Source organism: Dermacentor andersoni, chromosome 3 (assembly GCF_023375885.2).
Source record: "Dermacentor andersoni chromosome 3, qqDerAnde1_hic_scaffold, whole genome shotgun sequence".
NCBI classification, from domain to species: domain Eukaryota; kingdom Metazoa; phylum Arthropoda; class Arachnida; order Ixodida; family Ixodidae; genus Dermacentor; species Dermacentor andersoni.
In genome coordinates this window covers 216,133,776-216,205,864 of record NC_092816.1, presented here as the reverse complement: position 1 = coordinate 216,205,864, position 72,089 = coordinate 216,133,776, and positions in this window count along the sequence as shown.

The following is a 72,089-nucleotide window of genomic DNA, read 5'->3' as shown; positions in this document are numbered from 1 at the left end:
GAAGGCCATCGCCGAAGCGCACTTGCCCTTGCACGAACACCTATATGAAGACGAACAAAGGATTGAGCTTTGCGTCTCGGGCGGTGCCACCAAGCCCATATATTTGCATGCACAGAATAAATGCATTTTGTTTGCAGTGAGTGCTCGTCCTGTCTTGTCTTTCTTGTTATTGGTTTCTTTCGCGCTGTTTTATTTCTCTATGAATCATTGCAAAGTACCTTGACTTCCCTCCCTTTCAAAGCAGAAGAAATTGCTTAAGGACAAACGGTACGATGCTAAGCAGACGAGGTCGAAGTCAGACGCAAGCGACATATACGGACGCGAATTCTAAGTGTTTATCTAGCATAAAACACGGAACTTTATGCATGAAAGCTAAGAGCAATGTAATCATAACAAAGGTAAACTAACACGTGTGATAGGAGTTAACAATCGCTCGTAAGCCAGTCAACGTCATAGTCGAAAGATATGTCACTGTAACAGCAGTGTGCTGAACTGTACTCTCAATGCAGACACATAGTACTACGCGTGCAATACAGACGAAAACCGAGTAACAAACCAAATGTGGCAGCTACGCATGCTAAATTTGGCGGACATTATGGGTTATCTTTTATGCATTGTAAGGTTCGTTACAGCGCAACACAAGACACGGGCAAAAGAAAGGTATAAAAAGACGACACGGCCGCAACAGCGCCGTGTCGTTGTCCGTGCCTTATGTTGTGGTGTAACTAACCTTACAATGACACCTAACCAACTGGCCGAACTTGCCATCGTTATGCACTATATTTATGAATGACACTCTTTTGTCGCTTAATGCTAGTGATGGCGTGCTAACGCACTTATGGCCAGCCCTTTTTTTAGGAATGATTCGATTACCTACCTTTCATTGTGGTTTCTTGCTTTCCCAAGCAAGTTTGGTCCTGAAGTGGCGCACAACCACAACGTCCGCAGCGCTCTGCCAAGTGTGCGACCACCTAGCTGTTGGCCGCAACCGGAACTCTCCAGCACTATCGCTATCAATTAACACGATTACTATCGTCACGTTCGTCCAATATGCACCCTGTCCCAGCTAAGGGGCATATTGTAAACTACACTGCTTACACAGTAGGTGCAGCGTTTGGAGTGCTTCTTGAAACATGTAGCAGGCAGCTTATTCGCCATCAAAGGGAAAATTCTTGCCAGTTTGCATGGAGCGCAAAACACAATGCGCACATTGAATTTGACACCAACGCTCTCTATATTGTGTGACAGCTTATGTATGTACGGTATTTCGTCCGTTTGACGATTAGCATTGTTTACCCTAACATCCCTTCTCGACAATTAATGCTTCACCGGCAAGTCTGAAGCTAAGAAAGGCCCTTCACGCTGCATCGTCGTTTTCTCAGGACCAGGACGCAGGCTACTAAATCAGCCTAACCAAAGCTGACGGGGAACCAGCACCCGCCTGGACACGAGGGCACGCAGACAAAGGCCGCTCGCGTCTAGGCAACCACAGTTGCCATCCTTTGTGGAAGCAAAGACAAACCGTGAAATCAACTATACGGGAGCCTCACCCTGACAAGCGGACCGTCATGAATGGCCCACTAATTGATCGAAGCAGCCAACGTCGAGAACTCACATGGGAGCGACTTAGACATCCAGTTCCCGGCTTGCCACGTATGCGGGGGCGAACGAGCAACATTCCAGGAGGGGCGGTGCGATGTCGTGCGTGGGATTTGGCGAACGGTTCAACTATTGTGGTTGGCCCAGAACAGTGAATTTCCCCGCAGAGAAAAAGGGGAGAAGAAGTGCTCAAAATTCGCTCTTGAGTGCTGTGGAAGTGTGCTGCAACTCGTAGCAGTGCTCCTAGTGGTACGGATGCTCTGATTTGTACGTATGCTCGTACTTATACTCGTATTAGTTCTCCAACTCGTGCTAGCACATCTAAATTCTCATCACATTAATTTGTAAATAAACCCTTGTTTCCATCCCATTGACATCGCCCCGGACCTCTCGGTTACCCGACATCTAGCACATGATCAGCTATGGAACTGTAACGGCCGCTCGGACGCAGAGTCGCAACATCTGTATGAGAGCCATGAGACAAGCTACCATGAGCCCTAAAAACTGGTTGACAGCGGTAGGATATGCGACCCTGAGGGCCAATAGTACTCACTTTTTTTCTTTTGGCTCCCGAACTTTTTCTCGTTTTTATATGTTGCAAGAGGCTTTTCACAAACCCGCAAGTACGGAGGGAAGAAATCGAATGTCGTTCAAGCGGATATTCTTATTATTAGAACCTGTAACAAGATTGAGATCGCCTGACCTTAATAATTGCTAATTGAGGCACATGTTAGCTATTCGCCTCTTGATAGTTTAGAATGTCCGCTGTCAAATGGCATAAAGCTTTCCTTAGTCGTTGGGTTATGCATGCAGCACAAGTGGGCCTTCGTGAAACTAAGTTTGCGGTCGAAAAATTGAAATGAGTTACCCTGTCGCAATTTACAGGTGAAATCTAGCACGGCAGATTTTTTCAAGGTGTTAATTAAATCTGCCACAGCAACGTCAAGGCTAGACTCATATCTGAAAGTACAAGATAGTCATGCACATATCTATCAATCCTGCGTACATTACAATTGGTAATTTTATCCTCCATGCGCTTGTCACAGGTTGAAAGATAGATGTCGCACAAAACGGGAGCTACAGAAGAGCCAGTGCATTTGCTGTCTTTTTGAACTTAACAATAAGCGTCAAAACACATGATAGTGGATTGTAAGTAGAATTGCAACATCTGCAAAAACTGATCAAAATTTATGCTAGCCTTGTTGTGGAAGTGAACTTCACCTGATGCTGCGATAGTTTCACGAATTCCAATAAACAAGTCACGCTGACGTAGGGAATAAAATAAATCTGGCACGCCAATTGAAAAGCCACTTGTTGCAGTTGTCAACTTGCCTTCCACTGAATCTTGCACCACATCTGTCGAGTTGCGCACCAAGAATGGGACCTGTAAGACTAGCTTGCTGAGGGTGCGTTGCAGATACCTGCTAACCTCGTCTCTTTAAGTACATTTCTCGCATAGGACCACAACGAACGCGCACTCTGGGTTATGCATCTTATGTGTGAAGTACAGCTATCCTTATAATACTTGTTAACTGTCTTTCGGAGGTGCTCCTAATTCCTCTCTTTCAGCTACCGGAGGTCTAGGACTTTGGCTTCTAGGTATAATGTGCGATGGTTCAAAATTCTTCTAAATTGCCTCTTAGGCTTTCGCATCGACGATTCCTTGTGGCTCTTGTGTAGCTCCGGTTTTGTGCGACATCCATCTTTCATTGTATGACAAGCGCATAAATGCCAAAATTAGCAATTTCAATTTAGTTAGGATTTATAGATATGTGGATAAGTGGGTGACTATCTCCCATGGATGACTGTCTCGACTGTCCAACACGTGCCTCAACTAGGGCATTAGTGAATGCTTTCGAGCACAGTTTTATTAAAAGCTTTATTAATTAGATTAAGCGCTTGGAAGATACTCAATTTTCTCCCTCCGTTAAAACGAATTTGTGCAAAACACTCCTTCAGAAGACAAAACACGAGAAAGAACTGCAGGAGCGAAAAGATGAAAAATGAATATCATCCATAGATGAACTGTCACATATTATAAAGAAGGTTGCAGCCAGATACAATATACGTAGTGTGTTTTCCGCTCCACGCAAAACGTCCATAGCCATATGGTGGAGAATAAGCTGCCGGCGATATTCTCCAAGAAGATGCCACACGCTATACCAATTCTGTCAGCCATGTGGTTTATTATATCCCCCTAAGCTGTGGCAGGGTCCAGATTGGACACACGGGACGATGCTTCAACGATCGCGCGAGAGAGCTCTGGTTGCCGGCCAGCAGCAACGTGGCCGGACTCTTGCGATGTAAGCGCTCCTGCTGGACCAAACAACTTTTCTTAGTAAAGCAAGGAACCGCACTGAAAGGGAGATAATTGAGGCTCTCTTAATGAAAATAGCAGGCAATAAGTGCGCTCGCGCGCCGTCGCTAGCATTCAGTGACAAAGAAATGTCATTCATAAGAGATGGTCTTTAATGACCGTTAAGATTAGCATGTGCAGCTCCAACATTTGGTCTGCGAATCGGGGCACGCCTGCAGTGCACGCGTAGTGCTATGTGCCTGCATTGATAATACAGTTCAGGACACTGCTCTTACAATGGCAGGTCTTTCCACTCTGATGTTAACTTGCTTACAAGCGGCTGGTAACTCCTATCACGCCCATTAGTTTCCCTTTACTGTGACTACACTCAGCTTTCATGCATAAAATTGCGTGGTTTCTGTTGGATAAACAGCTGGAAGTTGGCGCGTATATTTGGCGTTTCTGTCTCACTTCGTCCTCATCTGCTTAGCGCCGTTCCCTCTATTATTAATCATGAAACAACTACCTCAGCAAGAAGTTTTGTCAAGCTTCTTATTTTGCACATGTGGGGATCAGAAAAACCACGAGAAGGCATGCTGGAAGCTATTGCAAGGTTTCGCTTTTCAGTTCAACTACCCACGGACAACGTGGCGTACTTCTCAAGCAAGGTCTCCGTGGAGTTCTTCAAGGCAATGGGAGTAAGTCACGCCCGTACCTATGCGTATCATTCCCAATTCAGCATGACGGAAAGGGCGAATCGCGATCTGAAGCCGATGCTTGTCGCACCCAAAGCTCGTCAATCAAGATTGCGACTTGAAACTTCCTGAGATAAGTTTTCCGTACAGAACGACTGTGATCCGCTCCGGTTGTTTCACCGAAGCCCAGCTGACCTTAGAAAAAGTTACAGAGGCGCTAAAGTCCCCTTACGTGCATTGAATGCGTAAGTCGTATGACTCTTCCACGCGATACTTTTCAATTAGTCATGTGCTCGAACTGGATTGAGTCAATTTTGACGGCAAGCACCAAAATTTCGGGGGTAGGCCAAGTCAGTTTTGGGAGTGAGCTAGGTTGATTTTGAACGTGGGTCAACTGAATTTTCTAATTGGGAAAAGTCAATTTTAGGTAGTGGTCCCCCAAACTTTGCAGTAGGACAAGGTCAATTTTGGTAGTGGGCCAGGACGGTATTGAAGGTGGTTCAACTCATTTTTCGATAGTGTTTAACAAAAACGCTCATGACCAAGAACAAAAGAAAAAAGGATGGAAAACACGACGCCAGCGCTATGTGTGTCGTAAGTTCTTTTTCTGTGTCCTGTGCGTTAGCGCTGTTTTGAAACACTGTGAAAAACCACCAACTCGCCCAATCTGCCGTTATTTCTCATTTTTCGATTTAGCTAAAGACAATTTGTCGTGTCGCCCACCCAAATTTTGGGGATGGGCCAAGTCGTCAATTTTAGGAGTGGGCCAGGTGGGTTTTCTGCGTGGGTTAACTCAACATTTTAATAGGGTAAATTTTTTGGGTGTGAGCTACGCCGTGCGTCCGACGCTGTGGCTGTTCACCATGACAGTTCGCGTCGCGAACCGCAACAGCTCAAACGCCAGCAACGCGACGCCATCACTTTGTCACGTGAGTTTTGTTACCGTCAGATGTTACCGCTGGACGCACGCTGGTTCCATGGGGCACATAATACTTTCGCATTTAAAGGGTTGCTTTCTCCACAAGACAACCTCCGGCAATCTTTAAGGCGCGTAGTTTGTCTCGTGCAAAATGTGCAGGTGACATTCAGAGGCAATTAGGACGCCATTCTACTTGCTCAACAGCACCTTGATGTCACTCGACTTGGAAAGGCCTGCCAGTATTAGCTTCAGAGCGATCTCGCTTTTGGGCTCGGCGATGTAGTATTGAAAACGATACATTTGCGATACCTCTTGAGGCATCTATAAGCGCCTTCAGTCAAGTATGAATTCGCATAAGGTCGCCCAAATATTAGATCTTCTAGCCTCAAGAGGCTGTAGCATACAAATGCCTCGAGGGGCACTACAGGTTTTTCCGCTTCATTTATTCCATGCACAAGTCAATTTAAGCTAAGCGACAGTCAATTTATTCTGAGCGCCACCCAATTTTATCCAAGCACCACTCAAATTATCCAAACGCCAGCCGAAATTATCCGAACGCCAGTGAAATAAATCTAGGCCTAACGGAATTCACGAACCTTAGAATTTCAAGACTTGTGAAAATTTTCGAACATATTATGAGTTAACACCTTGAAAATGAAAGAACGAGGTGATAGACCAGTAGCTTTTCTGCCACATCATTAACGACCACATTTGGAGAATTTTATTTCCTCGTTATGAGAGAGACACAGCAGATGACAATTCTCAAAATTAATCGAGAGGCAACGTCAGTATGAGTACGTTGAGTTAATGATATACATGCGATCTGGTCATGGCTATCAAACGAAACAATAAAGGCTGATTCGATGATAATCACCAGGCCCTCGCTGGGAGGCTTCGGTCACTAGCAAATAAGATTCACTATTCTACTGCGATATCTGCAGCCTCCAATCAAACACCTTGTCAATGATACCATTTAAACACTCTTGAATAAAATTCAATTGCATAATACACCTAACTGTTATGGTAGAGTCACTAGTGAGGACAAGTGAAATACAATGCGCAGTTCAGGGTTCTCGGTGTTTTGCGCAAGATAACGTCCTATATATTCAGTGAAATGCGATGAAACGAATAACTCACTATGCCTACTATAAACTCGTATGGTTAAGTCATTGGTGAATATTATTCACCTACTTTGCTGTCACTGATGCAGCTTTCATTTATGAGTGCCGTCAGTATTAAAAATCAAGCTGTAGCAAGATGAGCACTTTTGTGTTACCACTGCCAACTGATACCGCCAGTTTTTAGTGATCATTAGTGATGCTCTCACTGCGATGTTCTCCATCTTTCATGCAGAATAGTGTCGTAGTTATCAAATGCAATGTCATCCAGACGGCGATTCAATAATTGTAATTTAAGAACTATAGGAGATACTAAGATTCAGTCACTAGTGATGAAGAATCACTTTGTGTAGTGTGATGGTCACAGCCATCATTCATGCACGCCGTCAATGGTATAAATGAAAGTGTCAATAAATGCGAGTTTTAATCAGTCATCGTTGTTAATTGACACCACAGAGCCACTAGTGATCACTAACGATAAGCTCGGTTCGGTGTTCTTGTACTTTTATGCTGCATAGCGTCATGCACGTCAAATGAGAACTCTTTTAAAGAACGATCCAATAATGATCATTTACGATCAGTGAGCATTCTGCTACCATTGCTACCTGATAGTGCATAGCGATTAGTGATCACTAGTGACAAGCTGAGTTCTTTGTTTTCGTACTTCTTACAGCATAAAGTCAGGGGTATGAAATTAAAATTGAGCCAAATGGCAATTTAAGTTTAATAACTAGGAGGTACTAAGCATTTGTCACTAGTGATCACGAGTCACTTTTGTAAGGTAGCGGCAGCCACCAATCATGCACGTAGCCATTGATATCTATCAAAATGTTATTGAATTAGCATTTTTTCTACTACCATTGCTACCTGATAGTAATGAGTGATTAGTGATCACTAGTGATAAGCTCAGTTCAACATTTTCTTACAATGAGAGATTATAGTGCCTTTAATGTCAAATGATAATTCGAAGGTTAATTCAATTTTTATAACCTGGGGGTGCTAAAATTAGTGACTAATAATCACGAATCACTTTGACATTGGTAGCCATAACTCGTTCATTATGCCATAGGTGAATATTTTTTCTCTGAAATTGCAGATGTGGTCGAAATACTGGTGGTCAATGGTGACTATGTTCACATCAATTTTCTTTACTACTCACAAATCACAGCTTCATCTACATAAAATGAAAGGTCGCTCAATTCAATTAAGACGACTAGGAACTGACATGTTCGAGCCATTTGAAACAACGAAGACGAGGTGAGGTTTTAGTTGCCAATTTTCTCAATTTTAAACCTTTTTTCACTAGAACGGCGCAACAGGCACTGATTGACTTGAAGAAATAAATGGAAACAAAAATGTTAACGTAGCAGGAGTAACGCTTCAACAATTGGCTTGTAGTAGAGCGATGTGCAAGAGAACTAATTCTAAATTGAGCAGAAACGATTAGTATGATTAAGTGCCTCCAAACTCTTATGAAGCAATTCATTGTGTTGCAAAGGTGACGCCTGTGAATCGTCAGTGCAAATGCTGACCATAAGATGTATGCGTAGACCTGTGAGAGGAAAACTTTATTATTATAAACCAAAAGTACTTTGTTGGAAGACTATCGACGTTCCTTTGAGTGCAGCAGTGAGCACTTTTCACATATTGTGGCACTCCAGGGCAGCTTGCACAAAAGTGTACTAGTGCCTGTCGTAGGCAGCGCACTCTACTCGCAGGATGTGCTTCATTGGCTCTCCCGCGGCTTCAACCAACAGTGCCTATCGATGCTGTTCCTTGGAATAACCGGTGGTGTCGTGAAAAGACGGTCGCGCCATTCGGCAAGAAAAGCCTTCGCACCAGCCTTGAACTTCGAAAAATCTTCTGCGATTGGATTGAAGAACGGGCTGTAGGGTGGAAGCCACTTCATTGAGTGCTTATTGGTGGCCAAGACAACCTCCTCAGCACGGCGGTGTCCCAGCGCGTTGTCAAACAAGAACACAGCTTCAGTGCCAGGTTCCTGATGATTAACCTTCTTGGACAGATCATCGTGAAATTCGTTGAATACAGCACAGTGAATCTTGTTCACTAAAGTCCAATGCACAAGGCCATTTGCAGATATGGAAGCCAAAACATTTATATTCGCGCCCTTTGTGCTGGTTGCAAGACGAATAGCTGGGGCGCCTCGTTTCCCTCTCCTAAAACTTCTTGCGCATCACACGTTGAAATTCGTTTCGTCAATGCAGTACCGCGTGACTATGGTACCCTCGTTTTGAAACCACTTGAGAGAACTTGCGGCGCTCTTCCTTGACATCAGGACGATTACGGTCAACCGACCTCTGAGTAATTAACTTAAGTGTATAACCATGGCCATCGAGAAGCCGATCGATGGTTCATTTGCTGATTTCGGTACCGGGAAACTTCCCTGTCAAAGACATCTTGATTTGCATAAGCGTGAAGGATGAATTCATTTCTAGAATTTCACGCAGGGTTTTGACCACATCTCGGCCAAACTTTTTTGACGAGCAACCACGTTTCTTGGCTGTTTCGCCATCTGTTGCAGTGATTGAGCGCACAGTCTTTACATTTATTCCCAGTATTTAGGCCAATTGCTTCAAGTCACCACCACGTCGGTACGCATCGATGATGCTGGAGCGATCGATGGCAGAAACGCGAGCGTACTTGGTCTTTTCTTCATCAGGCACCTTTCTTGGTCGTCCAGCAGCTCACACCTTGCCTGCTTCCATGGCACACATTCTCAAAATATTCGCTTTACACAAAACCTGAGGCACGCCTCTCACGATGATCGCACAACGCCCGACGTTGGTCATCTGCCTGTCGTCTGAGAGAATCAGCAGCATGTCGTCCGCTTTACTTAGAATGGTAGTCTTTCCTCTAGAACATTAGTTCAAGAAGTCATGTTTTCTACAAAGCTGCCGTAATTCCCAAACGCAAGCTTTTACGGTCTTTATTACCCGATATAAAGAAGTGTCTCATTTTAACTATCCAGACAATCGTGGTAATAGCCCACAAAACGCTGCAACTTCATTCATCGTCTGCTGGCGCCCTGCAAGAAATGGTTTGCGCTATCTTGAACCTTCTGCGAAATTTGCAGACATTCGACTAATATCAGTCATGCTTAGTTTCGCCTTCTTGCATTCACCGGTGCAACTCGACGCGTTAACACACATTATTACGCTGATGAATAAAAATTACTTCGAACTTTTGCTCTACGACATTAAAGCACTTTTATGCTCGGAAGCCTAGCTTTCCCAAAACACGCATGACTTCTTGCGAGCCCATTGTATATAGGGATGTCCTTACTTTTGCCTAGCCAGTAGCATATGGCAAAGACCGGAAGCGAAACTGTGATACTCAAACGGGAAAATTCATTGTGGCTTTTCGAAGGGCTTCTTAAAGTCAAAACATGGAAGTGGCAGGCTCATGGCGGTCGCGAGAGTAAGCTTTGCCGCAGTTGAAAATTCGTCACTCTGGTCATCCACTGATGAAGCTCAGTAACGCCTGGTCTTTGCTTCACAAGCGCGCATCCAGCGGACGCACACAGCGAACAGAATTATACAGGAATATTGGCAAGAAGCGAGCATCCACTACGATGGACCCGACTAATGCCCACAAGTAATGACAGAGAGATGACGATAGGCAAGGCCATATTTACAAATTAAGCTGTCCCAGAAAGGAATAATGTACGCAAGAACACGTCAAAGCAAAACAAATACAACCGTTCTCGGCATTTATTATTTACCCTGTTATTAGTACGGTCATCTTTAAGGGAAGGCAAACAAAACACAAATTGTAGTGCACACAGGTATGCCTGCTTCTCAAGAGGCGTGATGCTTTTTTTTTTTATTATTGTAAAGCCGTTCTCAGCGATTGCATATTGAGCAGTTATGTGTACATTGCAGTCCTTCTGGGCGTTTCGTTCTTTGTTGTCACCCTTTTTTACTCATTCACACCATTCGCCTTTTCAAGAGATTTGTTGGAACAGCAAACCGCCAAATGGGCCGCCTTTCTCTGAACGTATCGGACCTGCGAAAACGTTCTGTACGCGTCACAGCTACCATACACATTGTAAAACACCGTGAACGTCGTGTTCACTTCAAAGCGTATTACAGCAGTTTACATATGTGAGACGTACCGGGAATGTGATGTGATCTGTCGTCTCCAGTGACTAAAACATTTAAGATCCTACACACCATAATATAATTACCCTGATAACGACTTTTATTGAGATAGCTTTACAGTGAAGGATTGTAAATACCCGACAACAGAGAACTGTGCAAAATCACTATTATTGTTAATCACTCGCTCATGTTCTTCTATTCTTCAAATTATTGCTAGTTTATTGAAAATTTACTCAATTGGAGCGCGTACAAGTAAACGCTGTAATGGTAAAAGATTATTGATATTTACTACTGGCTCAAACTTCTTAGTTCATAACTGTCATAACTTAATCACCTTTTGAGCAACCTTTCATTTTATGTCCATGAAGCTGAAATTTCTGAGTAGTCGAGAAAATTAAAGTGAGCATAGTCATCATTGACCACCAGTAATTCGATCAGATCTGCAATCTCAGAGGAAAGTATCTAGGGAAACATATTTATACCGGCGGCAAAATGAACAAATGGTGGCTGCCGCATTCATACCAAAAAAAGTGATTCGTGATTACTAGTGATTATTTCCTAGCATCTCCAGGTTATTAATCTTGAATCATCGTTCGAATTATCATTTGACATGCATGACGCTATGCAGCATAAAAGTACAAGAACACCGAACAGAGCATCACTAATGGCTCTGTGATGTCAATTAGCAATGTTGACTGATTAAGACTCATTTATTGACACTTTCATTTATACCACTGACGGCGTTCATGAATGATGGCTGTGACCATCACACTACACAAAGTGATTTTTCATCACTAGTGACTAAATCTTAGTATCTCCTATAGTTATTAAATTACAGTTATTGAATCGCCGTCTGGACGACATTTCATTTGATAACTACGGCACTATTCTGCATGAAAGATGGAGAACATTTCAGTAAGCGCATCACTAGTGATCACCAAAAACTTGGCGGTATCAGTTGGCAGTGGTAACCAAAAAGTCCTCATCTTGCTATAGTCTGACTGATACTATTGACGGCACTCACGAGTGAAAGCTGCCTCAGTGATAGTAAAATAGGTGAATAATGTTCACCAATGACTTAACCATAGGAGTTTATAGTAGGCATAGTGAGTCAACTCGTTTCATCGCATTTCATTGAATATATATGACGTTATGTTGCGTAAAACAAGGAGAACTCTGAACTGCGCATTGTATTTCACCTCTGCTCACTTGTGACTCGACCATATCAGTTAGGTGTATTATGCAATTAAATGTTAGTCATGAGTGTTTAAGTGGTATCGATTACGAGCTGTTTTATTAGAGGCTGCAGATATCGCAGTAGAATAGTGAGTCTTATTTGCTAGCGACTGAAGCCTCCCGGCGAAGGCCTAGTGATTATCATCGAATCACTCTTTAGTGTTTCGTTTGATAACCATGACCAAATAGCATGTGTATCAATAACTCAACGTACTCATGCTGACGTTTCCTTTCATTTACTTTCGAGAATTCTGATCTGCTGTGCCGTTCTCATAACGAAGTAGAAAATAAAATTCTCCAAACGTTGTCGTTAGTCACGTGGCAGGATAGCTACTGGTCTCTCACCTCGATCTTTCATTTTCAAGGTGTTAACTCATAATATGTTCGCAAATTTTCACAAGTCTTGAAATTCAAAGGTTCTTGAATTCCGTTATGCCTGGAATAAATTCACTGGCGCTTGGATTATTTCGGCTGGCGTTTGGATTAAGATGAGTGGCGCTCGGATTAAAATCACTGGCACTTGGATTAAATTGAGAGGGAGAACCTGTAGTACACAAGTGGGTAGAACCCTATGTTGTAAGCAGCAGGGGAGAACATGCTCGTACCGCACAAAACCGGGGAAGTGTGCGGCCCCGTCCAAGTCTCAAGCCTGAAGTCCTTTTTAATGCTTGACGATGCCGGGTTTTTACAAGCGCTGGTTCCAATCAAAGACAACGTGAGCTCACTCCCGTCGTCATCACCCCAGCGGTGGTAGAACCTCCGGCCCAGATAAGGCCTCACTTCCCCTCCGGCCCAGATGAAGATGCAGCAGACAATTTTAATCGGTTGATGTCCCATTTGGCTTCTAATTTTTTTAGAGGGGGAAATGTAAGGTGCTGTCTCGTGGATGCCTCGCACACTGTGCTTGGGACGCCCCTGTCTTTTCTCTGACTACATGCGAGTATTAAAGTTGCGACTCATTGAGATGTAAAGTATCCGGTAATACTGCGCCGTCAGTGTTTCCCAAAATCACGTCATACAGTGGGCCCACGATACATTTCACGGGCATTTCAGCAACAGAAAACGGACTCCGCAAAAAGACGGCTTCTCGAAAGCACCGAATACTACGATGCAGCAAATACACTGGTCTTGTTCAGGTGAATTTCCCCTTAGGGACTAAGGCTTGTTGCACGACAATCATGCTGCAGCCGATGTGTCCCGTGTCTTTTCCAGAGACCCTTTACAATGGACAAGTCCCCTTTTCCACCAACTGTCATACCTCGGCTCAACGTAGTATTCACTACGGTAACCTTCATTCAATCTTGCAGAACGATGTAACTCTCGTTCTCTGTTGAGCTTGCATCTGTTTTGGCTACAAAGACCATACACGATGCCTCTACCTTGTCCACCCTTGCATCATAAAACTTCTCACTGCTATGAGGCAACCTGTGGCCATTTCGGTCATGCGCTTGAAAATCTCTTCTGGTCCGCGACCAGCAGTCAGCTGCTCTATGACTTTTCTTGCCACACAGGAAACAGCGCTTTGCGGTCTTCTCTGTTTACATCGCAAACTCCAACTTCGATGCCGCCAGCCCTGCTTCCTTTGGGACACGTACTATACATAGGTTCCAGAACGCTTGCGCTTCCATAAAGCTGTCAGCAATCTCACAGAGCAAACTCAGTGTCTTGCAATTAGTTTCCTTGACAAAGAATCTTAGTGCTTGGGAACAGCCTTTCATAAGCTGTTCACTTGATTATGATAAATTCTCCCCGGCTAGAATAGCTTCTGTCCATCTTGCTCAATTCTACCCAATGGTCAAAGTTGCCGGAAAGTCTTGCAGCATACTGAAAGCAGGACTCGTTGTCTTCTGGCTTGGCTCAGCCAAATTTCTCCCGATTACTTTTTGCGGTGTACCGGAACCGCTGCAGTAGCGCCGCTCTTTATCATCATCATCAACAGCAGCAGCAGCAGCAGGAGCAGCAGCCTGGTTACGCCCACTGCAGGGCGAACGCATCTCCCATACTTCTCCAACTACCCCCGTCACGTACTAATTGTGACCATGTTGTCCCTGCAAACTTCTTAATCTCATCTGCCCACCTAACTTGCTGCCGCCCCTTGCTACGCTTTCCTTCCATTGGAATCCGGTCCGTAACCCTTAATGACCATCTGTTTTCTTCCCTCGTCATTACATGTCCTGCCCATGCCTATTTCTTTTTCTTGATTTCAACTAAGATGTCGTTAACTCGCACTTGTTTGATCACCCCATCTGCTCTTTTCTTATCCCTTAACGTTATACATATCATTCTTCTTTCCATAGCTCGTTGTGTCGTCCTCAATTTAAGTAGAACCCTTTTCGTAAGCCTACAGGTTTTTGCCCCGTACGTGAGTACTGGTAAGACACAGCTGTTATACACTTTTCTCTTGAGGGATAATGGCAACCTGCTGTTCATGATCTGAAAATGCCTGCCAAACGCACCCCAGCCCATTCTTTTTCTTCTGATTATTTCAGTCTCATGATCCGGATCTGCTGCCATTACCTGTCCTAAGTGCTACCTGTCCTTACCACTTCCAGTACCTCGCTACCATACCAGCTAATCATAATGTAGCGCCCCTGTCATGTCTAACCGGCCTATCACGGTTAGCGCCTCTCCGTTCATACACAGGCTCAGTGAAAGAGCACACATCTCACTGGACCACCCTTTACACGTCGCGAGCAGTTCAAACCACTGCAAGTAAGCGTCGAGGTCGTCGCGCGCATTATTGAAGGGCGGCATCACTTTATGAGGACTGCAGACATCCCATGTACCTGTGTCATTGATGCGACATCCTCCTGGATCATCGGCCTCTGCTGACTGCGACCTTTTTGTACTTTCGTGAAATCGACTCTTCAGCTCTAGGATCTTCCGCTCTTGTTCTAGAGCTTTCTGTTTCTGCTCTCAAAGTCTCTGTTTCCGCTCTACGTTTTCTTTCGCGATCTCACGCTCCTTAGCGTGCTCATCGCGAGCTTGGGCGCACTCTCTATGTACCCATTCTCTGAGCTCAGCGCTCTCAAGCCCTAGCTCGTGGCGAAGTGTAAAAAGTTTTGCTTTTCTGTGGCTTAGCTCCGTATCTGAATAAAGGTTTGGGAGTTAATAAGGAATCCTGGCAGGCTCGCCAATTATGATGGTCCGTGGAGCCAGGGACTCAGATACAGGTAGCAAACTCATAGGCGGTACAAACATTTATCAACGACAGACGGCAACAATTACACTTGTAATGAGCTCGAAAGACCCTGGGGAGTGTTGTAAAAACTAGCATGGCACCCTGGAATAAGCCAATGGAAGCCATGAAAAGTGACTGACTGACTGAAAAACATTTATTTGCAGAAGTTTTGTTCAGGGAGGGTGCCAGAGCTGTATTTAAGGGGCCGCCCCTTACAAAGACTAGGTAGGCTCCCCCTTACGAGAGCCTATTAGCGTCGGCCACAGCCCGGACCCGCTCGACCAAGGCCTGTTGGGCCGTCTGGTCAGAGCAGCAGAGCCTCTCAGTGTTCCCGAGAAGGGTTGGGTAGGAGAGGTAGATTTGGGGCTTTTGACATGCCCGCACCATGTGGAAAATTTTTGATGACTTTTCCTCACAGCGGGGGCACTTCCCGAGCAAGCGGGGTCAAAGTATTTTAAGACTGTCAGGCCCAGTAGTTTTGGTGTAAAGGCGAAGGAGAATGCGCTCCTCCACCTTTGTAAGGTCCTTACAGGTCTTAGGATAGACGGAATCACCGGATTGGTAGAGTTTAGTTACCTCTTCGAAAGTATAGGTGGGATTGGGTCTGGGGTCCGGATCGGTGGGGGACGAGGGTGGTGCCCGGAAAGTGAGCGCGCGGGCGACGGCATCGGCCGTCTCGTTTCTCTCGAGGCCCGCGTGAGCCGCAGTCTAGATAATCATCTGGTGCGCGGAGGCACTGAGATAGTCGCTGTTTTGCAAAATTTTGTAGTCGAAGCACGGTCTCGATATTGCGGCAGGCACTTGTCGAGTCGGTGATGATGACCCGCGAGTACTGATCTGCGGCGGCTAGAACGATGGCAACCACCTCCGCGTGTGTAATGGCGAGTGCACGGAGAGTGAGTCCATTCACTGCAGTGTTTCGGTGGGCGACTGCGGCCGTGTGGCAACCCCCATGGTGCGGGCCGCAGGCGTCCACGTAGAAGACTCCGTTTTTGTGTTCGCAGTGACGATCCAAGGCTACCGCCCGCGCGAGGCGTCTTTCTTGTCATCTTGGCAGGAAGACGGCGCAGCTGCTGGGCATGCCTCCACTGCGATGGGATATATACGCACTCTTCCGCATGTATTGAATGATGTATGTGTAATCAGACAAGGACGCAGCGACCTCACGGTGTTTTGAGTCTCGTGTATTGGTTGATCAAGTGTGCCTCTCGCAGCTCCTTAAAGGTCTTCCCCATACCCAGGGCCAGGAGGCGCTGGTTGGAGGTACTGACTGGGAAGTTCAGGGCATGGTTGTAGATTTTACGAAGAATGACTTCGATTGCATTCTCGTCAGATTTGCGTAGGTGGAGGTAAGAAGCCGAGTATAGGACCCGACTGGTTAAAAATTTATGCGCCAGTCGCAAGGCGTCCTTGCATCGTAACCGCCGCGCTTGTTCGAAAACCGGCGGACCATCCGGCCCACCTGGTGCCCCACCTTACGCAATTTGGCCAATGTTGTGTCGGCTCTGCGATTTTTGTGAATAAAGAAACCCAGTACTCGGATCTGGTCGTGTTCGAGTATGGGTCCGTTGTTAAGGGAGAGGTAGCTTTTGGTGGTGCCCTTTGGTGTGTGGCGTATGTGCACAAATTCACATTTGGACGAGGAGCACTGAAGGCCAGAGCGACGGGCGTAGTTGTCCACGATGACCGCCACTTGCAATAGGTTGGCCTCCATTCCTCCTGGTGAACCACATTTAGCCCAGATGGTGATGTCGTCTGCATACCGCGCGTGCTAGATGCCGTCGACCCTTGCCAGATATGCGCGAAGTCTTATCATTGCCAGGTTGAATAGGAGCGGCGAGAGAGCTCCGTGCGTGGTCCCTCGCGAGCCTAAATGGTATGAGTCATGCTCGTTGTCCTGAATCCGAACGAATCCGAATGAATGTCTGTCGGTTAGTCAGAAATTGCCAAATGTGGTTGAAGGTGTCTTGGCCGCACTTCGCTTGGGAAATATGCGTTAGAATAATTTCGTGTGTGACGTTGTCGAAGGCCCCCTTCAAATCCAAAGCGAGTACTACTTTGTCACTGAGGGGACATTCGATTGCGTCGAGATTTTCTCTGTCAATTTGAAGCAAGACATCCTGTGCGAACCGGTGTGGGCGGAACCCGAACATAGTGTCTGCAAAAACATTTTTGTTCTCCAGAAACTCAGGCAGCCTGTCGCACACCATCGTCTACATTAATTTTCGCACACAAGAAGATGGGGCGGAGGTTGTCTGTGTTAACGGCTTTACTAGGTTTGCGCAAGAAGGTGATTAGAGCGGTCTTCCAATCAATTGGGAGGCCCCGTTACTGCTAGGCCCGCCTTCAGGACGTGTAGTTGGAAGGATTGGTTCATCTCCGCGTTCTCGGAACCTGCATACGAGTACGCGGATCCTCGGGGGTTCTGCTGTGTACAGAGGTATAGATCTCGGAGTTTGCATGCCAATTTCGAGGTGTCTCCATCCAAGCTGTGAATCGCTCGTCGGAGGTGTTTTGGTGTTTCTGCTGGAGTTTCGGTGTGGTAGATTAGGACGCGTCAGAAGTGACACGTAATCCTGCTGGACATTTCTCGCGCGGCCGTGTTGCATCGGTCCACCCAGTTAGAGTTGACGAGTTGGGGCGCGTACTCTGCTGCTCGTTGGGTGAGCTCAGCGATGCAAAGTTTGAGTTTCCAATTGTGTTTTTGCTGACGCCATCGGCGGACAAGGCTGTGGCTGGCCTCCCAGAGGTGAAGAAGGCCACTGTCCACCTCCGGGATCGCCTCAGAGTTGAATTTGCGTTTCCGTGGAGCGAAGGGTGGAGATAAATTGCTGGAACGAGACATTGTACCGTTGCTCCTGAACGGGGGTCGAGTTATGGTATGTTTGTCGGAATTTGGTCCAATCGGCTAATTTCGCCTGCGCAAAAGGTCTTGCCAAAGGATGGGTGCGAATGGTTCTATTGATTGTGCAGTGTTCGCTGCCGAGGGTTTCCTCGGTCTTGACCCACTCTGCATATTGATTGTTTTTCTTAGAGTAAGGTCTGGACACGTGCTCCGGATCACGGAGTTACCCACCCAAGTTGGGTGCGCAGGGTCAGTGTGGAGAGCAAGGCCCAGCATGGGCATAAGTTCCGCCCGCTTACGTCTACGTTTCTCTTCACGAACGTATTCCCAGAGTGGGCTGGGGGCGTGAAAATCACCCACGATCCCAAGGAGATCCCTGCCTGCAGCCTTTAAGGCGCAGCTAAAAAGGTCTGCGAAAGTGATGTTGGCTAGACTCCGGAAACAAGAAATGTGGAGAACGTGTAGTGGTGCATCCTGCCTTCGTAGGGTGACGTACGAGAATTCCGTTTTGAGGTCAAGGTCACCGACATTGGCCGTGTAATTTTATACACCCGGATACTGGAGAGGAGTCCTGCTGATAGTGGTGTAATTTGTAAGTGTGACGCTGCTCCCTGGCTCCTGGAGTGCTACCACAGCAGGAAGGTGCTCGAATGTTAGGAAAAATCGTAGGACGTCGCGTTTAGCGCGGGTCTCGCAACCGCGACAGTTCCACTGGGTAATTATTATTGGGATAGCCAATTTGGATCGGGGGGATTTCTTGAGTTTAGTGGGCCCGCCATGATCGGTAAAAGTCGTAAGGAATTGCAAGGACGATGCTCCAGACCCGCCACTCACGGGGAGGCGGGCATCCTCCATTTTGAAAAGTGAGCAACTGCCTTCGTCATCGAAATCGAGTTGTCGTCGAGACATTCTGGGGTCACGGCTGAAAACTTTTAACTGGGCCGGCTCTCCAGGTGGTGCGAGATGTTTGCGCGATTTGTTGAGTTATGAGAGAGGGAATGTGTCTGTCAATTTAGCGGTCGCGGCATTCAAGGCCGCGGAGATTTGGTTTCAAGAGCTTTAGTCCGGCCGTCCATATGCGTCTCTCACGCATTGATCCGGGCAATTATATGGTCCTCGAGAGCGGCTACCGCGCTAGGCGCCCCCACTCGCGCTTCTGTCTCAATTTCCATTACTTCTACCACGAAGAAATGCTTCAACCACAGCGTAATGCTACTCTCAGGGAGAGCGGTGTTGAGTAAATTCTGCTTTGTGTGATGTAATTTTCTGCAGCAGCATCTCGTTTTGTGCCCGGAGAGGCGTGATCATGTTTTTTTCGGCACTGCGTGCCACAGAAGGAGTAGAGGTAGTGGAGGAGGAAGCAGCCCTGCCTGTTCCGCTTACATGTTTTCTGTTTTTCACGGTGGTGGCCCACTCACCGCCTCACCGCGTGGTGGCGCGGTTGACGGCTTCCCGGTTCCGTCGTGTGATAGCGGTGGGGTCATCGGCTGTTTCCCGGCTCCTCCGGCAGGGGTAGCTGGCTTGTGGGTGTTGGTGCGTCTTTTTTGCCAGCACAGACAGGCAAAGAAGGCGCAGTGGACGCAGGATGAAGTAACCAGTAAATGGGAAATATGCCGTGAGAAAAAGTCTATGGTTCAAATACTGGTGCAAACAAAATTAAAAGGTGAAAGTGAACGTTCGTTGTCAGAAATACGTGAGAAAAAGAAGGCAGCATCTAGAATACTTTGGAACCACATAAAATTACTAGGCAGGAAGTTAACAACAATACAACAACATATCCTAGACGAAGATGAAAACAGAGTGGAAGGAGAAGCGGCAATAAATTATATTCGAAAAATAACAGCACAGTCTTTCCAAGGCAATCCCGAGGTTGCATTTGAAGAAAAGAAGAGCATGAAAGAGACCCAGGTGGAAAAGGAGCTGGTGCTGACACATTTCAACTGGAAGAAAGCCGAAGAGAAAATTCCTAAGCACACAGCCACAGGGCTAGACGAGGTTCCCGTTAGGTTGATTAATGAACTAGGACCAAAAAGTAAGTAAGCTCTTGTGAAATCAGTGGGAAAAACCTTAAAAGATACACAAATACCAGACAGTTGGCGACAAAGTAGGATTAATTTAATTTATAAAGGTAAGGGGGAGAAAGATACCATACACTCGTATAGACCGTTGACCATTTCATCGGTAATATACAGGCTAGCAATGCAGGCAAATTAAAGCTTCAAGCATGGGCAAAGAATAATGGCATTTTGGGAGAATTTCAGAATGGCTTCAGAAAAGCCAGCAATATTTATACGGCAACAGTCATCACCCGCGACATTGCAAGCAAGGAATTTTCGTTGGACAAGCGAAACGAATAAGAATAATCTGCAGCGAAGACCACGATTACATCCACCACCTAAATGACCTTAAAACAACGCTAGTAGAAAGGAACTATCCCCAAGTTGCTCTCGATAGAGCTTATGATGGCGCGTCAAGACTGGAGAGACAGTCGGAATTGGCGAAGAAACAGCCTACCAGAATCTGACAGACCGCCGGCCTTTATAACAAAATATTCTAATGCGCTCCCAAACATAAACAACATCCTACGAAAATACCACCCAATATTATCAAGTAACGAGCGTCTGAGAAAACCGTTCTCAGATGTACCTAGGGTTACCTATCACCGAAACAGGAACTTTAAAGACATGTTAGTGCACGCAAAAGTCAGCCAACAGCATTCCCCCGTAATAAAAGCATGTTGCCGCCCCAGGTGCAAAACCTGTCGTTGCCTCCAAAGTGACATTAAAATTAAATGCACCGCCAATTGTTATAGACATGATGTCAAATCTAGCTTCCCTTGTACAAGTTCGGGTGTGATTTATATGCTTGAATGTTCCTTCTGTAAGAAAAAATATATCGGTGAAACAGGACAATCAATGAACGTCAGATTAAACGGACATCGCGCGGACACAGCTAAAAAGCTTCCCAAAGCCGTCGCCGAGCATTTCAACCAACCAGGTCATAACTTCGATGAACTTCAACTCCACACCTTACAGTCGAATTTCCGTTCTGAACGAGAAAGAAAATACAGAGAATCATACCTTATCCATAAGTTCAAGACATTACAACCAATAGGCATGATCGTTTGAAAGGGAGCTTTAGAATCTATTCGCTATGCTAAATTTCAAGCTATAGGCAACAACACTTAGTTTGGTTTCTTGGCGTATTCTTTTTAGAGCGCAGCTCTTTGGCGTCCGTTCCTGGGTTTCGCGTCGTCGTCGGCGTTGTCGTCGGCCTCGTAACCAGCTCCGCCCCCCTTTCATCCCCCCAGCGCTAGCAGCGACCGACTGATACCGCTGGATGCCGCTGACGCCGCTAGAGAGTCAAGATAACGTGACTGCATAGAACACCGTCGCCGCCATGCAGAAAGAGGAGGAAAGGGTCCCCCCCCCCTGTTCTTGTGTGGCGGATAGGGTGCTCTTCAGTTGCCGACGCGCCGGTTATTTCACGTAGGACCCGGCACGTCGACGAATACGTGACCACCTTCCCACGGCTAGACCTGGTTCTTAGCGCTGCGGAAGCGAGGGTATCATATTGTTTGTGTCGGCATCGGCGGCGTTGTCCCTGAAACCAACTCCGCAGCTGGGGTTGACTCACTATCGGCGTCAGCGGCATCAGTCAGTCGCTGCTATCTCTTCCCTCCTCCCTTTATCGTGTTGTCCGCTTGCTGCGCGCGCTTCTGCCCCCATCGTTTGCCGCTGGGTGTACACGCCGCCCCCCTCCCCCTTCTTCCTGCGAGTCTCCGGTTGTCAAAGCGCCGGCTCGAACTTAATTCCTTTCTTCGCTCCTCCTCCAATGCAACCCCTGTGCGGTGGCAATCAGAGAGCCAGATCGGTGGCGGTGGATGTGTATATGTGCACCGCCCGAGCCGAAATTGCCGCTGCCGTTCGCCCTGTGCGGTGGCAATCAGAGAGCCAGATCGGTGGCGGCGGATCTGTATATGTGCACCGCCCGAGCCGAAATTGCCGCTGCCGTTCGCCACTGCGAAATTATCTTGCTGGTAGTAGCTGCCTACTTCGCCCCTACCGCACTCACGAAAGACGTCGTGCACTTCCTGCAACTCGCATTAACCGTCCATCGATCCACACCGATGTTAGTAGTGGGGGACTTTAATGTTGACATAAAGACAAACAGCAATTTCCTAACACTTATGCGGGAGAACATCCCGTTCCTCTCGCTCGTAACGCGTCCCACGGCTGTGACAACCTCGCGAGGCACTTGTATAGATCTCGTCTTTGAGAATCAAGCATTGGTGTACCAAGTCGAACATATATCAGTCTATTTCTCCGGCCACAAAGCTTCCTTCATGACTGTCAAGAACTGTTAGTGGAGTCTTTGTTAAAGGAATACGTGTGAAAAATAAAAAAAAAATTCTGTGATAGCGCATACATGTGTTGCTCGATTTCTTTGCCTCAATCTATCGAAAAGGTGAAACAGCTTATTTGCTGCGCTCAAATTTCGCATTAGGAAGTAACGTAATCGTCGGTAATTTTTTCCCTTTCCTTTCCTCTTTTATTTTTTCAGCCGGCGTGTCAGACGCCATTGACACGCCTAACACGCGTGCGTTGACACGTGGTTGACAGACAGGGAGGGATGGCCTTGGCCTTGTGCACAGCATTCCTTTATTCTCAATTCGACACGCTAACACACCTTCCCTCGTTGCGGCACCCTCCCGCCTTGCACCCTCTTCCCTTTAGAAGAACCCCACCTATATATACTGTGGCGAGGAAAGCATACGTCGCCTTGAAGAAGACAAGTCTACTTGTCGAAACATAGGCTCCTGCTTTCACCTTGTTCTCGTTTTGCTCATCGTCTTGAATTTCCATCTCCCGCATTCCCCGTGTTTTCTCAGAATAGGTAGGCACCAAGATGCTAACTTATTTGTTCTTACTCAGTCTATTGAAATATCAAAAGTAGAAAGCAGACCGTTATATGTGGCCTTTTCAGACATTACAGGAGCCTATGACAATGTAGACCGCAACATTTTGTGGGATATTGTGGAAGGGGAAGGCTTAGGTGACGATTGTCTACAGATTTTGAGAGAGATTTACCTAGAACACACCGTTTGCGTTGAATGGGAAGGAATGAGGAGCGAGGAGAAAGTTCATTTCAACAAGGGACTGAGGCAGGGGTGCCCTTTATCCCCACTGCTGTTTATGATGTACATGGTGAGGATTGAGAGGGTGCTAAAAGGAAGTAATATCGGTTTTAATCTCTCATACAAACAGGCGGGTACAGTAGTAGAGCAGCACCTTCCAGGTTTATTTTATGCGCACGATATTGTGTTGCTAGCTAACAAGCATGCAATGTCTGGCTAATATATGGGGACAGGAAGACAACACTTTAGCTTTGAAATTTAGTGTCAGAAAATGAGGTGTTTGGGTATTCAATGAAAACAGTGAACAGACAGTGGCGATACAGGGCCAGGAAATATCTTGGGTAACAGAATATAAACGCACTGGTATATTGATAAACGAAGGCAATAGATATATGGAAACATAGGAAAAAACAATAACAGTGAAGGGGAAGAGAAATGCAGCTATAATGAAGCACAGAGCGCTATGGGGATACAATAGGTACGAGGTGCTCTGGAGTATGTGGAAAGGTGTAATAGTTCCAGGACTTACGTTTGGAAATGCGGTTGTTTGCTTTAAATCAGGGGCACAATCAGGACTCCATGTGAACCAAAGGTCAGTGGGTCGCCTCGCATTCGGCGCTCACGGGAAGACTACAAACGAAGCTGTGCAGGGTGATATGGGCTGGACTAGTTTTCAAGTGAGGGAAGCTCACAGTAAAATTGAGTGTAAAGAACGACTGAAGAATATGGAAGAAAGTAAATGGGCTGGGAGAGTGTTGAGGTATCTGTACAGGAAAAACATTGATTCACAGTCTCATAACTCGTCCCTCTTAAGTATTGTTTGTGGGGTGCCTCAAGGAAGTATTCTTGGGCCACTTTTGTTTAACGTTTTTATAAATGATATCGTAACCATAAACCGTGAGGTTCAATTCATTATGTACGCGGATGATTGCACACTGTGTGTCTCAGGTCCTGATGCGAATGAACTTGTGCAAAAATGTAATAAAATTATGGCAAGTTTTCCCGGTAGGACACAGACAAATAAGATTAAAGTAAATTCAAAGAAAACAAAATTTCTAATATTTCGTGCAAAAAATAAACCACTTAACATTAATCATGCTATTTATTTTCAGAGCCAGAGCATTGAACTGGCTGAAGAATTTAAAATTCTTGGAGTATACTTTTCTTCTAATTTATGTTGGGATGCCCATATTAAACATCTCTGCGGCAAACTCTCTGCGGTTACCGGTGCTATGGCACGTTGCCGCACATTTCTACCTACGAGAGCAAAACTTCAAGTATACTGTGGTCTCTTCTTATCGCATATAAGTTACTCTTACTTTGTCTGGGCTACAACATCTAAATCTAACTTGCAAAAGCTGGTAATACTTTAAAAGAAAATCGTTCGGTATACACAGAACGTTAATCGGCTTTCACCAACAGATAATATATTTCTCAAATACAGGCTTAACCGCGTTGATAAATTATACGAACACAGATTACTAGAAACGATTTACTTCTCATCCGAATATGTTAAGAATTATTTTACATCCCTTGCTCAGCTAGAACTCTGCACTCACATGAAACATACTACACAAAACCGTGAGGTGTGGAAGGTACCATGGTTTCGAAACAATTACAGCCTACAGTCTTTAACACATAATATACCGACTGTACTAAACAAATATAAGCACACAGCTACGCTAAATAAAAATGGTTTGCGTGACTACTTTCTTTCTTTATGGTGACACTTCAGTATATTGCATTCAAGTGTAAAATGTCATTTTTATGCATACGTACGATGTGTAATGTTTGTTGTTATGACTTCAGTATATATATCATGTGAGTGCTACTGCCATGTAGGGGACCCTAGGCCTCCGTCAAGCTGCTGCGACAGCTTTTTGCCCAGGTGTCCCTCCATTTCCTTTTGTTTCTGGTAAATAAAAAAAAAAACTAGGAAGCTTACCAGCAAGTATGAGGCCTGTAGGGTGGGCAACACAGCAACAAAGGACGTCAAGCGGAAAGTCAGAGAGGCCGAAATAATCTCATGGGTGGGGGCAATGTAAAAGAAACCTGTCATGAGTAACTACTTAAGCAGAAAAAACGAAATCAGGAAAGAAACAATTTATGATAACTCAAAGGGAAGCTCATTACTTTTGGAAGCGAGATCGGGACGCCTCAGAACACGCACGTATAAAGCGATATATAAGAAGGAAAAAGAAGCATGTACTTGCTGCGGTAGAGCTAGGGAAACTATGGAGCATGTTTTATTAGAATGCGACGACGTCTACCCAGCGGTCGATTTAGGCACCACTGGCCTCCTTCAAGCGCTTGGGTTCAGCGAGAGCAGTGGAAAAGTTAACATGTCCGCAATAGGGATTAGTAAGAAGCGATTGGAGGATTGGTGGAGTAAAAGTAGGGAAACCACAAAAAACGGAGACGTAGAAAAGCACAGTTCGCAATAGGGGATCAGAAAATTTGGTTGTGGGAGTTCATAGTGTTTTTTTTTTATTGTTTAACCTAGGGAGGACAGGAGGCAGTATAATAGAAAGAGCTTGGTGGCGCAACCCACCGCCCCGTTGCAAAGAGGACGCTTATAACATCCATCCATCCATCCATGGTGACGTCCCGGTGCGGTGACTCACCGGGAGGCGCAAGATGGCGGTGTTTTTTCTTGACCACCGTGTTGGTATTCCCCCGTTTTGGGCGGCCATCTTGGAGTTGCGGAACTTCGCTGTACACTCGCGGGAGTCTGTGGCGTGTCCACCGCCGTACACTGAACACTTGGGCAGACATTCTTGAGGGGCCCGGCACCCCTTCCACGAGTAGAATCTGTTGCCCGCACAGGCCACAAGTGTTCTGTCTCAGGTTTGGGCACGCTCCCATCCCATGGCCGATGGCACCGCACTTTCCGCAAGCCGGTTCCCTACGGTAGTAGGGTTGGACGAGTACGACCATGTTGTCATAGTGAATAAAACGCGGCTTGGCCTTTCCGGTGAAGGTAACACGTGTTTTGTTCAATGTGCCGAGTTTTCTCACCTCAACAGTGGTGCCTGCAATCCAACGCACCTTTTGCTGAAGTGTCTCTGTCGTGTCCGAGTTGCACACCACGATGACGCCGTGGCAAACGTTTCCGCCATCTTGCCGTAGGTATCCGTAGAGCGGGACCGCTCTGCGTTCGGTGTTGACAACAAAAGCCCCGATGACTCGGTCCACCGCCATGAGGTCCGAGGTGGGGATCACAATCAGATTTTGTTCTCTCGAAAGGAGAATCGGGGCGGTCTCCGCCCGCTCGGATAGAGGTAAGCCGTGAAAGCGGTCCCGTAGCGATTCTCGGAGAAGGCTTCGTGCAAGGAATTATGCTCACATGGCTTTACAACGATCACGTAGTTGTCCAGGTTGGGTCTTGGTAGCGGGCGAGGCTTCCAATTCTTGAGGATCTTGCCCGTGCTTCCCGCAGTGCGCGAGGCGGGAGGTTGCGTCTGGCTGGCCGGGATGCCGGAAACCGAGGCCGCGGCTGGCGCCGTCATGTCGGCTTTTCTTGCAGGCGGCGAGCCGCCGCATTGAGGAGAGCTACGCTTCGAAGAAATCAGATAATTTGGCTCCTCGGTCATCGGAACCGTCGTCCACGACGTCGCGTTCGGGTCGTGGCCACACCGGGCTAGCGTAGAGACGGCCATCTTGCTTCGAGGAGCCGTCTCCACACCGCCGAGCGTCGATGTCATTGTTAGCCTGAACGGCGTCGCCCAGGTCGTGGGGTGAGAAACAGCTTTATTATTGCCAACAATCGGCCCACCTGGGTGAAATTGATGTCCACGTGCTGCTGTGTCCTGCGGTGAACCAGTATTCCAAGCCACTGCTGAGGTGTGAACCAGACAGAACGGTCGGTGCTGTTCCTGCGGTGAACGACCTCTCGAGCCCGGTGGTAGCAGGTGACCTTGCTCGAGAGTGCGATGCTGGGGCTGGGGTCGTGGCCTCGGTGCCACGTTGCTGTCAGCGCGGGCCTGCCGCGCTGTCGCGAGAGCAGTTCTGGGTCTGCTCTTGACCTGGCCGCCTGTACGAATTCGTCATAGAAACTGCGCTGCAGGTCTGCAAGCGCCGACACCTCCGGCATCGTCACCAACTACTGTTAGTGACCATCATACAAAAACTCATGGTATCTTCAGTGAAGACACAAGTTGTAATAATTCGCATGTGCCATGGACTGCGTAGAGCGCTATAGAAATTATTCAGTGCCTTTCTAACTCATCACAAGTGTAATTGTTGCCGTCTTTCGTTGATAAATCTCTGACTTGTCGATAACTTTGCTACCGGTATCTCAGTCCCTGGACCCACGAACCATCACAGCATAATACTGCCATGTAGTAGTGACCGTGAACAAGGCAGCGAAACTGTGATTAACAAAACTAGCGTTTTGTTGGGCGAAATTGTGCCTCAAAAGCAGGCTACACTCAAAGAACAACGACAGCGGCGAACAGACTTGGCGATCATCGAAAATCTGATCACTGGGTCAAGCGCGTCGGCTTTTATACATCAGTGGTCGAATGTTTCAGAGTAATCGCTACGACACACGTGTCTTCCACAAAGTTCTACACCATTCGCGTCGCGCATACATGCAATCAGATTACACAAGGTTCCGTGACAGACAGCGGATGGATCCATCGATAGCATTCCAGAAACTTCCGATACATGCAGGTGCGTCATGCGCTGCGCGATAACATTCGTTAGGCGGTGACAAGCCGTCAACCGGAGAAGATAAACAAGTACACGTGTCAATGCTATAAGGAGTCTGGAAAGTCCAATTCAGTGTCAAGACAGAAGAATTATTCAACTGGAAGGCACAGCTGCGCAGCTGGGTCCTGGAGTGTACGTATTGTTATGTTCGACCTGCGGGGGTTGGCGGTCTTCGAGGAAGCGACAGTCCGCAACCGAGCGGCGCCGGGATGTCTACACAGTCCGCGGGCCAACTATTGTTAGTGGATTCGCCGTCACCGTCACGGATTGTTTGAATCGGGGGAACCTCTGGAAGAAGGTGTTTTGCGGCACCGTCTCACGGGCCTTACAAGTCGTCAGTCAATGGACAAACGCGGCGACCACTGTCTGCGGGGTCAACTCTGGGACCAAGAGGCGCCTGCTCAAAGCAAGACCCGTGTCTGCAAAAACCCTCTCACCTCGGTGTGGTTAGTGAAACCTGTGTGGAAGTGAGTGTGTAAACCCTCCCCCTCAAAGGCAGTTCGGCTAAGATGACTTTGGACACTCCAAATTGGTCGACGGTTGAACGGCCGTTTTCCCTCACCTAGGAATCTAGGCAGGACAGAGTGTTTATAAGCAGCCATGGCGCGTCTGCTGAGTGTGAATTCTGTTTTAGTCATGCTAGACTGATGAATTGTGACATTCTCATGTAGATACTGTAAATAAATCCCATATTCTTCGTTCTCGATGAGAACAAGTCTCTCCCTTCAACAACGTCCTCAGCGTGGATGAGTTCGACGACGGCATTGGGCAGCTACCATCTATTTCATGCCCGATCCCAATCATTACAGTATGAAACAGGGGAAATATTCGAAAAAAAGTACTGAAGGGCATTTTTAGACCGCATTGACGTCATCAGTAGAAAGGATTCATCGGTTGGGTAAGAAATGGTAATCGAGACAGACCGGTCAAAATGAAACTTCATTACTATAGTAAAAACAAGCGATCTTTTAAACTACCAGAAGGCTAAAGGAACTAACATAGCACATGGCTACTCTCGCGAAATTCAAGAGAAGACAATACAACCGTGGCGTTCTGTCCAATATGCTACACACGCTAGTGCAAAAATAGGGCTTGTTCACGACAAACTTATAAGTAATGAACTAAGTTTTCTTGGGATCTGCGCTAAAACGTTCGCCTAAGAACGCCTAAAGGCTCAGCTTCCGCGTTTCGGGACCATACCTGTCATCGTGCGCTACTGCAAATGCGGCTGGTAAATATGAATGCATGGAGCAATGCTAACAAGCGAGAACGGCTTGAAACTATGTAGCTATTGAATCATCCACATTTATTAGGAATAACAGAACTTACAAAAGCATCTGCAGAACAATGAAGCATTTTTCAATTGGTACCTCCTCATCCACAAAGATGGGATGAATAGAGCCGGTGTTGTTACCTTACTCATTAAGAAAACACTAAAATAATAATCGCTCCCGGACATCAGGAAGAATGAAAGTGCCTGGTGCAGCTCTTTGGCGCCCGCTCCTGCATTGAAGGCCGGTGTACCGCGTCTTCCCTCGGCGTATCCCCGCGAACTAGCGCAGCGCACGATGGAAGAGCGAACGCGGAGGACAGCGATTAAAGAAAAACGGCGATAGCCACGAAAGTGTCAGGAGAAAAGCGGAGGAGCCTACGGTGACAGCATGAGGGGTAAAGCGACCGAGTACAGTATGGCGAAAGGGTGCGCATAAACGATAAGTGCCGCACAAGACTACGCAATCGCGCCATAGTATAACGCGGTGCATGAGAAGATGTCTTTCTGCTCCGTCTGCTGCGACTCGCCCCCACGCTTCACCCATGCGCTGCCTCTTTCAATCTGCCACACTTCGCTCAGTTCGCAACTTGCCGCACAAGATACAACGTCCGAGCCGGTCAATATATCACGACGTCAGACGCGCATACCGCTGCGCTCAAATTTGACTTTGCGAAGTATCGTAACCGTAGGTGAATCAATTGGGAGCGAATGTAATAATTGTTGGCGTTGTTTACAGACCTCCAGAAAGTCTTCTTGATACTTTAAAACAGATTGATACTCACCAAAATGCAATCACTAATAAATGAAGCGGAATAGGAATATTGGAATATTTCAAATTAAAAGTGTCTGATTGGACTGGCCGAATTTCATGTCCTTGAATTCCGGGCACTAAAATAATGCTCGGGAAAATGGTCATCATCCTCATCATCATAATCAGCATATTTTATATCCTCTGCAGCACGAAAGCCTCTCTGCAATCTTCAATCACCCCTGGCCTGCGCCAACCGATTTTAACTAGCACCCGCGAATATTCTAATTTCATAGACGCACCTAGTCTTCTGCCGTCCTCGACCGCGCTTCCCTTGTCTTGGTACCCATTCTGTAGCCATAACTGTGGAACGGTTATCTAACCTGCGCATTACATGACCAGCCCAGCTCCATTTTTTGTCTTAATGTGAATTAAGATATCTGCTACATTAATTTCCTTTCTGATCCAAACTGCTCTATTTTTATCTCTTAACGTTATGCCTAGCGTTCTTCGTTCCATCGCTCTTTGCGTGGTCCTTAAATTGTTCTCACGTTTCTTTGTCAGTCTCCAAATGCCTGCCCCATATGTCAGCACCGGTAAAATACACTGATTGTACACGTTCCTTTTCAATGATAATGCTGATAAGTCAGGAGCTCACGATGTCTGCTGTATGCGATACAACCCATTTTTATTCTTCTGTGAATTTTCTTCTTATTGTCAGCGTTCCCTGTGATTAGTTGAACTAGGTAAATGTACTCCTCCACAGACTCTGGAGGCTGACTTGCGATCTTGAACTCTTGTTCCTTTGCCAGGTTACTTATCATTATCTTTGTCTTCTGCATATTAATCTTCAACCCCACTCTTGCACTCTCTCTGTTAAAGTCCTCAATCATTTGCTGTAACTCGTATGCAGTAATGCTGAATAGAACGATGTCATCGGCAAACCGAAGATTGCTGAGATATTCGCCGTCGATCCTTACTCCTAAGCCTTCCCAGTTTAATACCTTGAATACTTCTTGCAAGCACGCCGTGAATAGCGTTGGAGAAATTGTGTCTCCTTTTATGACCCCGTTCTTTATAGGTATCTCCCTACCATTCTTGTGCAGAATTAAGGTAGCTGTGGAATCTCTGTGGATATTTACCAAGATATTTACGTAGGCGGTCGGTACTCCTTGATTACGTAATGCCTCTATGACTGCTGGTATCTCTACTGAATCAAATAACATTTCGTAATCCATGAAAGCCATGAAGAGAGGCTGGTTGTACTCCGCGGATTTCTCAATTACCTGACTAATGACATGGATGTGGTGAATTGTAGGGTATCCCTTCCTGAAACCAGCCTGTTCCCTTAGTTGTCCAGTTTTGCCCTTAGTCTATCGCCAATTGCCTTGTTGAATATTTTATGTAATACCGGGATTAAGGTAATCGGCCTATAATTTTTGAATTTTTTAACGTGTACTTTTTTATAGATTAGTATGATGTTTGCATTCATCTAGTTTTTCTGGACCCTTGCAGTCAATAGAAACTTTGTATAGAGAGCCGCCAATTTTCCAGGCATTATGTCTCCTCCATCTTAGATTAAATCGACTGTTATTCCATATTTTACTGCCGCTCTTCCTCGTTTCATGTCTTTTTGTCATGTCGTTTCAAGGCCCTTCTGATCTCATCGCTAGGTAGAGGGTAGTTTCTGCATCCTGTTCATTACTGCTTCGAATTGAGGCATTGTGACTCCTATGGGTACTTTACTGGTCACTAGAGAATCCTTTCGTTGCTGTTACTACACCTTCGAGATTGCTTATGGTATTACTCTGCTTAGCTTTCTGTGCAAACATCTTGGTTTGTGCTATGCCAAGTTTCCTTCTGACTGCTTTCAGGCTGCGTTAGTTTTTTACGGATCCTTCAGTTTTTCTTACGTTATAATTTCGAGTATCCCTTGTTTTCGCCCTGTTGATCTGGTTTGAAATTTCTGCGAATTCTATCTTATCTCTTGAGTACGACACTTTGATTCTTTGTCATTTCTTTATTAGATCCTTTGTTACTTAGCAGAGCTTGCCTACTAGTTGCCTTGGTACCTTGCATCCCATTTCAAGTGCTGTCTTTGAAGCCAGCCTAGTTACGGTTTCATTCATTACCCCTAAGTCATCTTTATCTCGCTGTTCTAAGGCCGCATACTTGTTTGCAAGTACCAGCCTGAAGTTGTCTGCTTTTTCCCTTACTGCCTCTCGGTTGACCTGTTTCTTCTTGACCAATTTTGCTCTTTCTCTCTTCAAATTGAGGTGAATTCTAACCTTCACTAACTTATGATCACTGCACTTTACCCTACCTATCACTTCTACATCCTGCACTATGCTGGTATCGGCAGAAAGTATGAAATCAATTTCATTACTTGTTTCACCTTAGGGTTTTTCCACGTAGACTTTCTGCTGCTACGCTTCCTGTAAAAGGTGTTATTTGCCGCGTACTCCTTTCTGCGAATTCTACCAGCATCTCTCCTCTAGCGTTTCTAGAATCGATGCCGTAGTTGCCAATTACTTGTTCACCAGCTTGCTTCTTCTCCTCTTTTGCATTCAAGCCGCCAATTACTACAGTATTGCTACTACTACATACTACATAATACTATAACTATATACTATATACTATATATACTGCAATTACTAGTTTGCACTTTTCCCAGCGCTAATTCAACACCTTCATAAAACTGATGTACTTCTTCATCATCGTCTCTGGACGTTGGAGCGTAGGTTCATACTATCTTTAATCTATTTCTCTTATTAAAAAGGGTACATTAAAATGGTGCATAATGGTAAAACATTAAACGTGGTCAATCAATGGTACATGGAGAAATTGGTACATCGCAGTTTTGCGCAGTTAGTCGATAGTTTCATACACATGCATGACCATCGTTAATCCATTGTTGATCTGATGTTTCTGTCTGATGCAACATTCAGCAATATAGTCAAAGTTGAAGATGGGGTTTTGGACTATGTCAGGGCTAACTTGTGCTAGTGTGCCGAACGGAAACTGAATAAAAACCAGAGCAGCGCATGCGTACAATTTTCAAGGAACTGACGACAGAGCGATCCTGTTTTTTTTTTTTCTTTTTTTTTTTTTTGTAACATGAGTTCGACATGCTTCCGAGAGAGCGAGACGTGAACAGTTTGTGGGCGCAATTTAAACCCGTCGTGTCCGAATACTTATCCTGATGTGTTACAAAAAAGGTAAAGTCGACAAAAATAGTCAACCCGTGGTTAACTCAAAATGCTATTCACTTGAAACGCCGACTGCGACGTGCCCGAAACAAGATTTCATGCAGGCCTATAATTATTTCTGAGTTCAGCGCACTCGTACAAAATTATCTAAAACAAGACCGAACGTACTGCTCTTCCACCACGCTGACGGATTACACGAGACGCAGTTCTGGGAATACCTGTCTCGCTCAAAACAGGCAATATATTATTAAGATATCATCGAGCGATGCTCAAGAGACGAGCCGCCGCGAGAACGACGATGAAGTTGGTCGGTGCGCTTGGCGCGAGCGAGTGGCGGTCTGGCTGCCTGGCTCCAGTGTAAATAGCCTGTAAATAGCCTCTTCTGACTGTCTCTTTCCACAGGGAACATTCTGGTGGAGGTCAGCGATCCCCGTCCTCACTACGGAACTCCGAAGTGGTCGGCACACCGAGCTTGTCACCATGCCTCCCGGTGACGCGCCCACCTCTGCAACGGCTTCGGCTTGTCCCACTGCTCCGATCGTCGCGGTCGCCCCACATCGCGGTCCATGTGTGTTCTCTGGCCTGGAGGGCAAGGATGTTGACGACTGGATCAGGCTCTATGAACACGCCAGTGCTAATAACAGGTGGGACCCAACGATTATGCTCGCCAATGTCATCTTTTATTTCGGCAGCACCCCACGCGTGTGGCACCAAACGCATGACGACGAGATAACCAGTTGGGACAATTTCAAAGAGACGCTACGGGAACTGTTCGGCGACCTCATTGGGCGCAAGGCTGCCGCGAGAAAGGCTCTTGCGTCCCGTGTTCAGTCATCTAGGTAGCGGTACGTTTCCTACATCCACGACGTCTTGGCTCTATGCCGCAAAGCTGACGATGTTATGTCCGAAGCAGACAAAATGTCACATGTTCTAAAAGGCATCGCCGACGACGCTTTCAATTTGCTTGTTTTCGGCAACGTCTCGACTATCGACGCCGTCATCAAAGAATGCCGTCGCCTTGAACAAGCTAAGAGCCGCCGTATCACACACCACATCACGCAGCTACCCAACACTGCTGCTATGTCGACATGTGAGGGTCGACCACGTTAGACCACCACCTGTGACGACGGCACCCGTATTGTTCGCCACTAACTCGAGGCCGCCTGCTAGCCAGCTTTCTCCACGACGCCTCCCGATGCGCCAGCAACCACCATTGCGATGATCCAGGCCGTCGTCCGACAGGAATTTGAGAACATGGGTCTGAACTCCGTGTGTTCCACGTCTCAACCAGCGATCCCCAGTTCTCTAGCGGCCCCCCTCGTCCTCGGCAGTCCTTTTCCGCAACATCTCGCCGCAACACGTCCGATTGGCGTACCCCAGGTGACCGGCCGATCTGCTTCGACTGCTGTCGCATCGGCCACTTCGCTCGTCACTGCCGCAGCCGATGGCCACCACTTCCTCGGACATACGCCGCCGCTTATTCCCGCACCTTTGGACCTTCCGCTCCCTATACCAGTCGCGATGAATCCACTGCCGCTGATGCTCCTGCTCCGAACCTTCGCTACAGCCGCTCGCCCTCACCTCGACGCCATTAGTCTCGTTCGCCCCAAACCCGTCGCTTCTCTTCGCCGCCTATCGCCTCCCGGATCCAGCCGGAAAACTAGGCACTGCAGCTTCTGAAGGTGAAGTTGCGTTGTCGACCCTGCCCTCAAATCCTCTGCTCACGTTACCCACGAACCGAAACCTTCTTGACGTTGACGTTGACGGCTATCCTGTCACGGCACTCATCGATACAGGAGCACATCTTTCTATTATGAGTGCTGCCTTCCGACGACGACTGAACAAGCTCCTCACCCCAGCGTCGGCACGCGTCTTCCGCGTTGCGGATGGCGGTACTGTAGCTATCATCGGCGTGTGTACGGCACGTGTTAGCATCGCCGCCTCCCACACTCCTGTCCTCTTCACCATGATTGCTCATTGCCCCCACGACCTCATTCTCGGCCTCGATTTTCTCTCCGCGCATTCTGCTCTTATTGACTGCGCTGCCAGTACCCTTCGCCTTGAGTTGCCGATTATCGCAGAACCTTCTGACGCACCCCGTGCCACCAGCTTTATTCGCCTGCCGCCAAAATCAATAGCCTACATTGAACCGTTGTCTTTCCCACCAGTTCCTGATGGCAAGTACCTCATCATTTCTCTGCCCGACATTCCAATAAGGTATGACATTACAGTGCCTCACAGTATCCTTAATATTACTGGGAAACGCACTCGATTGCCTGTCTGTAACTTTGGATTGGCAAAGCAAATTCTACCGTAAGATATTTGCTTTGCCACCATTGATTGTCTCGGCGACCAATACGTGGCAGCGTTATCGACCGATGGTTGTCGCGAGCTTAGCATGGCCCTTGCGCCAGCCTCGGGTGCCAATCCCAACATAAAGAAAAAGGTTGCGACGGACCTGTCCTCTGCGCAGGCTGAAGAGCTTTGCCAAGTATGATCGTCCTACAGAGATATTTTAGACATCGACGGTCGCCCTTTAGGCCAGACGCTCGCGGTCAAGCATCGGATTCTTACTGGCGATGCTACGCCTATTCACCGTCGACCGTATCGAGTTTCTGCGTCCGAACACCGAGTAATTCAAAACGAAGTCAACAAAATGCTAGACAAACATATCATTGAGCCTTCTTCGAGTCCCTGGGCGTCACCTGTGGTGTTGGTTAAGAAAAAGGACGGCACGTGGCGCTTCTGTGTAGACTACCGTCACCTGAACAACATTACTAAGAAGGGCGTCTACCCACTCCCACGTATAGACGACGCCCTAGAATGCCTGCACGGTTCCAGCTATTTCTCGTCTATTGATCTTCGTTCGGGATACTGGCAGATTGCTGTTGACGATATGGACAGAGAAAAAACCGCGTTCATCACACCTGATGAACTATACCAATTTAAAGTAATGCCGTTTGTATTATGCAACGCCCCTGCCACCTTTGAGCGTATGATGGACTCCTTGCTCCAACGTTTCAAATGGTCCACGTGCCTCTGCTACCTCGACGACGTCATCGTCTTCTCGCCAATGTTCGACGCTCACCTTCAACTTCTCACAACTACACTTGATGTATTTCAAAAGGCGAAGCTGCAACTTAACTCGTCCAAATGTCGTTTTGGCCACCGACAAATTTCTCTTGTGGGCCATCTCGTTCACGCTTCCAGAGTACAGCCTGATCCCGACAAAACTCGCGCTGTCAGAGAGTTTCCGGTTCCGAAGACAGCCGCAGACGTTCGAAGTTTTGGAGGGCTATGCTCGTATTTTCGTCGTTTTGTTCCAAATTTTGCGACAATTGCTAGACCCCTAACTAATCTTTTGAAGAAAGGCGTACAATTCTCGTGGGGCACTCGAGAAGCCGCCGCCTTCTTTCGTCTGGTCACTCTTCTAACCTCACCACCCATTGTCGCCCACTTCGACCTTGATGCCCCTACAGAATTGCGTACAGATTCCAGCGGTCATGGCGTAGGTGCCGTCTTAGCCCAGCGTCAGCGTGGCCAGGACCGCGTTATTGCTTATGCGAGCCGCATCCTAGCACCATCGGAGCGCAACTATTCTCTTACGAAACCAGACTGCCTTGTTGTTGTCTGGACGGTTGCGAAGTTCCGTCCTTACCTTTACGGTCGCCCTTTTTCCGTAGTCACTGACCATCATGCTCTCTGCTCCCTCTCATCGCTAAGAGATCCTACAGGCCGGCTTGGTAGATCGGCTTTGAGGCTACAAGAATTTTCATATTCCGTGGTGTACAAGTGTGGCCGCTTGCACCAAGATGCTGACCGATTGTCGCGTTACCCTGTTGATGACTCTGACTCCTCCGATATTGCCAGTGCTTCTTGCGCATTCTCTGTATCACAGCTGCTTCATTTCGCCGACGAGCAACGCGCTGACGCCTACATCAGAGCACTCATCGACCGTTTTGAGCACTCTCCGGCCGATGCTACTCTACGCCTCTTCGTCCTCCGCGACGGTACTCTGTACTGTCGTAACCTTCATCCGGACGGCTCTGAGTTCCTGCTTGTAATACCGAAACACCTCCGCTCTACCGTTCTAGAAGAGCTCCACGACGCACCAACGGCTGGACATCTCGGCGTATCTCGAACCTATGACCGTGTACGTCGCCGTTTTTTCAGGCCGGGCCTTCCCGTTCCGTACGACGTTACGTCGCCGCTTGTGAAGCTTACCAACGACGCAAGAAGCCTATCCAGCTCCCCGCTGGTTACCTGCAGCCGCTTGACATCCCTACCGAGCCCTTTCATCGTGTCGGCTTAGACCTTCTTGGCCCATTTCCGGAATCTACATCAGGAAACAAGTGGGTTGCAGTCGCGGCGGACTACGCGACCCGCTAAGCCGCAACCCATGCTCTTCCGAACAGTTGTGCAACTGGTGCTGCGGACTTCCTGCTACATATCATTTTGATAAACGGTGCTCCGCTTCAATTGCTAACAGACCATGGCCGTAAGTTTTTGGCCAAAGTCATCCACGACATCATGCGTGCCTACTCAATACGGCATAAATTTACCACCTCCTACCATCCCCAAACGAACGGACTCACTGAGCGCTTGAACCGCACCCTTACAGACGTGCTATCCAAATACGTTTCCGACGACCACCATGACTGGGACCTGGCTCTACCTTACATTACCTTTGCATACAGCTCTTCCCGTCTCGAAACTGCTGGCTTTCCCCCGTTTTACCTCTTGTATGGCCGGGAACCAACGCTACCACTGGGCACTGTGCTTCCGTCCGCCACAGCTTCAACTAGCGATTATGCCCGTGATGCAATCGCCCATGCTGACCATGCTCGCCAACTTGCGCGCGCTCGTCTACAAGTGTCTCAAGACAAGCAGAAGCAACGCTACGACCTCCGTCACCGTGATGTCCATTTTGTGCCCGGCAGCCTCGTGTTGCTTTGGTCACCTTCGCACAAAGTTGGCCTTTGTAAAGAATGCTTTATTGTTACGCAGGCCCATATCGCGTGCTCCGCAAAGTGGCCGATGTCACCTATGAAATCGTTCTAGCCACGCCTTTTAGGTCCTCCGCTGTGACAACCAGAGACATTGTCCACGTCGCCCGAGTCACGCCCTACGACTCTCCACGCGCTTTGGATATTTAACAGCACCGTGACGGTGCTTTTGCGCCGGGAGGTAGTATTACGATATCATCGAGCGATGCTCAAGAAAGGAGCCGCCGCGAGAACGACGATGAAGTTGGTCGGTGCGCTTGGCGCGAGCGAGTGTCCGCTTGGCTGCCTGGCTCCAGTGTAAATGACTTGTAAATAGCCTCTTCTGTCTGTGTCTTTCCACACGCAACAATATGCAGTCGTATTCTACGCGAGTTAATGATATCTTATTTGAAATCAAGAAAAAGCAATGGGCATGGGCAGGACACGTAATGAGGAGGGAAGATAACCGATGGTCATTAAGAGTTACGGAATGGATTCCAAGGGAAGGAAAGCGTAGCAGAGGGCGGCAGAAAGTTAGGTGGGCGGATGCGATTAAGAAGTTTGCAGGGACAATATGGCCACAATTAGTACATGACCGGGGTAGTTGGAGAAATATGGGAGAGGCCTTTGCCCTGCAGTGGGCATAACCAGGCTGATGGTGATTCTACGAAAACATGCGTAGCGAACCGGTGAATAAGAGTCAGGCCTTTAACTGCTACTTAATCACAGTGTTTTCGACAAAGACAGCTAACCCGGCGGGAGCTCCTGTAGAAAGCGATGTATATCCAGATAATGTCATCATTTCTATAGAGGGAATCGCTGAACTGCACCTAAATTTATGCTTTAAGTTCTGAACGAGATAAAACACTGTATCAGTTCTTAGGGCCTTATTGTAAATGGCTCCCTGAATTAGAGTTGATATATACTGATTCACTCAAAGCGGTTGTTTTATCCGACGATTGGTGAGTAGCTCGAGTTGCGCCTAATTTCAAAGCAAGATATATGCAAGAACAGGTTTATTACTATCTATTCTGCATAGCACACGCTCTGCGGAATCGATGCTGTCTATGAAAGAATAAATTGTTCTTTTCAATGTACTCAACCACGTGTTTGTGAATTATGTGCTCTCAGAGCACGTAATTCGCAGATATTTGGTCCAGGACATTGAAAACAAGAATTTATTCTATAGTATACACTAAGGACCAAGCAGACGCCTTCAAACTGTTACGAAACTCTTCGAAACACTTCAGTATTTTGCGTAAGCAAATAACTCAAAAGAAGTAGTTCATTTGATCGGCTTGGATTTATAAAAACATTTGACATACTCTGCAATGTGAACCGTATTGAGAAATTGAAAATGTGTGGGGTCAATTCAATGGCCATTAGGTGGATTGAGGCGCAGCTAAATATATGACGGCAGTGTGTGGAAACATGCAACGAGCGTTCAACTTCGTCGCCTACCACATCTGGAGTTCCCCAGGTGTCTATGATAAGACAGTCATTACCCTTCTTTATTTTAACGATAATGCTAATGGTGCGAGTCCACAAATTGAGGTTGGCCTTTTCGCGAAAGATTGTCTATTCTATTGTAGAATGAAGAGCGTTCATGAAAAAATAAGTCTAAATGACTAAATGAATATTATTTCTTACTGGTGCTCCACGTTCACGTGAAAATTACGTTAAAAATATTCGCATGCATGACTGTCTAAACAAAGACATTACTATGGCTATTTTATTAAAAGGTAATGCATACAATAAGCAGACGATAAAGGTCAAGCATCTGCGCGTGGCTACTACACATGATCTGAGCGGGAGCAAACATCTAAATACAATATGCGGAAAGGCGCAGCAAAAACTCGTAATGCTATGACTTAAATTAAGACAAGCAGCTCCTCGTGTGATAGTCGATGCTTAGATGTGAATTAGTCAACCAACATTGGAGGAGGTATATGCAGTTTCGGAGGTGTACCGATCACATTAAATAATTTTTATTGAGCTAGTACAGCATCTTGCTGTGCAATTCATTCTTTCTAAATATCAGAGGACCGACCCGAACCTGTTACTTCGTTGCTCGCCAGGGCTTGCCTTCTGAAACTTGCTAGGCGACTAAAAAGAGCAAGTCTAATATTCTTTATCAATTATAAAATATAAGTCCCGACCTGTACTTGCAGCCTCCTGGCTCGGTGTCGCCTCATTCTGGTCACCCATGTGTTGTCGCAACTTGCATGTCTAGGGTCAACACTCATTTCTAGTCCGCACATACAAGACTGGAATAAACTCAACTAAGACGTATTTGAAGGCACGAATTCCCCAGCGATTTCTGAAGAGAAATTGCAGTTAGTACTCAATCATTTTCGGGTTCTGCTGTCCCGCCTGTGGCCTGCATTAGTGCTTTTAAAGCTGTATCTATATTGTAAATTAGTTATTTCACTGGCATATAGTTGCTATTCCATGTACCGTTCCATGTGTGTTATTGGTACTTGCAGTATGTGCTATACGCATTAGGCTATTTCTAGAGTATCCGTATAGATTTGTTTTGGCGCCACTTTTTCTGTGTGTGTGTGTGTGCTTACTTGTTTTTTTATTGCGATGGCGATTATGTGGGCACTCCGGGCGCATTTACTGGCGTCGCCGTCGCTGTGACTTTCCTTATAAAGTCCAAGGGCGATAACGCCATCGCGGCGCGCCGTATGCTGCATGTGAAAGTGAATGCCCTCGAGGGGAGCCCACGATCGCGGCTCAGTCTCGCGCGAGCAATGGAGGAAATCTAGAAGGAAGCGCGCCGTCTTGCGCAGCGCGCTAGGCTCCGGGGGGCGGAGAGGGAGGGGGGGACGCTGTTGTACTGCGTATTCCGCGGCCGCGCGCGCCCTGTCGTCAAAGGGATCGGCGTTGAGGGCAGAGTGCAGGCGCTTCGACAGCTCATACCTTTGTGCGCGCCGCGTCCTCGCCGCTCAGTTGGCGGTGACGCGACAGACGCAACGAAGGTCACTTCGCTCGCTGGTTCTAATCCCCGTCGCCTATCACCCAACATTCTTTGTGAGATGGAGCGTCATACACAACAGCTACGGCACACTAGGAAGGAGCCTCGAATGCGTAATAAGACGGCTTGGGCTGAAATTTTATACGTGCATATCTCGGGACAAAGGCGCGGTAATAAAATGGCACAAAATGGAATAGTCACAAAATTACACCGCCTCGAGTTTTCAATATAAGCATACACACTAACTGGAGTAAATAAAAAGTTAATTATTGAATTGAATGAAAGACTGACATTACGACGACAATTATCCTCACAGTTTGCTACCGCCTGGCCGCATAACGTAGGTAGCCAAATGGCTTCTGTGTACTCATCTTCGAGCTTTTTTTAATAACCCGGAAAGTTTAACTTCGAACACCCTGTATATACTGACGCGTGCTCTGTGTAGACATGAAGACGACGATGAGGATATGTGCTTTTACGGACACCGTGTAGTGGGACTGAGGGAATTCACAGACGAAGAAGGCGTCTATGTTCTGGTGGTTCTTCAACGGGCCTGGCTCTTCCGCCATGATGCTGAACGTGTTTCTGTCGCTTACTCGCGTTGAACCGCGACAATATCTATATATGGTAATTTTCATATGATGCCCTTGGTGCTGGAGTGTATATATATATATATATATATATATATGTTAGGCCTAGACTTCCTCTCCGCCCATTCAGCTCTCATCGATTGTTCAAGTACTGTGCGTCTTGACCTGCCTCTGCTGGACGTTCCTCCGAGACCACACGCAATTTACTTAATACCGACTGATTTTGTTCACGTTCCACCACAGGTCTTCCCATACACCGAAATGTTGCCTTCTACGCCAGTTCCCGATGGCGATTACATCTCCGCTCCCATAACTGCCATCGTTCTCACCCACAAGGTTACCGTTCCGCATACCATAGTGAGGGTCCCAGACGATCACACGTATCTCCCTGTGGTGAATTTCGGGCTCGCTAAGCAAATTCTGCCGAAAGATATCACCCTGGCTACAATCACTCCTTTCGAAGTTAGTTGCGTTGAGACCTTCGCCGTCGACGCTGCCTGTGAGCCTTTCCGGTCGGCTAAATGTACTGACAACATTAGGAAAATGATCGCCGCGGATCTCACTCCTGCAGAGACTGAACAGCTCTGCAGTCTGTTACTTTTCTACAAGGATATATTCGACCTGAACAACCGACTCTTAGGCCAGACGTCACTTGTCAAACATGGTATATACAGGCGATAATCCACCCATCCATCGGCGACCCTACCGAGCGTCAGCTTCGGAGCGTCACGTCATCAAAACGGAAGTTGACAAGCTGCTGGCGAAAGACATCATTGAGCCATCGTCAAGTCCCTGGGCATCCCTTGTCGTGCCTGTTAAAAAGAAGGACGGTTCATGGAGATTCTGCGTTGATTACCGCCACCTCAACCGCATAACGAAGAAGGACGTCTACCCGCTACCTCGTATCGATGACGCCCTCGATTGCCTATACAGGGCACAGTATTTTTTCTCCACCGACCTGCGGTCCGGATATCGGCAAATCGCTGTCGATTATCTAGATCGTGAAAAGACCGCCTTTATAACGCCTGATGGGCTTTACCAATTCAAAGTTATGCCTTTTGGGCTATACAACGCTCCGACTACCTTTGAGCGTATGATGGACTCATTACTCCAAGGATTGAAGTGGTCGACTTGTCTCTGCTACCTAGATGACGTTATTGTGTTCTTGCCCTCATTCAGCACACACATTGAGCGCCTTTCAGCTGTACTTGCGGTTTTTCGCAAGGCCCGTCTACAGCTCAACTCCAAGAAATGTAACTTCGGCAACCGCGAAATTACTGTTCTCAGACATGCCGTCAATGCGACTGGAATCCGACCGGACTCAAAGAAAACTCGCGCCGTGAAAGAGTCCCCTGTCCTACGGTCCGCAAAAGATGTCCGAAGTTTCGTGGGCCTTTGCTCTTACTTCCACCGCTTTGTTAAAGATTTTGCCACGATAGCACGCCCTCTCACAGATCTCCCGAAGTGTGCCGTTTTCATGGGGATTCTCTTAAGCCACCGCCTTTTCTCGCCTTACCAACATGCTCAACACCCCACCGATTCTAGGACATTTCGCTACTTCAGCCCCTACAGAGGTGCGCCAGTGGCGACGGAATCGGTGCCGTCTTGGCACAAGTTCAACGCAGCCATGAACGTGTCATCACGTACGATAGCCGTCTTTTGTCACCTGCGGAGCGAAACTACTCTATTACCGAGAGCGAATGTTTGGCCGTTGTGTGGACAGTGGCGAAATTTCGCCCCTATATATACGGCAGGCCATTTTCTATTGTAACGGACCACCACGCCCTCTGTTGGCTTTCGTCCTTAAAAGATCCCACAGGGAGGCTTGGACGATGGGCTTTGCGGCTACAAGAGTATTCCTACTCGGTGGTGTATAGATCTAGTCGCCTACACAAGGACACCGACTGTTTGTCCCGTTACCCTGTACACACGCCCACCAACGCCGATATGGACGCTTCCGGAAGTGTACTTTTCATTTCCCAGCTTTTGGACATGGCCAACGAACAACTCCATGACACTACTTTGAGGACCCTCATTAACCGAATGGCATCTGATCCTACTGATCCATCGTTACGGTGGTTGGTTCTCAATGACGGGATATTGTACCGACGCAGTTTTCATCCTGACGGTCCTCCCCTTCTCCTTGTCGTTCCTCAACACCTCCGCTCAACCGTGCTTCAGGAGCTTCATGTCGCCCCAATTGACGGACACCTTGGCTTTGCTCGCACTTACGACCGCGTGCGCCGCCGCTTCTACTGGCCCGGCCTCGCACGCTCCGTATGGCGCTATGTAGCTGCTTGCCAGCCCTGTCAACATCGCAAAAGGCCAGCAACGCTTCCTGCCGGGTACTTACAGCCGATCGACATTTAACCTGAGCCGTTCTTTCGCGTGGGTTTGAATCTCCTTGGCCCTTTCCCCGAGTCCAGCTCCGGCAACTACTGATTACGCGACGTGCTATGCCATCACTCGGGCACTTCCCACGAGCTGCGCAACCGACGTCGTAGATTTCCTACTCCGAGATATCATTTTAGTACATGGCGCCCCGCGATAGCTCCTTACTGACCGCGGCCGCAATTTCCTCTCCCAAGCCATCGCCAATATCCTACGATCATATTCTACCAAGCACAAACTGACCACTTCCTATCATCCCCAGACTGACGGCCTTACTGAGCGACTTAATCGGACTATTACTGACATGCTATCGAAATACCTCTCACCCGACCACAAGGACTGGGATGTGGCGCTGCCCTACGTCACGTTCGCCTATAATTCATCACGCCACGATACTGCTGGGTAGTCCCCCTTTTACTTACTCCGTCTTCGGTCGTGACCCAGTATTACCGTTGGACGCTTCCCTCCTATTGATACAGGATCCGAGGACCGAGTATGCCCGCGACGCCATCGCCCACGCTGACCATGCGCGCCAGCTTGCCCCTACTCGTCTGTTGGCATCGCAGGAATCTCAACGACACGCTTACAATCACCGCCATCGTGACACATATTTTTCACCAGGCTCTCTCGTGCTACTTTGGTCCCCTTGCCGCCGAGTGGGGCTCTCCGAGAAACTCCTCCCGTGCTACAAAGGCCCTTACCGTGTTCTACATCAAGTGACCAATGTCACTTACGAAATAATCCCCCGAGACCTCCGCCATGCCACCGGTTCCACATCACCTGACGTCGTACACGTCTCCCGGCTTAAGCCGTACTATGCCCTTACCGACGGCCCCGTCTGGAGCTCCGGGACGGTGCTTTTTCCGCCGGGGGTCGTGTTACGGTGGAAAAGAGGACAAAGTCGTGAACGGTAAAGACGACGAAGTGGCAACAGCCTCTCGGGGTTCTCTGCTGCTGTATATATCCGCATCGTGTAAATACATCGCGTAAATAGTTTATACCCATGACAATATGTATATATATATATAACCGAGATTTATTGTGGTTCGTGGTGATTTAAAGGATCTATTGTGGTGCACAGGCTGCTGGAAGCGACGCACGGGCACAGTGCGAGGGGCCATTGCAGCAACTGTAGCATAAGTGACTGGTGTAGTCATGACATCCTGCTGGTGAACAGCCGGCAGCGCTTCTGCGACCTCTTCATGGATCACGTTACGGAGATGAGACGGTAAAGTGCTGGCAGACTCCTGAGTGACGGGCACCAGAGATAGCTGTCGTGCGACTTCTTCGCGGACGAAGTCCTTGATTTGGGTTATCAGGGAGGCTTGTTCTGGGCCGGAGGTCATGCTGCAGAGTGACACCGCATTTGGTGTGGGATGTCGCCTTGTCAGAGCTCGCTGCTCACGTAATTCATCATAGCTCTGGCACAAGCTGATGACGTCGCCAACGGTGCGCGGGTCCTTGGCCAGAAGCATCTGGAACGCGTCATCATCGATTCCCTTCATGACGTGCTTGATCTTTTCCGCTTCCGTCATGGCAGCGTTCACGCGCCTGCACAAATCTAGCACGTCTTCTATATAGCTGGTGAATGTCTCACCCGTGTCCTGTGCGCATGTACTCAAACGCTGCTCGGCTCGTAGTTTCCTGACGGCGGGTCGGTCAAATACTTCCGTAATCAACGTCTTGAACGCCGACCACGTTCGGATATCCTTCTCATGATTTCTGAACCAGAGAGTGGCCACGCCCGCGAGGTAGAATGATACGTAAGCCAGTTTGTCCGAGTCATTCCATTTGTTGTGAACGCTCACCCATTCGTAGGACGACAGCCACTCTTCAACGTCGTTGTCGTCGGTTCCGCTGAAGATAGGAGGCTCCCGCTGGCGAACAGTGCCAGCGCAAGGGGTGGGTGGCGATGGAAGAGTCTGCTGGTCGGCGTACGGTATGGCGGAGGGTAGCGTCCGAGAACGGAGTTCCAGGATGGTAGAATGGAACTTTACCCCGCACCTCCACCACTTATAAAGGAGACTTGTGGTGCCTAGCGACCGCCGGTCCTAGGATGCACCGAGCAGTTCCCGAGCTCGAGCCTCTGCTGCGCGCTTGATGCTGCCGATGCTGCTTACTCTGTGCGCACGTTCGTCATCTTCCTTACAATATATATATATATTGTTACGCCCACAAAAGGTGTTACTTTGAAGCCGGGTGGAGTTAGAAGCGATGGCCTTGGTCAACTGAGCGCCTGTCGAGACTCAGCCAGCCAGCCACACGTCGTCGTCCTCGTTCACTACCCTTCGGTGCCCCCACATACTGTTTGTTGAGGCGTGAACCCACTATGCACCTAAGCGCGTCACATTCGTGAACCCACTATGCACCTAAGAGCGTCACATTTCCCTCCGCGCAGACGAAGCCCGCCGGGCAAGTCAAACAGGCTGTCGAGAAATAAAGGGCTTTAAACGGGCGACATGCGAAAGTTCAGTCTTTGCTGACCGTCGGCCATTTGATGTGAGACGTGCTATGCGGTAGGTTAATTCGCTGATGCGCTCCGTAATAACATAGGGTCCAACATAGTGGGCCAGCAGTTTTTCACATAGTCCACGTTTCCTGGTTGGTTTCCAGAGCAACACTAAATCACCAGGGTCATATATCACGTGTCGGCGTCGGCGGTCGCAGCGTGCCTTCGAGCGGTCTTGTGAAACAAGAGTGCGTAACGAAGCAAGTCGTCGGGCTTCTTCAGCAAGACAGACTGTCTCTGATATACAAAGATTATCGTGGCTGGAAAACGGGAAGATAGTGTCTAGTGTATAACGAGGCGGACGAGCGTAGAGAAGAAAGAAGGGACTGTAGCCCGTAACTTCATGCTTTGAGGTGTTAAATGCGTACGTAATGAAAGGTAGGACGCTGTCCCAGTTCTTATCATCTGACTCGACATACATGGACAGCATGTTAGTAAGAGTTCTGTTCGTGCGTTCCGTAAGGCCATTTGTTTGGGGATGATACGGGGTGGAATGTCGAAACCTTGAAGCACATAGACGAAGCATCTCTTCGACCACGTCTGCAGTGAACTGCCGCCCACGATCGCTGATGATGACTCTGGGAGGTCCATGTCGGAGAATGACAAAACGCAGCAGAAAAATACACACTTCGGTTGCAGTAGCCGATGGTATTGCAGCTGTCTCACAGTAGCGTGTCAAGTGATCGGCACACACGATAATCCAGCGATTCCCATCGGATGAACGCGGGAAAGGACCGAGGAGGTCGATGCCAACTTGCTCAAAGGGAGAGCTGGGGGGTGGCACTGGATGGAGTTGACCAGGAGGAGCACTCGTCGGACGCTTATAACGTTGGCACTCGCTGCAGCTGGACACATACTGGGCGGTCGTCTGGCGCATTTTAGGCCAGTAGAACCTTTCTTGGAGGCGGTAGAGAGTTCGCGCAGAACCCAAATGTCCAGATGTTGGATCGTCATGCATAGCGCGCAAGACGGAGACACGGAGACTCTCCGGGACCACCAGAAGATATCGTGGGCCTGTAGTGGAATAGTTCTTTTTGTAAAGAACCCCATCACGAACACAGAAACGAGTGGATGGTGCTGATTGCCTTGCAGTAATGAGCAGTGGTTCTAAAGTTCTGTCTTTTTGTTGCTCGACCTTGAAGGCATTTATATCAGGAAATCCCGGCTCCAGTGATGCGATATAGCAGTCGAAGTTGTCCGCGTCGCAGTCCGTCGTTGGAAGCGGCATGCGCGAGAGGCAGTCAGCGTCGGCGTGTCGGCGGCCGCTTTTATAAGAAACGGTAAAGTTATATTCCTGTAAACGGAGTGTCCAACGCGCAAGCCGGCCCGACGGATCACGGAGATTAACCAGCCAGCAGAGAGAATGATGGTCTGTCACCACAGTGAAGGGGCGCCCGTACAGGTACGACCGGAAGCGCTGTACTGCGAAAATAACTGCAAGACATTCTTGCTCTGTAACGGTGTAGTTACGCTCGGACTTACTTAAAGAACGACTCGCATAGGCGACGACGTGTTCTTTGGTGTCGACGCGTTGAATAAGGACGGCGCCGATGCCAATACCGCTAGCGTCCGTATGAACTTCTGTGGGAGCCGCATGGTCGAAGTGTCGGAGAATGGGATGAGACGTCAGACGAGACTTCAGCTCACGAAAACTAGCTTCACATTCAGGAGTCCACTCAAAGGGAACGCCCTTCTGGAGGAGGCATGTCAGCGGATACGCGATGTTGGCAAATCCACGAATAAACCGGCGGAAGTACGAGCAAAGCCCTAGGAAACTGCGTTGCTCTTTTACATGGCGAGGTTGCTTGAAGGCTTCCACCGTAGCAGTCTTCGCTGGATCAGGCCGTATACCGTCCTTATCCACTAGGTGTCCCAGAACGAGTGTTTGGCGCTCTCCAAAATGACACTTCTTCGAGTTGAGCACCAAACCCGCTTTGTCCAAGCAGTCTAGCACAAGATCGAGACGTGCGTTGTGCTCACTGAACGTGCGCCCGAAAATCACTACATCATCTAGATAGCACATGCATACTTCCCACTTCAAACCACGCAGGATGTTGTCCATGAAGCGCTCGAAACTTGCAGGCGCATTACAGAGCCCGAACGGCATCACATTAAATTCAAAAAGTCCATCTGGTGTTACAAATGCCGTTTTCTCCTTGTCTGCCTCGTGCATAGGAATCTGCCAGTACCCCGACCTCAAGTCAACAGACGAAAAGTAAGACGCTGATGAGAGGCAGTCGATAGCATCATCAATACGCGGAAGAGGATATACGTCCTTTTTAGCGATGGTGTTGAGGCGGCGGTAGTCAACGCAAAATCGCCATGTACCATCTTTCTTTCTAACCAGGATCACTGGCGCTGCCCACGGACTACAGGATTCTTGGATTACATTCTTATTTAGCATTTCGTGGACTTGGTCATTGAGCACCTTGCGTTCCGACGGTGAGACTCTGTATGGTTTCTGTCGCAGCGGTTGGGCAGATCCCGTATCGATGCGATGGTGTATACGAGAAGGAGGAAACAATGGTGGTCCCTCTTGCTGGAAGAAGTCAAACAGTCGGGCATGTTTTAGCAGAATATTCGCCACTTCGTGACGCTGCTTAGTGCTGAGCGACTTGTTTACCATAGTCATAAAGTAGGAGTGCGCCGCAGGGCAGACATTAGCGAAATCGCGCTCATCCGCAGAATGAAGGGCCTCTGTAAGAATGGCGAGCGATAGCACGTGATCTTCATGGTGGGCGGCAAGTTTCAGACCCTGTGGTAGTATTGCAGGTTCACTCGAACAGTTTACGGCCCATAAGTTGGTGCGTCCCTGAACAACTGACAGCGTGCAATACGGTATCAGTACATTCCTCTTGATGCAACTCAGGTGAACGGGCTCCACGGTAGCGTCAAACGTTCCGTCGGTGGTGGGGAAACAGGCGACTGAAACACACGTTGCGGATAACGGAGGCACAACTGTATCCCGGGATACACAAAGCACACTTTCACGACACGGTGGGGCTTCCATAAACGCCGCAGCAAAGCTCGTACCTACACTGATTTCACCCGTTTTGCAGTCGACGGTGGCACCACACAGTTTCAAAAAATCAAGACCCAGGATTACGTCATGCGTAGAATGAGGTAGAACAGCGAACTCCGCGTTAAATATTTGACCACCCAAGGTAACGTCTACATTACACACGCCCACAGGATACAACAACTCCCCACTCACTCCGCGAAACGTATCGGCACGGTCCCAGCGAAACATCACCTTTCGTCCTAGGAGGCTTTTAAACGCAAGACTCATCACTGAAACGGTTGCTCCCGTGTCCACTAAGGCCATGGATGAAACCCCGTCAATTAATACAAACACCTTATTCTTAAACATACAAATGGTTGGAGGTATCTCTGTCGATATCGAAGATTGTCCAGCGACCTCACCTCCAACGGCCGCGCTGGCTAGTTTTCCGGGGGTGGCGACGGGTATCGACGCCGCGGAGAGGGCGACCGGCTTACACGAGGAGCGGGTGGTGGTGTCAAGCTGCGATCGGATGCTGGAGAACGGTTCCGTAGCGGCTCCGGGTGCTGGTGAGGCAAGCTTCCCAAATATGTGTACGAGGGCGAATATGTTTCGCCCAGAGGAGCGCGGTACCGCCTAGACATCGTCGATCGGTCGAACCTCGGTGGTTGGCGGCGATTGCAGTACCTGGCAATGTAACCCAAGTCGCCACAGCTATAGCACACAGGTAAACGACGATCGATGAACTGCCCTTCGAAGCGCTCAGCCGTGGGGGGTTGTGTAGCAGAGCGGAGCGGCTGAGCCTGCTGCACAGGAGGAACGGTCGGTCTGCGTGCAAACCTGCTGGGGCGAGGGTGTTCTGCTGGTCGGTGTTCGGGCGTAAATGTGTCCTCACGTGGCCATGGAGCACCTCTGTGGTTGACGTCTGTGACACATACCGCCGGTTGCCAGGAAGCGCAGGGTGCGGCAGGCGCCATGTGTTGCGGGTAATAAGCGTCAGGTTGTCGTATGACGTCGCGCGCAAGTTCCTGGTGCCGCAGCAGTTCTTCACGCACGATCTGCCGTATAGTAGACGAAAGATCGGCAGACGGGCTCTCATCGACGCTGGCAATGGTTGTCACATTCGCCAGGCGTCCAAACTTTGGCACAATGCGACGTGTTTTCAACGTCTCAAACGTACGGCAATGACGCACGACATCTGAGACGGAATCAACGTGTTCGCGACTTATGAGGAAATTGTACACATCTTCTGCAATTCCTTTGAGGAGATGTCCGACTCGGTCTTCCTCGGACATCTGCGGATTTACGATTTTGCACAGCTTGAGGATTTCCTCTATGTATATAGTGCATGTTTCTCCAGGAGCTTGAGCTCTTTGAGCAAGTGTTCTCTCGGCGCGTTTCTGTTTGGCGTGGGTGTCGCCAAAACACTTCTTAATTTCCTCAACAAAGTGCTCCCACGTTGTTAGGGAGTCTTCGTGGTTTTCATACCACATCAACGCTGTCTCACTCAGAAAGAGTGCAACATATTCAAGCTGAGTGACAGAATCCCAACGGTTGTAGCGGCTCACCCTTGCGTAGTGCATCAGCCACTCGTCGACGTCTTCGCCCACTTTTCCCGCGAACGAGCGTGGTTCCATGTAGTGCCGCAAAGGTCCAACTGGCGCTGACCTTTGAGAAGGTGAAACTATAGCTGGCATTTGTCCACCTCCGTCCTGAGCCATAGGGAAGGTCGTTGGCAAGAGACCGGCAAGACGACGGCTCCGGCGAAGTTCTAGATGTTGCGACTCCGTGGTACGTTCTGTCGTACCCGGCACCTCCACCACTCTGTTACGCCCACAAAAGGCGTTACTTTGAAGCCGGGTGGAGTTAGAAGCGATGGCCTTGGTCAACTGAGCGCCTGTCGAGACTCAGCCAGCCAGCCACACGTCGTCGTCCTCGTTCACTACCCTTCGGTGCCCCCACATACTGTTTGTTGAGGCGTGAACCCACTATGCACCTAAGCGCGTCACATTCGTGAACCCACTATGCACCTAAGAGCGTCACAATATATATATATATATATATATATATATATATATATATATATATATATATATATATATATATATTCTGCCGAATATATTCTGTATTGGTTTATTGTGACGAAGGCCGTGCCACGGCCCAAAAGTTTAACCATTAAAACTGCAATTTTCGTAAGTGTGCTCCTTCACTTCTTCAACTATATATATAGAGGAGCACACTTACGAAAATTGCATTTTTACAAAATTGCATATATATTGTCACGTGGTAGTGAATGTGACAAACATAGTAGCAAAACCGTACATGGCGAAACTAAATCTGTATTGGCCGAACTTGTGCCCTCAAAAGCAAGTTACACTTAAAGGGAAGCTGAAGAGTCTGTCGAATTCAATAATACGCTCATATACGGATGCGGGAACCTTATAAACCATGAAGGTAAAATTTTGGGGGGGATTTTCCACTTAGGAGCGACGCCATCGTCGGTTAAAATTGCGCTGTAGCTCCGCCCCCCGCCGGGCGCCGCGCGCTGCTGCTGACGCTGACGATGCGAGCGGAGACCGGAAACGGCGGCGTAGTGACGTCAACACTGGTGTTCCGCTCCTTCGCAGCCTCCGCGACCGTGCCTGACCGGGCTTATTTCTGCGTGCGCGCCGTCCTAATCTGCTTCGCTCGACCCTACATTCCTTTATTTGTGTGTATATAGGAGTGGTAGTTGACGTGCGCAGCATCGATTGAACTTGTAGGCCGATCACGCCGGCGTTGTGTGCAGCCTACGCTTGCACGAACACCAGCGGCCGCGACGATGTTCCGATGTTCCATTAGTTCCTGCAAGACAAGAAGCTTTCAGCTAAGTGGGAGGCTGCTGTGAAGCGAAACAACTTCGAGCGCTGCGCTCAAGAAGAAGTGTTGTGCTCTAACCACTTCCGTGGCGATTACTACCGTAGTTTATCAATATTGCGTGCTTTGGGTTTTCCTAAAAAAAAATGTTAGCACGCTGAACGGAAGGTGCATGTTTATCGCCCACCCTTGACGCAGGTTTCATCGCCAAGCGCCGCGAATTTTCTATTCGCACGTGTGTTGTGAAACAGCCTGCATGCAGCTACCATAACGCAGTGCAAGCGTAAAGTTTGCATGTGTTGGAAAGCCTGCTCACGCCAAGACGTTGCACTCCCCCTTCTCTCGCACACATAAGAAACCGACCATCTCACGTAGCCGACGGAATTCGCCGGTTACGAGTAGCGTGCGGATGACGCGCTGATGAAGGTTCTATACTACACGTGCTACAACAGCCGGTAAACTTTTCGCGCGTTTAAACCGTCTGTGTAGATTGCCGACAGCTTTGGGGCAGCGCACAAATGCTGAAGATCGCATCACCGCTTACGTTCTACGAGGAGGCATGCAGGAACATAACACTACGATTATTTGCCCGGAAACGTACTCACTGAAACGCTGAAATGCAGCTTAGCAAAAAACATACTCGCCAAAGAACGTTTCCAACACAAGGAGATGCTAACACTTCGCCTTCGTTCGCGTGGAAAGCAGTGCTTGCACCAGCATATTTTGCTTATTGGAGAGGTCGGCTCTTCGAGATCGGCTAGTACATGTAGTATTTACAAGTATAAACCCCTTACAAGTGATCTTGCACGCGACAGCGACAGCGCTACAAGCGAGGCGATGGCTGTCGCGTTCACTTGTCGTCTGCAAGCCGAACTTCATGCGAGCGACGGCTTTGAGCGACGATTTCCCGGAATGAGGGCAGCAATATACGCGCCGAAACTAGCGTGACGCATGCGTTATCAATTTAAGTTGATGATTTTACTGAAGAAGGAGCATAAAATATTTCTGAAGGTCTTGCACTAGGTTCTTATTCTTGCACGTGTAAAATTCAATAGTTTGCTCGTTCCGTGCGACAAACAGCAGTATTTGAGTTATGTACATCCAGTTTCGGCTTCGCACAATTGGCTAGTCGCTCGTAGCATTTCCGGGCGACGAGCGACGAGTTCTAGATTTCTAGAAACGAGCGATCGAGCGAGAACACCGAGCGATTTGTTCAAGCGACGGTCCGTTTTGTCGCTCGAAGCCGTCGCCCGTCACCGTTGCGCGCAAAAAAGCTCTCGTAGAGTTTGGACTTAACGCCGAACTCCTCAGGGAAACGCAAGCTCTCGAAAATTTCCATGACCGTCTCAGCAAAACACCACCAAACTACTTTGCACCGTGCTTCGTGTGTAGCGGCAGCAGTCGGTCCGGACGAACACCATTGTTGACGTCACGAAGCGCCCGACCAATCACAGGGGGAAACGAGGCGCGCGAGCTGGGCGTGTCTGCTGCTGCACTTTTCGTCGAAATAAAATATGTTTGAGCTTTCTTTCATTCAATTTCGATGCGATATTCGAATTCAGAGGGTTGAAAACCACGGCGTACTGCTCTTCACTCATTTTTTTCTGGAAAACCTTCCAGCTTCCCTTTAAAGAACAACAATAGCGGCCAACGCAGTCGGCGATCGGGGGAAATCTGATAAGCGGGTCAAGCGAATCGGCTTTTATACATCAGTCGTCGATTGTCCCACAGTAATCACTGGGACCCGCGTTTCTTCCACAATGTTCTACACCATACGTGTCGCGCATACATGCAATCACATTGCACAAGGTTCGGTGACAGACTGTGGATGCAACCATCTACAACATTCCAGAAAGTTGCTATGTCGCTACATGATGTTCTCGACGAAGAATTTCGCCACTTCGCCTGCGCTACTTTTCGGCAGAGCTTTAGTTTCAGCGAAGCAGGTGAGATAGCTCGTCGCCACGACGATCTACTTATTTCCGGTTGTTGACGTCGGAAACGATCCCAACAAATCCATTCCAATGTGCTGAAATGGTCGGCAAGGAGGTTCGATTGGCTGTAGTAGTCCTGCTGACTTTGTCGGTGGGGTCGCTTCGCTGACAGTCTCGGCAAGTCCTGACTTAACGGGCGACGTCGGCGATCAGACGCGGCGAGTAATACCTTTCCTGTATCCTCGATAGCGTCCTGGAGAATCCGAGGTGCCCAGCGGTCGGATCGTCATGAGGGGGTGGAGTACTTCTGGACGCATCGCTTAGGGAACAATAACAGGTGGTTAGCACGGACTGGGGAGAAGTTCTTCTTCACGAGTACGTTGTTTTGAAGCGAGAACGAAGACGATTCTCGCTTAGATGCCCTAGAGACAACGTCGGTGTACCCTTCCAAATACTCGGAGAGGCTTTTAGCTAAGAGTCTTCTCGTTGGTGTTCAGCGAAGTCTTCTGCGCTAATTATTCCAAGGAAGGCGTTGTCATCCTCATCATCTTGTGGCGACGAGTAAATTGGGGCGCGTGATAGGCAATCGCCATTAGGGTGTTTTCGTCCGGACTTGCAGGTTATAGTGTTGTCGTATTCATATACTCTGATGCTCCACCGCGTCAGCCGTCCTGAAGGAGCCTTTAAATTCGCTTGCCAACACAACGCGTGATGGTCGCTGACGACTTTGAATGGGAAAGGGCGAAATTTTACTGTAGCCCATAACGATGGCAAAACATTCCTTTTTGGTCGTAGAATAATTGCCTTCCGCTTTTGACAGCGACCGGCTAGCGTAAGCGATCACCAGTTCAACTCCGTTTTTCCTCTGGACTAGAACGGCACCGAGGCCTAGGCTACTGGCGTCAGTATGGATTTCTGTATCGGCGTAATCGTCGAAGTGCGCAAGTACCGCTGGCGACTGTATGCGTCGTTTATGTTCTTGAAATGCATTGGCCAGCGGCGTTTCCCACTTGAACTCGGCATCACGTTTAGTTAGATGTGTCAACGGCTCAGCGCTGCGTGAAAGGTCTTGACAAAGCGCATGAAGTAGGCACACATGCCAATGAATCTACGCACTCCCTTTTGGTCGATGGACTGCTGGAACTTTGCGATGGCGGCTGTCTTCTGTGGGTTGGGGCGGACTCCAGGTTTGCTGATGACGTGGCCCAGCAACAGATGCTTGTCGTAAGCGAAGCGGCACTTTTCCGACTTCAAAGTGGGCCCTGATGACCTGATGTTCTCTAGTACTGTCGCAAACCGCCTAAGATGATCGTCGAAATTTCTGGCGAAGACGACGAGGTCATAGAAGTAAACAAGACAGCTCTGCAACTTCTTCCTGCTAACACTATGTCCGCCACGCGCTAGAACTTTGCAGGCACCGAGCACAGTCTGAATGGCATGCTCTTGAACTCATAGAGGCCGTCTGGCGTGATGAGGGCGGTCTTATCGCGATCTCTCTCGTCGACTTCTATTTGCCAGTAGCCAGACTTGAGATCCATCGACGAGAAATATCTTTCTTTGGAGAGCCCATCCAATGGGTCGACTATCCGTGGGAATGGGTATACGTCCGTCTTATTGATCTTGTTCAGTCGACGGTAATCGACGCAAAAACGTAGGATTCCGTCCTCTTTCTTCACTAAGACAACATGAGATTTCCACGGGCTTTTAGACGGCTGGATGATGTCGTCGCGCAACATTTCGTCGACTTGTTGCCTAATAGCTTCACGTTCTCACGTCGAAACTCGGTAAGGGCTCTGGCGGAGTAGTCGAACGCCCTCTTCGGTTATTATGCGATGCTTTGAGACTGTGGTTGGTCGAATCACCGATGACGCTGAAAAGCAGTCTTTGTATCGTCGAAGAGGACTTCTGAGCTGTTGCTTTTTACTCATGGGGAGACTTGGATTTATGTCGATGTCTGGTTCGGGAACTATGGTCATCGGGGTAGATGCGGCAGAATCCGAGAGGACAAATGCATTGCTGATTTCCAGAATTTCCTTGATGTACGTGATCATAGTACCCTTGTTGACGTGCTTTACCTGTTGGCTGAAGTTTGTCAGCCACATTTTCGTTTTTATTCAGTGCAGTCGAGTGATCCCTCTTTTGACACAAATTTCACTATCAAGTAGTAGACGTTGGTCACCCTCGATGACGCCTTCTACGTGGGCGGGTGTTTTCGTGCCCGCGGAAATGACAATGCTGCAGCGGGGCGGGATGCTGACTTGATCTTCGAGCTCACTCAAGGCGTGCTGACTACGACAGCTCTCCGACGGCATCGCTTCCGACAGCGTTAGCAACTTCGACTTCAGGTCGATCATTGCACCGTGTTGGTTCACGAAGTCCATGCAGAGAATGACGTCGCGTGAACGCTGTTGGATGATAACGAAGGCAACAGGGCAGGTCCGGTCTTGAACTGTAATTCTTGCTGTGCAAATTCCAGTCGCCATTATTAGGTGTCCTCAAGCGGTCCAAATTTGAGGGCCTTCCCATGCAGTCTTAACCTTCTTCATAAGACCCATCATCATCATCATACTCCATCATAAGTGATGGGTCCACTTATGATGGAGTAGTCTCTTGTGTCCACAAAGGCGGTGACTGCGTGGCCGTCGAGAAGCACGTCGAGATCGGTGGTTCTGTGTCTTGCGTTGCAGTTAGGTCGTGGCGTCGGATCACGGGTGTGTCGCGTTTACCTGTGGCTGGTATGTGGCGTCGTCAGGTCGTCTTTCGTCGGCCTATTCTTCGCTTCCAGACTTCGTCGGGACGGCGGCGTTTCGTTGTTATGCCGTCGAGATGGTCTGTTCGGCGTCTTAGTCGGCGGTGGAGGATCTTCGTCAGCTCCACGAACAGCAACCGCACCTCCATCGGCTGCTGCTTTTAGTTTTCCTGGCAGAGGCTCGCACACCGACCCCATGCTGGGCCACGGTATGTTCGTCGTTGCGGTGACAGGTAGCGGCCTGGTGACGGCGAACGGGATGGTCGTCGAGGGCTCCACTGAGTAGCGGTGAGCTAGTCGGCGATATCGCGAGGTCGTTCGCCAAGCTGTGGTCGCGGCTCGTTAACGGCGAACCCTCGCAGTTCCATCTCCCGGGATGGGAGTCATCGGTAGACGTCACCCACTTCTCCGCAGTGGTAGCAGAATCGACGATGGGCGACCGGTGGTCGTGCTGGCGGCGGCGGACGCCGGAAATGCGTCGGTCCAGCGCCCTGGCGCGGGCACGGGGGAATAATTTGACGGCGAGCAACCGCAGCTTAGGTCATCGCTTCAGGCTGGGCCGGTGGCGATTTCGGCTTTCCTTCGGGAAGTTCCAGTGACCACTGGATTTTTTCTCACGACGTCAGCGATCGAGGTAACCTGAGGCTGGGATCTTGGGAACATCTTGTGAAGTTCCTCTCACACGACCGCTCTGATAGTCTTGCATTGGTCGTCGGTCCACAATGATTGAACTTCGGCGTAATTTGGTGGGCTTGCATGGCGGTTGAATTGCCGGTTCCGCATTTCCAGAGTTTTCTCGATGCTTGTGTTCTCGTTAATTAATTTGTCGGCGATCTTTCGTGGATTTCGTATTATTCCGGCGATAAGTTCTTGCTTAGCGCCATATATGAGTAGGCTAAACTTGTTCCCCTTGGACATTTCGTGGTCAACGTGGTGAAGATCTCCTCGGTGAAGATCGCATTCTTTTCGTTGTGTAATTGTACTCGACCTTCTAGCATAGTTTCGGCCCTTTCCTTGCGCACGACGCTAGGAAAGGTCCTCAGGAAACCGCTACGGAACAGATCCCACGTTGCCAGGTTCGACTCCAGGTTTTCAAACCACGTTCTGGCGACGTCTTCTAAGGCGAAGTATACATGCTGCAGCTTGTCGTCGGAGTCCCAGTTGTTGATAGTTGCGATACGTTCATACGTCTTCAGACAGGTTTCTGGGTATTCAGAGGATGATCTATGGTAGATTGGTGAGTTCCGAGGTTGATGCAGCACAATGGGGTTGCCGCCATTGGGGTTGCTGACTTGGGCTTGATCCGTCTGGTCTTCTTGCGAAGAGGTCCATATTCAGCTAGCAGTCCTTGCTGCCTACGGCTAGCTCGCTGTTCCTTGGCGACGTTGGTGTTGTCGTCGGGTTTCAGGCTTGGATCGCGGCTTTGCGGGGTCGTTCGGTACACGAACGCACTAGCACCTCCACCAGATGTCACGTGGTAGTGACTGTGACGAACACAGTAGCAAAACTGCAAACGGCGAAACTAAATCTTTATTGAGGCAACTTGTTCCCTCAAAAGCAAGTTACACTTAAAACACAACGATAGCGGCGAACACATTTGCTGATCGTCGGAAATCTGATCCGCGGGTCAAGCGCGTCGGCTTTTATACATCAGTCGTCGAATGGTCCAGAGTAATCGCTGGAAGCCGCGTGTCTTCCATAAAGTTCTACACCGTTCGTGTCGCGCATACATGCAATCAGATTACACAAGGTTCAGTGACAGACAGAGGATGGAACCGTCGATAACATTCTAGAAACTTCCGATATATACAGGCGCGTCCTGCGCTGTGCGATAACATTTGTTAGGCGGTGCAACGTGGTCGCCCGATAAAGATAAACAAGTACACGTGTCAATATATATACATATACAGCGTGTTCGAACTCTCATGAAGCAAGATTTAAAAATATGTAACTGCCACGTAGCTGTAGAGAGCCAAGGTAATGTTTGACTTCGCTTGGAGCAACTGAGATTATTTTTGGCAGTCCGCCTAATTACATAAGAAGTCCTAATTATTTATCAACTTCTAAAGTGTTACATTTACATGAAAAGTGCCTGCTAAAATTGTAAGACAACATGAACGTGTTCCATACACCTTTTGATCGATACGTGCTAAATAGAAGTGTTTTTCCGAGCGTGACAGAAGCCCGCGAATACACGCGAAATTGCCACGTGACTGCCCGTCGAGGCACGTTTCTGGACATGCGCCTGTTCCCTAAAAATGATGATAAATGCTGGATATATCAGCGAAGGTCAAATAAAAGTTATTGTTGAATCATGATTGGGCTCACTCAAAAGTGTTCAAGAGAGACATCGCATTGAACTGTATCCCATCTTCCCTCGACGGTCGTGCGAGCACCGAAAAGCTTAGAATGTGGAGAGCGGAGTTATGAGGCTTCCGCAGGCGGGTTTTCCTGGTGAAACAATGGTTTGTGTTGTTAAAAGCCCTCTTGGTGAAGTAAGGTCTTGTGCGCGTAGGGGATTTGACATAAACGACCAAGGAAACCGGTGATGCCGCCTTATTTGCACAACCTCACCCACCGATTGAAGAATGTAGCCGGAAAGCGCGCCGTACTCAGTCTTCTCCGCCCCTGAGAAACTGGCGCGTATGTGCCGAGCCGTGAACTGCGCACGTACTTTGCAAAAGTGCGCATAAAGTATGTTGCGCGTATTGTAAGCTGCCAAAAGGAGGTAGTTTAGCGCATGCCACTATATTGTGGCAAGGTTACGTCAGCCACGCTAATGGATGCGGTAATGACCATTTTAGGGAGCATCGAGGAGCCGTGCAGGCTTTCGCAGCGGATGTCACTTAGCTAAGCATCGCAAAAGGTGTCCGTGCGCTCCAGCGTACAATGATACGTCTATACTCAGACATTTTAAGACTCAGAGAGAGAGATAATTGTTTGAGGAATTTTACATAAAAAAAGGTAGAGGGTTTTATTAGCAGAGGGTCAGTTAATTTGTCAAGAAGAGATATAATTGCCCAAAATGTTTTGAACTACCCGGACATGCAGAGCGCGAAATGTTATAGCGTGTTCTACGCACGTGTCTATAATCGTGCGCATACTAGGGTTTTGACTAGCGATGTATAACATGATGATCTTCTCTTGTGATTGCGCTGACAATGTGTGCCATGGCCATTTTTTTTTTTTTTGCAATTTTTCTGTGCAGCAACTGCTGCGTGTGTAATTTTACGCAGCAAAGCCAAGTTGAAGTACGGCGATTGCCGTCCTTGCATTCTTTCTGTGTCCCGACATCCCACGCTTCCTTATAACTATGTTACATCAAGCCGACAATGAAGTAGCCCATCTAAGTCTCTTAAGTTGAGGAAGCTCGTCGGGCTCCAGCCGTCCCGCCATTCGCGGTTAAAGATTAAAACTCTCCACCTTTGCCTATGGTCCGGTGAGCTCAAATGAAACGATAAATATGATTACCACAGCCAGTGATTTGTTCGTTGGACAAAACTGATATTTTATTGCGATAGCAATTATATGGACACATCAGGCTCGTTTTGCTGCCGTTGTCGCTGTGATGTTCCGTATATAAAGTCCAAGGGTGATAACCGTAGCCGCGTACCGTATGCTGTATGTGGCAATGAAAGCACGCGAGTGGAGTCGACGATCGCCGCTCAATTTGGCGCGCCATAGAGGAAAGGGTAAAGTACCTTGATAATTTGAAAGTAGCGAAACTCTTTGAACTCTGCCGCCGCCGCGCGACCTCCTCGCCTCCTCCTCGCGCCTTGCGCGTTCCCCCGCGGCAACCAGTTTTGCCCCCGTCTTTCTGCACGACGATTGGTCTCCCTGCCGTTGCCCTGGGAAACGCCCGGATCTTGAGTTTTGCTTGTGTGTTTTTCTTTTTCTTTCGCGCCATTTTCCTCCTGAGTACGGCTGGCTCGGCGCTTTAGCTCGGCGTCGCGAACGTTGTACGGTGTGTTTCCTGCGCTGTGTGCTAGCGCTATGCCGGGCTGTTTCGCATATAACTGCTGCAAGAAGCCTGAAGAAGGTTGTGCCGTTTTTATGATACCACAAGGAAAGCGTGACGGCTTGCACAGGAAGCAGTGGCTGCATGACATTGGTCGAAAGAACTTTGTTCCGACAAAGAACAGCGTTGTTTGCGAGCTGAGGCGTCTTTCTTATAGCTCGCAGCAAAGGATCTCGTAATGATGCATTCTTTTTTCATTCTTCCGGCCTGCTCACCAGCGTTTTTGTTGCGGTTGTCCTCAGTATGCCTAATATTCTGCGGCGGCTCCATCACCTCGCACGTCGCTGACTGTTATTCAGCCGGAAGTGCAGCATTATAGATTCTGCTTTGCGCCTTGAAAAAATTTGTGGCAAGTATACCCGTGGTATTGCAGGTGATGAGCGTTAGCTAGTAAACATTGAATTTTTTTAAAGTTTTAAGGCGAAAGCATTTACATCTCTATGTTTCAAGGTCGCGTTGTAAACTGGAAATATCACGTGACCCACGGAAGGCCAGAGGTGACCCAAAGCATGCCCACGCCTGTATAAGAGATCGATTACCCAAGTTAATGAATCATTAGTGATTGACATAAGGTGGATTAGAGAGGATTAAGGTTGATTAGAGTCTATTAAGGAAGATTAAGGTGGATTAGAGTGCATTAAGAAGGATTAAGATACATGAATAAAGATTAGGTGGGTGGATGACGATTAAGGCGGATTATGGTGGAATAAGGCGAAGGGTTGATGAAAGGGAATTAAGACCGATTATGGAATCCCGGCCACGGCGGCCGCATTTCGATGGGGGCGAAATGCGAAAACACGGCGTGCCTCATAATCAGAAAGTGGTTCTGGCACGTAAAACCCCATAATTAAATTAATTAACCGATTATGGTGGATTAGGGTGCACGAACAAGGATTAGGGAGGATTAAGGTGTATAAAGGTAAACTAAGGTGAATTAATGTGGATTAAGGTGAATTAGGGTTGATAAAGGAGGATTAAGGCCGATTAGGGTGGATTAAGGTGGATTAGGGCATGGAGCTGGATTAGGTTTGATAGAGGTGGATTAGGTGTATTAAGGTAGATTGGGACTGTTAAGCAGGATTAAGTTGGATTTATGAGCATGAATAAGGATTAAGGTGGATGAAGGAGGATTAAGGCGAATTATGATGGATTAGGTTGATAAAGGAGGGACGTGTAGCGGTGGCGTAGAGGTAGAACACCCGCCTCGCGTGCAAGAGGTCTGTGGTTCGAATCCCGGTGCCGCGCAATTTTCCACCGGATTAAAAAAAAATCCGCGTGTTGATAAAATTGCATAAACAAGCCTGGAGTGTGGCCTGATCCCGGTGACAAGAACCGGTAACGCACTCCCTCACCAGAGCAGGATTGGCCACCCTGGTGCAGTACTTGGCCACAACCTCCTATATGAACACAACAATCAAACCCCGGCCCTCAGTCCCCAGCAGCTGCGAAGCAACTGACCACGGCGGCGGTCAGACCTGCGACGCTGCAGAGGGTACTAAGAATCCCTGGCTCCGGACAGGCCGCCATTGGAATATGAACCTGGCAACGTTTAACGTTAGAAAGTTATCTAGTGAGGCAAGTCTAGCAGTGCTATTCGAGGAATTAGAGGGCAGTAAATGGGATATAATAGGGCTCAGTGAAGTTAGGAGGCCAAAAGAAGCATATACAGTGCTAAAAAGCGGGCACGGCCTGTGCTACCGGGGCTTAGCGGAGAGACGAGAACTAGGAGTCGGATTTCTGATAAATAAGAACATAGCTGGTAACATACAGGAACTCTATAGCATTAACGAGAGGGTAGCAGGTCTTGTTGTGAAACCTAATAAGCGGTACAAAATGAAGGTTATACAGGTCTACGCCCCTACATCCAGTCATGATGACCAGGAAGTCGAAAGCTTTTATGAAAACGTGGAATCGGCGATGGGTAAAGTCTAAACAAAATACAGTATACTGATGGGCGACTTCAATGCCAAGGTAGGCAAGAAGCAGGCTGGAGACAAGGCAGTGGGGGAATATGGCATAGGCACTAGGAATAGCAGGGGAGAGTTATTAGTAGAGTTTGCGGAACACAATAATATGCGGATAATGAATACCTTCTTCCGCAAGCGGGATAGCCGAAAGTGGACGTGGCGGAGCCCGAACGGCGAGACTAGAAATGAAATAGACCTCATACTCTGCGCTAACCCTGGCATCATACAAGATGTGGACGTGCTCTGCAAGGTGCGCTGCAGTGACCATAGGATGGTAAGAACTCGAATTAGCCTAGACCTGAGTAGGGAACGGAAGCAACTGGTACATAAGAAGTCGATCAAGGAGTTAGCGGTAAGAGGGAAAATAGAGGAATTCCAGATCAAGCTACAGAACAGGTATTCGGCTTTGACTCAGGAAAAGGACCTTAGTGTTGAAGCAATGAACGACAATCTTGTGGGCATCATTAAGGAGTGTGTAATAGAAGTCGGTGGTAACTCCGTTAGACAGGATACCAGTAAGCTATCGCAGGAGACGAAAGATCTACTCTAACCATCCTTAATGCACCTTAATCCTTCTTAATCCACCCTTATCCTTCTTCATGCGCTTTAATCCACCCTAATCCACTATAACCGTCCTTAATGCACCTCAACGCACCTTCATCCACCCTAATTCACCTTCATCGACCTTAATCCAAACTAATCCTCCTTTATGCACCTTAATCTACCTTCATTCACCCTAATGCACCTTCATCGACTTTAATCCACCTTAATCCTCCCTAATACACCCGAATTCATCTTAATCCAATCTCTAATCAATCATTACTTTGCTAAGCATTATTCATCTCTTATACGCGGCTGCACGTACTTTGGTTCGCTTTCCACCTTCCTTCGGTCACGTGATATTTTCTGTAGCTGCCAACGGGACCTTGAAACAGAGGTCTAAGGCTTTCACTTAATAAGCCACACACAAAGGGATGTGTCACAAGCAATACTAGATCAGATGCACGAAGTGAAGCATCTGATCATGTGGCAGAAAAATTGTCTCGAGTATAGAACTCGCCTGAAAGCTCCCTTTACATCGGTATACCCCGCTCATACGGCTTTAAGAAAAAACCAACCTCCTCATAAACGTTGCCTCCAGCATTATCAATGCTGTTATTAGCATTTCTCAAAATTTTCAACCCCACTGGGGCGCGCAACTGGCCCAAAATAACACGCCCCCATAGAATCCTGCGGCCCGTCCGCGGGAGCCCAGGAGGAAAAGCGCGCCGTGCGCAGCCGTCGGGCGAGGATAATCGAGGAGGAAAGCGCCGTGAGGAGGAGAGTGTAGCTACTTTCAAATTATCAAGGGGCTTTAGGAAAGGGTAGAGGTGCGCGCCGTCTCCCGTCGCCCGAAACAAGGGGGGAGGGGGCCGAGAGGAGGTGCGGGGGCGGAGTTGTACTCCGAGAGCAACTGCGGACTGCGCGGCCGCATATTTCCAACAGCTTGTAGGTACAGCGGGGCGCGGCACTTGCGGAGACGACGGACGTTTGCGCGCATGCGCGAGTAAGAGCGGGTGCGAGAGAGGAAATGTGGGGAGTTTTGCTCCTTGAAAATACGACTCTGCCTAGGTACTACGGAGGAGTTTCTGGGCGCGCGTTGTGTGCTCTTGTCCCTAGGCGTGCCGGCAGAAGTCGCGGGGCGCGGTAGTGCTGAACTTACCACCGCAAGTTGGCGGCTCGAGGCAATTATACTTATTCGATCATGTTTTTACTAATGAAAACAACGTGTCATTATTTCACATTATTGGCGGCGCCTCCAGGACACCAAAGCGGCAACGGGGACATCAAAGCTAGAAGCCGGACTGGTCCGTGGGTGGGGGCTCGCAGAGGCCTGCGCGTGCCAGGAGAATATAAGATCTGCTGTCCGCCCGGCTTCTAGCTTTGATGTCCCCGTTACCGCTTGAGTGCTCCGGAGATCTTACGCCCCCTGCTTTAATATAACCTCAGGTGCTCTCCTGAGGCCTACGTTTGCCGGTTACATGTGCCCTCCTGGAGCAGTGCTTGTAAAAATCCCATCTATCGCCGCGACGAAAAAAGCGACCCGCGACTTATACAACACCAGTCAGAACATTATCTCCTTAGACACAGCAATCACAAAGCGGCGTCCGCACCCACTACCTCACAGCGCGGGCAGCCAGCGGCGGAGCGTATAAACCAACTCGACTGCACTCCGCAATGCCGGCATGTCTAGGGGACAAACGAATACAACGCGCTCTAACAAACCTCTACCGTAGTGCCTAGGCTGAGTCATATTCAAGAAGCAAAAGCCCCCAGATTTTCTCTCTCGCGCCCGCTCTTACTCGCGCCTGCGCAGAAACGTCGAGCTCCGTCAAATGTGCCACGCCCCGCCGTACCTACTAGCAATCCTAAAAGCGCGTCCCGGGGGAGGGGGGAGGGGGGGGCGTATTTCGCGCCCGTGCTTGGTCGTGCACCTATCTTGAATGAGATCTGCAGAATGTACGTGCGCGAACGGTTCATACCTGTGTGTGTACTCTCTCCCCTCTCTGTTTGCGTTGAAGTGATAGACAGCACGAAGGTCACATCACTCGCTGGTGCTACGCTCTTCCTCACACCATTGTTTGGACAGCAAGCGTGCGCAGGTCATCCAGTGTGATGTCTTAATGCTTGTTAATTTAGTAAGCGAATGCTTCCAAGTTTACACAGCCTATAACATTACCATCGTTTCTTCGTGTAGTGGTCTGCTAATTTGCTATTGCAATCAATCCTTCGCCTTTCGGGCGGAAGTTCAATTCTTACGTGTACTTTAAGAAATTCCTTCGAGAAATGTAAGAAAGATTGACGGAGGTGAAAACTGCTGTTTCGCGTGAGTTCCTATGGCTATATTTTTGAATAACGTATCCTAGAAAAATTTACGAGTGACACGGTACGAAAAGTCAAAACTACAAAGAACTACTCTTGAACGAGGACACTTCTTCATGTTTGAAATTTATTCTAGAAGGCACTGTTCAAGCTTTACTAGCAATGCCTACTGTAATATTGACCAGGCGTAGAAATCACGTGACAGGTATGCATGCATTTACCAAACTCTTTTTGCAACCCAACTGTCAATACAGCTATGAGCACCTGCGTGAAGCACAATAAATTATTACCTGTTCATGTGTATATTCCATGTTGCCATGTACGTAACTGCCGCACCAACCAACAAAACACCGAGTTGCAGCCTCAGCGCGAGCTTCATGTCAGGCCAGAGACTGCTTCCAGATACCTGAGTACAACATAAATTGTGCGGTGAGAAAGACCAAATAATAATATGCTACAACTGCTTGACGAATGATAACACAACTCGTCGGGCTCGCGGAGCATGCATACCACGCCAGCAGCAAGTATCCCACTTGCGTCGCTTGCCGGTGTCTGTAGCTTCAACACCTTCTCTGCTTCAGCTGTTTTTTTTTATGAACAGAATATTTTTGCAATTGTGTGGAGCAGCGGACTATAGAGTAGAGGTGCTTTGAAGCTTAAACACGGTCGCATCTTCGCGACATCTAGCTAAAGAACTTCAAAAGCACATGAGAGCAATGGTCCTCTTGGTCACTTTGAATGAGCTGATGAAAACGGTATTACGACGCGATGGTAGTTACGATAAATATTATGATTGATATTACGATGATACTAATGATGATAATTTTAATGATGATAGGGATGATCATGATGATAACTGATAAAAACAGTTTTACGGGCATTATACCTCTTGTTCAGGTTGATCCAACATTATCACTTCAGCGCATCTCTTACAATAACTTATACGGTTCTCGTACCCCAGCCTCATGCTGAGCTCGCCCAAGAAGACACCACCTTTCAACGACTACAACTAGAGGTTGAATTCTATTTGAAATTTTTATTTAAAAAATTATGAGGTTTGTGCCAAAACCACTTTCTGATTATGAGGCACGCCGTAGTGTAGGACTCCAGAAATTTCGACCACCTGGGGTTCTTTAACGGGCACCTAAATCTAAGTACACGGGTGTTTTTGCATTTCGCCCCCATCGAAATGCGGCCGCCATTGAATTTTTTTATATATATAGTTTATCCCACACTGTTAAAAATTTGGTCTGGGCTGGTTGAAGATGATATTGTTACAACAGCATATCCCAGAATATTACGAAGCATATTGTCATCGAAGACAATTTTCCAGCACCCGGAGCGAATGTTTATATTGTGCTCCATGGAAGCAACCCAGGACATCGCCAGTGAGCGATAGTGGACAGACGTCCCTCTTCGTATATCTGCTTGAGGTGCCGATAATGCACGCGAAATCGCCAACTGTTCTTTTTCTTTTTAACCAGTGTAACGGGATGCCGATGGGCTGCAAGAATGTTTAATGATGTTAAGAGAAAGCATCTAGCGAACTTCGTGTTGGATGATGTGTCGCTCAGTAGGCGAGACGCGGTGGGCCCGCCGATGGATCGAGCTCGCATCGCCGGTGTTAATTCGATGCATGACAACAGGTGTTTGTCCTATGGGACGGCCTCCAAAGTCGAATATGTCCCTTTACTAGCCAAGGATGCAACGTAGTTCATGAGCACGCTGGGGCAGGAGGTCGGGAGTAATCATTTTGATTAAGGCATTCATGTCTGAAGGCAAAGAGTTTCGCACGAGCAGTTGCCACAAGTTCAAGCCGAAATTTGGTTGCCTGCGGCCGGCGAGATTTGCGCCAGCAATATGCGACGCAGGACAACTTCTGTACAAAGTCCACAGTTCACAAGCGGAAGGCAGGACGCGCTGTCCTTAATAGTAATAGTGGTGTGACGAAACGCGACGTTATGCGAGAGTAGAACACCTGGATTAGGAGACGCGATGTGACCTCCTCTTATAGGTGGAACGAGTGGAACGCCTATGAACGTAACGGCAGTTTAGGTAACGTAGAAAATGTAGGTATCGGCACAGAGTAAATATGCTCTGTGGAACCTAGCCATATCGGAGCACTCTCGGGAGGATGAATTACAACAATAATATATCGGTGTTATGAGGCAAGGGCCAACGTTGGCCAAAGAGCGCCAATGAAGGATATACCATAGTCGATGATGTGATCAATGACAAATGTTAATGCATAGACGTGGGGGCTGTATAGAAGCCTGCAGACTGTGGCTGTAAAGTGAGTAAAACTTATGGGTGTTAAAATAATGACAGTGCCTGGTGAGGTGTTATATGAAAGCTATGGTTTTAATTGATGATATTCTGGAAACTATCAATGTCACTAGCACAACAACGTCGTCAAGGCCCTTAAAAGCAAGGGCCTCGAGGCGCGTGCTCAACAAGACGTTACTATCGCAGAAGCCTCTGGTGGGAGGATGTGCCACAAATCTCGTACACAACGTCATCTAGAAAATTTAAAACAGCTTTGGTTCTGAAAAACGTTTTGGCACCAAGAAACATAGCTGGATAGAGAGTAATATGCTGTTGAAAGCTGTAGGAAAGCGTTTTTTCGCTCATCTTCGACTTACTGGCATACGGACAACCACTCGTTGCATCTTACCACAAATGGGAGGTTCACCGTGAGTCTAAAGGTAAGGATGGATACAGTATGTGTGCCCTATTGTATATTGGCAAAACACGACATCGGTTCGTCGCACTTTTGCGTCGACAATCAATTACCTGAATCCGTTTTGATTAACTGGATCTTCTTCAAGGTTTCTTTGTCCGAAATGTAATGCTAATTGTTTCTCAGTTTCTTCAGCAAAAAATGGCTTGAAGCCTTTCTCAGTGCTAACTACAGAGAAATTATACACTTTCGTTGTTATGAACATAGGGATTTTGTCTGCAAGGATATTACCCGCAATGCCTCTATGGCCGGGTCTCTAACAGAAGAAGACATGCTGGTTTGATGCATGCAGAGTGCACATACGCGAAAGAGATCATTGACTACAGTATCTTTACGCTTCCGCAGAGACATCAAAACTTTGACAAAGCTTAGCGAGTCTGCAAGTATAAGTGCCTTTTGTAGTTTTATTTCCTTGATATGCTTCACAGCCGGCAATATTACGTAGGCCTCCGCTGTAAAGATAATTGGTTAATATTAGATGTTATCAGGGCAACGGCCAGATGAGGCCAATAAGTGTCAAGTCAATGCTAATTAGCTGTCAATGAAGCATGAACTGTGAATTTTGAAATGTAGGTCAAACACGGCTGAATAGAGGCTTAAAGACCTAAGAAGTGCATGAATATACGTACATTAAGACGACGAGAATGACACGTGAGGTACAAATTGTGCCATGGTTATAAAAATAAAATATGTGCCATTAGGGGGATATTATACAAAAGATGTAGGTGTCAGCAGCACTAATGGCCCAGCAGGACCTTTGAAGGAATAGCCTAGAAGCACGTGCTCTACAAAAGCGTATTATTGTAGTAGCAGCCTCCAGCGAGAGCATGTGCATGTACTACGAAACTCTACGAAACATGCGCACGAACATCGTTTATAAAAGCTAAGATTGATTTACTGCCAAAAAGTGGGCTGTTTAAGTGCTTCCACGTGGCGGCCAAAACGCGGCACTCACAGCGTGGGCCTAACGGCCGGCGCGCGAAGCATCGCAGAAAAGAGGCATGCTGCTTCGACAGGGACCAAACGTAGACTCCCTTTATTTCAAGTAGAGGGGAACGGAACACGGAGCAGCATACAATGTTGGGCGCGGCGTGGCGCTAGCGTTCAACGTGTTTCCAAACCGAAACGCAAGATGGAATATCACTTTACCCTTAAAAGAAAGTGAAACTATCCTTCTCGCTTGAAAAAATGAGTACTTAAGACAAAGTGTCGTACAGACCAGAACAGATATTGTATAGAGTAATACAATGTATGATGTTGTGCTAGAACCCGTACAATAAATTAAGTGGACAGTTGTTACGTAAGTTAGGTGGACAAGTGTTAGGTAAAGGCGATGGAAATGAAGCACACTACACGCAGTGTTTAGCTTGAAAAAAACTGTGACTATAGATCACGATAACCCGCCGTGGTTGCTCAGTGGCTATGGTGTTGGGCTGCTGAGCACGAGGTCGCGGGATCGAATCCCGGCCACGGCGGCCGCATTTCGATGGAGGCGAAATGCGAAAACGCCCGTGTACTTAGATTTAGGTGCACGTTAAATTTAGTAGCCCAGGTGGTCAAAATTTCCGGAGTCGTCCACTACGGCGTGCCTGATAATCAGAAAGTGCTTTTGGCACGTAAAGCCCCTAATTAAATTAAATTATAGATCACGATAAACACCACAACACGCAGTGTTTGGTGGAGTGGAAGCATCTTTATACGTTGAAGAAAGCAAGTATGTGTATTGATCAGAGTTGTTTTTTTCCGACAGCAGGGACTACTACATTTTACATGTTTAAGTCAGAAGTTTTCTTCAGAGATGTCCTTTGTTCCCCTTATTTTCAAATGCTACACAATCTTCGTGACATGGGATAGATATTTTTTGGCATAATGAAACGAATTCATATAATGCTCATTACCGTTCTTGACTTGGAAAGTGTGTGCACTGCACGTTTATGCTGCAAGAAATTTATGCCAGTAAGATATGATCAGTATGATACGATCATCAAGGGATTGGTAGTCATTAAATGACTTTCACTTGTTTTCACAAGAACCTTGTCGTGCCGGACATTCGACGCATCCGAACGTTTGCCATTTTCAAGCTGGAAAGTATTTCGACCTATGCTGCGGTAAATTTTGAACGGACCATATTATTTAGGACGACACTTTCGTGAGTCACATACTTGCACAAGATCTCCTCAACAAAAGTGAGAGAATTTTGTTGCGCGACGACAGTCTACATGTGTTTGGCATTTTGCTTTTATTGTAATACTTGTCTTTCACTTCCCGACGCAGCTTAGAAGAAGCAAGTTCTGGATGAATTGGGCATATTTGCGACATCAAGTTGAGTCCTTGGTTGACGGCTATGGAACAGCACAGTCGCAGAAACACACGCAGTCATATGTGGCGTAAACCTGTAAATTGCCAAGTATTATGAGGCTGCAAACCTAAGGCATCGTTGTTCCAAAGTAGCAATCAGTATCAATTCTTTGAGGACACAGTTGAATCTTTCTACCTGGCCATTTGTCTCTGGGTAGTACAGTGCAGACAAGAAATACCTAATGCATCCTTACTTAAGGAAGTTCTGAAATTCTACAGAAACAAACTGTAGTCCATTGTCAGACACGATGGCATCAAGAAATTCTTATCTAGTGAATATGGAAGTACGACACCGCATGGTAGCTTCAGAAGCGACTGAAGTCATGAAAATGACTTCAGGCCACTTGGAATGATAGTAAACAGTAGCAGTAACTAAAGCAAAACGTGCATATACTGTGGAGCACGAACAAGAGGACCTATTAGGTCTATGGCTAATTTTTCACACGGTCGAAGAGGCCATTCGACAGGTGGAAGTGGAGCAAAGGAAGTTTTTGTAGATTTATTTGCTTGTTGACAAACAAAGCTTCTCACAAGTTCCTCAACATGTCTATCCATGTGAGGCCACTAGTAAATTCCTCAAATTATAAGCTTTGTTTTGATGATGACCAAGTGACCCTCATAAGCAAAAGACAGCAGTTTCTGACGCAAGAAAGCTGGAGCAATAATCCCAGCTCCTCAAAGTAGACGAATACCCACGTACGTTCCGACTGTACGGATGCAAATGGCTGCAATTCTGGAGGAAGATCTGCAGATTTTCTCCGCCCACTAGTTATTTTGTGTCTTTGAACGCTTGGCAAACTGGATCAGCCAGTGTAGCTGCTTGGAACTCTTCCTTTGTAATGCATGCTGAAACCAAAGCCACTATCTCCCCATCTAGTGCTGGTTGAGATTCCGGGAAAACAGGTAGGCGCGACAATGCATCGGCTGTGACATTATGATTACGCTTATAGTATTCGATGGTTTAATGCATCATCAGCAGCAGCAGCCGCCTGTGTTATGTCCACTGCAGGACGAAGGCCTCTCCCTGCTATCTCCAATTACCCCTGTCCTGCGCCAACC